The sequence below is a fragment of the Panicum hallii genome, chromosome 2 (assembly GCF_002211085.1).
Source record: "Panicum hallii strain FIL2 chromosome 2, PHallii_v3.1, whole genome shotgun sequence".
In the NCBI taxonomy this organism is placed as follows: domain Eukaryota; kingdom Viridiplantae; phylum Streptophyta; class Magnoliopsida; order Poales; family Poaceae; genus Panicum; species Panicum hallii.
This window is the reverse complement of record NC_038043.1, coordinates 36,457,043-36,529,131: the sequence shown is the minus strand read 5'-3', so window position 1 is coordinate 36,529,131 and position 72,089 is coordinate 36,457,043.

Sequence of the window (72,089 nt, the reverse complement as noted above, 5' to 3'; positions counted from 1 at the left end):
CTGTCCAAGGAATGTCCTCTTCGGTTGGGGGCAGTCTTTAACAAAATGTGCCGGACTACCGCAGTTGAAACATCGATTGATGTTATTGTGGCAGAACCGCCTGAATTATTCCGGCTCAAGTGCGCTAATGATCATTGTACAACCGCAGTTAGTTTAACGCACTTCAAACGGAACAATCCATTGGTCTGTCGGGTCTCCGCCCGATACAACCACGGTTCAACAGGATCGAAGCAGGTTTACCTCGCACGAAGGCGAGTTTACAATCACAGAATAGCTCGTCAACTTTTAATTTACAGTCATACATATATCATTACAAACCGAGTTCAAATATAAGTAGACTTATACAAACAGTGTTCAAACTGACAAGCGTAACAGCTTGTCCAAACTCACAGCGGAAGGAAAAGTTTACGTGACTACACACGTCGCAAAGGCGGACACCAAGCTTAGCCCAGGGCCTGGAGTCACTCCAGAGGGTCACTGCCAGCCGGGGACGGATCCCACTCCACGGACCAGCCAAAAGGAACGGACGTTGGCCACATAGGGTTGTCCGTGGGATTCTCGAAGGTCATTCCTGAAACAGATATTGGCAAGGCTGAGTATTGTAATACTCAGCAAGGCTTACCCGAGTTTGGGTATACTTTAACCCGTAACTAGACTCATGAAGGCATTGTTAGGGGCTCTGGGTTTATTTTCAGCTGAAAAGCAATAAAGAGTATAAACTTCCTTCAAGTTTTAGCTTTCAGATTCTAGCTTGATTCGCCATTCTAGGTAAGCACCTATACTAAACAAGCAAGATATAGATTATCATCCATCAAGATTGTTCCATCAACAATTACACTTTTTACTCGATGTGGCAAAACGGATAAGCAGTCTCAATCCTCGTGAGAGGCGGATGATCCGAATCGAATTTAACCTTGCAAGGTAAACCTAACACACACGCTTGGAATACCAACAGGGTGTTCCAAAGCAATTGTTTCCCTCATATTTCGGGTTATGGATCAGGGCCACCACAAGCGACTGCAGGACCGTACGCACACCAATTGTGCAGGACATACGTCTGTAGCGCGACTACAAAACCCGTATTTCTGTCTGCCATGCAGAACGTACTCCCACACATTGGTGCGTGTAAACATAAAATAAAAAGTCGAGTGGTGGAGACAAGTCCATTTGCCGGGCTATTCGGGTACTAGGCTTACCGCTTACCATATTTCGCGGCATGTGGCTAGTACTTTCAAACGCTTAGCCACCACTACCACACATTTCGACCTTAAGACTTTTATCAAAACAGACAGGGTAATCCTCAGGTCATGATACAGCACATGACCCTGTCCATCATCCTTATAATGGTTGCAGAATTGTAAACATGCAACTCCTATATCGCGCGAGTGACAGGAAATCACCCGACTTTTACCGGCCCTATTTAGCAGAGCATCTAAGCGATAAGGACTCAGGTACAATACATTGGATTCCTAAGATCTTATGCAACTAGGGTTTCATTTCAACTCCTAGACGTAATGCAAGATATATAATATAATAATGGAATTGTAATAGATTGAAATACTGGGATATGCACCGGGGCTTGCCTTCTTGAGTGGGGTTGGGGGCAGGAGTGTCAGAGGCTTCCGAACTTGTGTTCGGGGCTTCAGTTAGTCCCTCGACGACTTGCGTTGGATCTTCTGAAAATCCTTGGTCTTGTCCTAAGACCAATTCGTAATCTCCGTCGTCGAGCGTCGCTGATTCTACATGAGATGCAATAAATTAAGTAAGGTAAGGTTTAAATTTAAGATCTTATATCTCAAATGTTATAACCCACCAAGTTAATACACAGGAGTTTATAAAATAACGAGGGTTTAGGTTTAAAACACTATTTACAAAGGAATCATAAGGATATTGCTAAATTTGTTGCAAACAAGACTAAAATATTTGAATTTGAATTTGAACTCAAATTTAATTTCAAACTTTAAGTAACAAGGATTATAAAGTTTTGGAAATTTAATGATACACTAAACATTAATACAAAAGATCTTAACTAAAAGGGTTTACACAACATGTTTAGCTAACATTTCAAATTTGAAATGCTTAAAGCAAAGAGATTAAGTTACCAAGCAAAGCTAGATTTGAAAATTTAACTTAAGGTTACACATAGATCATAGAAGCTACATGCCAAAAATTTATAAGCAACAAAGTAAGAAATGTAGGAATTAAGAACAAACTACTCTTTAACCTTAGATTTAAAATAGAAGTAAAAGTATTTGATTTCAAACTTCACTTCATTAGCAAAAGTTATAGGGTTTGAAATCTAGTTTACAACAAAACTAATTTTGCCATTTTTGGATTTTTCTATGGTTTTCTATGAATTTTGCAAGGTAGGATACACACACACATGAAATAACAGCCATTCCTATTACAAACCAGTCCTTAGTTTTTACAGAGAACCCCCTAGAAAGAAAACAGTTCACACAATTGAGTCCAAGGACCATGGCCGGCCGTGGGAGCTCGGTTCCGGCCAAATTCCGGCCATGGGGTGCACCGGCGGTGAGGGGCAAGGGGGGGGGGAAGCACGAGGGCATCTCGGGCTACCCACCGGTGGTCTTGGGCGAGCTTGAGGTGGCCGGAGGTGGGCGGCCGACGTGAGACCGAGCCGGCGGCCGGGGTGAGCTGCGGCGGCGGCGCTCCGGCGTCCGGGGGAAGGAGGGGCCGGGCTGGGGAGATGCAGTGGGGGCCGGGGAAAGTGAAGGCGCTACCAAATTGGGGAGGGAGAGGGCCGAGGAGGTAATCCCGCGGCGGACCGAAGCTCAACGGTGCAAGGGAGGGGCGGCGGCAATGGGGCGCGCGAGCGGGACCGGGGCAGCCTTTTATAGGCAGTTGGGAAGAGAGGAGGAAGGCGAGAGCAAGTTGTGCTTCGACCTTGAGCCGCTACGGGGGACGACCGGTGAATCACGGCGGGCGGTGCTGGCGGCACGCAAGCGGCGTGGCGCTCGGGCGAGGCGCCAGCAGAGGAGGCTAGGGCGGTGGAGGAACAGTGGGGTGACGCGTGGGCGAGGGAGGAGCAGGAGGTGGATGGTGGCGGCCAGGAGCAGCGCACTGCGCCGGCGGCAGGGGAGCCAGACGAGCAGAGGAGAGGAGCAGTGGTTCAGGGAGGAAGAAGAGAGAAGAAAGGAGCCAAGGACTGATTTGCAAAACCAAAGAAATACAGGGACTTCACTGTAAAGAGCTTATAACTTTTAAACCAGTGCTCAAATGGAGATGGTCCAAAAAGCAAAAGTGCATAGTTTTTCAAACTCTACTACTTTTATTTAAGGTTCATCTGCAGTTGAGCAACAGTTTTGAAGATACTATAAACTTAGTAATATTTTCAAACTTTATGTAAATCCTATAGATAAAACTACTTTACACATATATCCAAGTGTAGTTTCTCATATTTTTGCCATTTAACCACAAGTTGCCATCTTTTGCAAAACAACCCTCATGCTTTTGAACTTTCCCTCCATATCTACCCATTTAGCACAAAAGGACCTCTAGTTAAATATAATTATATAAACAACACTTTTCCTTAGCATTGCACATATGAAACACGCTTTTGCCATAATTTGCACATAAAAACATACCAAAACTCTAGGGTGTGACCATGCCATTTACCTGAGTGTTACAGTTGTTCCCTTGGTTAAACTGCGGAGGGTTCGGCCTTGGACCAACTGGTCATTGCTACTGCTGCGGTTGAGGTACTGATGGCCTGTTGAATCGGGGCTGCTGAGGAGGCCTAGCTACCCATCTGCCTGCAGGAGCATTTCTGGGCGGAGCTCGGGAAGCTGGGTTCTGAATCACCCGATACCTCGAAGGTGGTGCATTCGAGGGTCCAGTAGACACTTTCTGCCTCTTCTCAGCACGATGTGCTGAGATACAATCCTCTTGGGTAATGGCCATGTTGACAAATTCATTGAAATTGTCGGCCCTGACCAGATTTAAGCGCTCTTTCAGCTTGGTGTTTAGTCCGTGATGGAATCTATCTCTTTTCTTGGGGTCCGTATCAGCATGATAGCCCGCATACTGGCACAAGTGATTGAAAGCTTGCGCGTATTGGAGTACCGTGCGGTTCCCTTGAGTTAGTGCCAAAATTCATTGAGCTTCCGCTCAATGAGTCCTTCCGGGATATGCTGCGCCCTAAAGGCGACCTTAAATTCTTCCCAATTGACGACATGTCCATCCGGTTGCATGGCATGGTAATTATGCCACCAAAGGCGAGCATTACCACGGAGCTGTTGGGCTGCGAAAAGAGTTTTGTTTGCTACGGAGCATGGGACCGGGAGTAATGCAAACTTGGACTCGATGGTTCGGAGCCATGCATCTGCATCCAGGGGTTCTTCAGTCTTATGAAAGAGTGGGGGTTGTGTACTGAAGAAATCCTGATAGCCAGCTGAGGGATACTCTTCACGTCCGCGTTGAGGAGAACGGAACTGATGTTGCTGGGCCTATACCAGCATATTCAGGAGTTCAGTCTGACGGGCCATCACTTCCGCTAGATTTGGTGGTGGCGGAGGTGGTTGTTGTGAACCACTAGCTTGATCCGGTCTGAATCCTTCCGGGGTTCCACGCGTAGCGCCAACCATCTGAAATATAGAAGTCATCCATAAGTATTTACCAATACTTGCTTCTAATTTCAGAAATCATGTAGTACCAATATAGCTTTAGTTGACAATGCAAGGTAATAAATCCAAGTCACAAGTATTAACTTAACCATCCAAATAGCAACTCAGATTCACATAACTAACTGAAACTTGTTCCATATTACATCACATTATTGCAAACCAAACCATACATAGGTTTGCCACATATTCTACTACAAGTGGCTCGCAAATCATCTAACTACTCACTCCATTACCACACTATCTACATCTAGGATGCCATCAACTCAACAAGTCTAGAAGTCATCGAGGTTGCCCACAGATGACTGACTACCGGAGAAGGAATGATGAGGACTGAGCATAGGATCTCCATGCTCAGAGTCGATCTCAGAAACTCCTTCGACCTCTTCAGGGTCTTCTTCTTCTTCTTCACTCTCAAACTCATCTACAACAGGCTGAACTGGTTGCTCATGAAGCATGTTGATATGGTCAATGGCTTGGCCAAGGTTAAGGTTGAGCTCATGAACTTGCTCTTGAAGAAAGTCAATGACAGTGTCACGCTGGGTAATAAGAGTATCGCTCTCAACAATCTGCTCCTCTCGATGCTGAATAGTTTCTTCCCGCTGAGTAATAACCTCTTCCCTAGCAGTGACAGCGGCTTGAAGTTCCTCAATCTGTGTATTCTGCCGGCCAACTTGATTACGATACCTTTGGGCTATGTTGGTCAAGAGATAAATACCGTGCTGCTGAAGTGTCTGGTAACGATACTGTGCATTCATAAATCTGACTAAGGTGCATAAAGTCTCTCCGGCTAGAGTTCCCAGTAAGTGGTCACAGTATGTCAATCTGAAAGTTCATTCTGGGTCACGAGAATCCATTGCAGGAAATAAGCCGATAGGATATCCTGCAACTTCCTCAGGATGCTGATCGCAAAAGATGTGAATAGCTTCTATAGCTGCTGCTTCAAAAGTATTGGCAAGGCGATGACCAATCACATTTACCTCAATCGGCTGCCATAGAGATAAGGTAGGATGTGGAGGAACAGTCATTTTCACCCTACAACGGGGAACACTTTCTTCTTCATACTCTACTCCATCATAAGGTGGAGGTTCTGTGTAGCCAAACACCTGGAGAGATTCCCACAAAAGACAAGGAAAGCCCTCCCAATGCAAGGCATTGGTATGAGCGTGTCCTGCGGAATCCCAAAAGAACCTTGGAAGCTCGGCAATCTGAAACAAGGATTCAAATGGTGAGATTACAAGTTTTCACCACACACCTTGAGAAGACTGCGGATACAAATGTGGGTTAGATTGATAGATTGATAGAAAAATTGCTATCCTTACAGGGTAAAAGAAACGAGATGACCTACCCTGCTAGAAACAAAAATCTGAAGATCGAAAGATTGTTCTAGATCTTGAGAAAGAAACGATAAGGTAGAAACATTAACCCCAAAACGATACTGATTACTAACATACCCTCTAGATTTCATTGAAGCAACAAGCCATGCCATTCATACAATCAAATCAAGGAATATGCATGCACGGGTTACACATCCTCACAATTCAAAACAAATGCCAAATATGTTTGGACTTACGTGATTAATTTCGGTGGCACAATATATTCGTCTCTCCCTATAATAACTAATCGAATATGCTTATTCGTCTTAACCTATTTAACCGTGGTTAGCGTACCTGCAGAAAACCACAATAAATATGAACCTTTCATGCCAGCACTCATGAAAGCGTCCTCAAACATTACTGTTTACTATAGAAACAATATCTGTACAATTACCGCCGTACAGACGACGTTAACATACGTTATCGAAACAATGTATTCACAAGATACCGCAAAATGCGGGGGTATTGCTGTTCATACCCTGCTACTGACCATATACTCCCAATATCATCAACCTAAGTTGATATATTGGTAGCATCTCAAGTAGGCCACTGCTTGAGAAACAGCATTCGGTTCGCATCACCGACGGGAAGGCTAACTCCCCAGTTAGCTGAGGATCCTTACCTTCTTACCTTACCATCGAAGATGTCGTTATAGAATGTAAAGTTGGGTTGTGCATAAATTTAAGGTTTAACAGAAAGTAGTGCTGGAAGTCAGAGTTATATAGATATACTATAGCCACCTATACTTCCCATATTAACATTACCTTAAGGCTTTACGTACTAAGCACAATCCTTAACGAATCTAACGTAGTTTTGCCAAACATTTTGTTGGTCAAACTTTTATACTGAAGGCATTTTTAAGGTAAAATGTACCTCCAGAGTAACCTTATAGCTCTGATACCAGCTGTGGCAGAACCAACCTGAATTACACCGGCTCAAGCACGCGAGTCCATTCCAGAGGTCTCCAACGTACTTCAAACGGTATAATCCCTTGGTCTGTCGGGTAGCGTCCCGATAAACCACTGATACAGGATCAAATAAGGTTACCTCATACGAAGGTGAGTCCAGAGATACAGTCACCATCATATTTTACATCACAGGGAAATTATTTTACAAAAGTTTCCACAAGTAGTACAAAGTTCCACACTTAGCAAAGTTATTACAAAGTTTGCAGAAACAGCAAACGTTCAAACTAGGAGTCATTATTACAAACCAGTTTTAAAGTTCAAGTTCTAGCAGCAGAATTTAAAGTACGATAACTATACACGTCGCCAGTAAGGACGTCATGCTAAGCCATGGCATAACATCACTCGTTATGATCCGGATTGGCCGGGGACGGGTCCCACTCCACGGACCAACCGTCAGGCAAAGCATAAGGCCAAGGCATGGGGTAAGTAGGGTCTTCAGAGACATTACCTGAAATAAACACATATAGCAAGGCTGAGTACTCTAATACTCAGCAAGGCTTACCCGGAATTTGGGTATACTTATCCCATAACTAGACTATGAAGGCTTTAATGAGGAGGTAAGTTTTGTTTCAGCCAAAAAGCAACAAAGAGTAGGCCCTTACTTTCTTATTTTAGCTTTCAGATTCTAGTTTCTTTAACCATTCTAAGTAAGCACCTGTAACTACTCAAGCAAGGTAAAGTCTTTTAAACATACACCAGTATTTCTCATCAACAACATTACTCTTGTTACTCTATGTGGCAAAAGAGTTAAGCAGTCTCAATCTTCGTGAGAAACGGACGATTCGGAATCGAATTTTAACCCTTGCAAGGTAAACCTAACTCACACGCTTGGAACACCAACAGGTCGTTCCGAAGCAACCGTTTGCCTTTCTTTCCGGGTCGTGGAACAAAGCCACCACAAGCGACTGCTGGACCGTACGCACATCCAATGTGCAGGACATACGTCTGTAGCACGACTACATGACCGTATTCCCGTTTGCTTTACAGAACGTACTCCCACAGTCGGTGCGTGTAAACATAAAATAAAAGTCGAGTGGTGGGGGACGAGTCCACTTGCCGGGCCGATTGGTTACTAGGCTTACCGCTTACCATATTTCGCGGCATGTGGCTAGTACTTTCAAACGCTTAACTGCCACTACCACATACTGCGACCTTAACCAAATTCATCAACATAGATGGGGTACCATTTCTTTCCAAGATACTATACATAACCCCGTCCGTCATCCTTATAGTGATTGCAGAATTGTAATCAATCAATTCCTATATCGTGCGAGTGACAGGAAATCACTCGACTTCTACCGGTCCTATTAGCATAGCAATAGTGGGACTCAATTTCTAATATTCAGTACATTGGTTCCTAGGGAGATGCATCTATGGTTTTCAGACAACTCCTAAGAACTTAATGCACAAATATATAACTATATAAGGGTAAATTGCAGTGTAAATAAGATACTGGGTTTATGTCCGGGGCTTGCCTTCAATGGCAGGGCTGGGGTCAGAAATGTTAATAATTTCTTCCGAACTCGGGTTCGGGGCTTCAGTTGATTCTCCGACGATGTTCCCGGCGTCTTCAGAGACTTCTTTTTCGGACTCCGGAAAGATCTGATAATCACCGTCGGCAAGAAACGTCGAGTCTACATGTGATGAAAAAGATGCAATTAAGAAAATGCGTAGATTGTCATTCTACTTCATGACAGAATTACAAACCAAGAACATAACATCATATAATAGCAAACAACACAATTGCCCCTTACTGGGCAGTCATTTATCGAGTATTAAATAATTTACTTAGTTACATTAAGCAATAGGGTCATCTACCCCAAACATTTAGTTAACTACATGAAGTAACATGGTTGACTACTAAACTAATTACACTTAACACTTTTATTTAATTAACTAGCTAATCACCTTGAAAAACCCTAAGTTATTATTTAATATAGATCTACTAATCAAATTTTATTTATTTTGGCTATTTTACACCTAATCATAGGTTGAAATTTTGTAGTTATGCTACACTACTTAGGAACAATATCTTAGAATATTTTCATAATTTTCCATGAATAAAAGCTAGCATAAATGACTCATTTTTGTAATTAACCCAAAATTTTATAACTTGAAATATGACCTACTATTAATCCTAATATTTTTACCATGGATTACACATTCAAAAAGGAAGTTATGATAAAAATTTCAAATACAAACATCAACAGAAACACCCTTAATTAAAAATTTAAGCATTTCATCAACATATAACAAAAAGTACTCGAAATCTAAGGAAATGAACAGTAAAGTACTCGAACTTTTACACAGAGCTATACATAGCACATACAATCTAAGTTCCAAATTTCAGCTATAACACATGCCTACAACATGAGATACAAATAAAACACTTATTTTCTAGTATTTAATCTACAACAGAAATTATACATATATAGCTCAAGTTCATTACATAAAAGTAGTCGAATTTAACTCAAGGATTCCAACAAAACTGGTTTGGAATTTTTCTGAATTTTCTACAAATTTCTATAAATTTTTGAAGTTCACAGCTTTTGAATTGGGGGGGCTCTGGAAATTTACAGGGACACCCTTCACATTTTTGAAATCCTTGCACTTATACCCTTGGCTCGTCGGGGAAGAAGGGCAGAGGGGGTGCCGGCCAAATACCGGTGAGGGGACGGTGAGGGGTCGGAGGATAAGTGGTCAGCGAGCACCAGGAGGTCAAGGCGCTCCTGCTCGAGGTCTTGGGAAGGGAAGGGGATGACCGGAGGGAGCTTTCCCACGGTGGCCGAGGTGGCGGCGGAGGGGTGCTCGTCGGCGAGGAGGTTCCCGGCGAGGAGGAGGGCAAAGCATGGGCTTGAAAGCTGCAGCAAGGCAAGGGAAAGCTAATGGGGTAGTCGAATTGGAGAGGGGAGGGGTGGAGGTAGGGGTTCGACGGCGGACAGAAGCTTACCGGCGGAAGGAGAACGGCGGCGAGGTAGCTCCGGTGGAGGTCCGGCCACGGGGAATGGTTCGGGAGCTTCAGTGGAGCAAGGGGAAACTTTCTAGGGAGTTGTGGTGGTGCGGGGAAGATTGGAGCGGGCTGCCCACGGCGGACAGGAGACGCCGGAGTTGAAGAAGATGGCGGCGGTGGCGCTCGGGGTTTCTGCGTGTGCACGACAGAGGCAAAGCGAGAGGAATGAGAAGAGCTGGAACTAGAGGAGCTCATGGTAAGTAAAGTTGGGCAAAGGAGGGAAGAGGATGCTGGCATTTGCCACGGCGACGGCGAGCTGTCTCTCGGCGGGGGCTTGGGCAGGAGAGGAATGAGGCATGGCAAGCGCGCGGGAAGCCAGAAGAGGAGAGCTAGAGCGGCGGTCTGGCTGGAGATCAACGCGTGGAGGTGGATCATGGCAGGAGGTGGCGAGCGACGGCCGGAAATGGCAGGCGGTGGTGCAGCAGCAGAGAGCAGAAGAGCAGAGGAGGTGCTAGAGGAGGAAGGAGAGGGGAGGGGTCGGGAGGGCTTTGTTGAAATTTTCAAAAACTTCAAGGACCTTACTAAAAACAGAAATTCCCCACTGATCCAGAGCTCTAATGAGAAAATGGTCAAAATGAAAGTTGTAGAACTGTTCAAAACCTATAACTTTGCTTTAGGGCTCAAGTTCAGAAACCTAAAGTACAAAGTTTTATTTCACCATTTTGCACTCAAATCAAACTTTACATAAGTTTGTCCTAATAAAGTAATTTTTATGAACTCTTGGGCTTATTTGTAAGCATTTAAAGCTGGTCATGATGACATTCTCCTTTTTCACTTTGACCCTTGGTAATTTTGGAAAGTTACTTTATACTCCAACTAAATTACATAAAAGGGTTTGTATTTTCATAAATTTACACAAATACCCTTATTCTCATAACTTTATTAGATTTTCACACAATTTCACACACACCAAACATTATTTCTACTGGTTTGATCTATTTGACACCTAGGGTGTCACATAAATGAACCCTTGCATGTGTAAAACCTCGCTTTATCGCAAATGAACCCTAGCCTTAACCTTGATATATCCTATGCATGATCTTTATTATCCCCCACCGTGGGTGTGGTTGGATTTGTTGAGTACGTATGTACTCACTCTTGCCTAGTTTTTACAGAGGAGGATCAGAACTTCATTCCTAAAGACATCGAGTAGGTCACCGTCCTGCACCCAACCTTGCTTGTGGTTCAGGGTCTCCACAGGAAGCTTACCATGGCGCAAGACTCTGATGTTATCTTAGATTTCATTGGCACTTTAGTTTGGCTTGTAGTCCTTATGTTGTCCCTCTTGATAGTAGCGCTTCAGTGCCCGCAACCTCGACGGTTTGTACAGTAATGAACCATCTAATGTAATAAATGTGTTATCAGCCTCCTAGGACTGATATTTGTATCACATTTAGTCACCTCGGATGAGGGGACGCTTCAGATTGCAACTAGGAGGCGATCCAGTATGCTTCAACTGTGTGTGTGCCAGATGCTTCAGGGGAAGTACTTGCAGCCGCGCAGCAGCTCTCCCAAGCCGGCCTGGAGATCCCTTCGAGAAAGGCCAGCAAGTCGAGCATCCAGTCAACTGGCGATGTGGCCCTCAAGTTGATCCAGCTCCAGGAGGGTGACTCATCCAAGACCGCCGTCATCAGCGCAGGCTTAGATGAGAAATAGAAACTCGCGCTCGTCAGTTTTCTGTGAACTGATCGAGCATAGTTTGAATGTACACCCGCAGGCCGTGCCTAGAAAGCAACGCCTTCGAAGATTTGCTCACGACAAGCATGAGGCAATTAAACGGGAAATAGCTAAACTCCTCGCGGCTGGCTTCATTAAAGAAGTAATTCATCCAGAGTGGGTAGCTAATCCTGTCCTTGTAAGCAAAAAGAATAATGAATGGAGAATGTGCGTTGATTACACCGATCTCAACAAGCATTGCCCAAAGGATCACTTCGGGTTACCGCGCATTGATCAAGTCATCGACTCGATGGCGGGTTGTGTACTCCTTTGCTTCCTTGATTGTTATTCAAGATATCACCAGATTGCACTAAATGAGGAAGATCAAATCAAAACCGCGTTCATCACCACGTTCGGAACATACGCTTACAAAACTATGTCTTTCGGGTTGAAAATGCAGGAGCAACCTATCAGCGCGCGATTCAGATGTGTTTTGCTGATCAGCTGCATCAGAACGTTGAAGCCTACGTGGATGATGTGGTCATCAAGACCAGGAAACCCGATGACTTGATTGCAGATTTGGAAGAGACGTTCAGCAGCCTACGCAGGTTTCAGTGGAAGCTCAACCCAACTAAATGCATTTTCGGAGTCCCATCAGGGAAATTGCTCGGGTTCATCGTTAGCAACCGGGGAATTGAAGCTAATCCTGTGAAGATTTCGGCCATCACTGATATGGGGGCTCCAGCCACAATCAAAGATGTGCAGAAGCTAACAGGATGTATGGCAGCCCTGGATAGGCTCATCTCCCGGCTCGGGGAGAGAGGACTACCCTTCTTCAAGCTCCAAAAATGCCAAGACAAGTTCCAGTGGACGGAGGAGGCCGAGCGGGCCCTACAAGATCTGAAACACCACCTTCAGTCTCCCCCGATCCTTACAGCTCCATTGCCGGAAGAAGATCTACTACTCTACATTGCGGCGACAACTCATGTTGTCAGCAGCACCATTGTAGTCGAGCGCAGTGAGGAAGGCCATGAGTTTGGAGTGCAAAGGCCCATGTACTTCGTCAGTGAGGTACTCTCCGAATCCAAGGTACGATACCCAGCAGTTCAGAAACTCTTATATACAATTCTAATTACATCAAGAAAGTTGCACGATTACTTCGACGAGTACAAGATCACTGTGATTACGGATTTTCCGTTGGCGGATATTCTCCATAATCAAGATGCCACAGGGGCGTATATCAAAGTGGGCAGTGGAACTGGGGGCTTTGTCTATCAACTTCAAGCCACGCACTGGAATTAAGTCTCAAGCTCTAGTCGATTTTATGGCCGAGTGGCGAGAGAACCAAGTCCCAACTCCAATCGACAAGCCAGAGCACTGGACCATGTACTTCTATGGATCTCTTAAGCTCGATGGCGGCGGCGCTGGATTCCTATTTATCTCTCCACATGGCAAACAGATGAAGTATGTCCTCCAGATCCTTTGGGAGATATCCAATAATGAAGCCGAGTATGAAGCCTTGCTTCATGGGCTACATCTGGCGATATCACTAGGCATCAAGCGACTTCTTGTATACGGTGATGCACTTCTGGTCGTGCAGCAAGTCAACAAAGAGTGGGACTGCAATAAAGAAATGATGACTTCTGGTCGTGCGGCAAGTCAATAAAGAGTGGGACTGCAACAAAGAAACGATGGACGTTTATGTACAAGAAGTGCGCAAGCTGGAAAATAAATTTTCTAGCCTGGAGGTTCATCATGTGGTACGGGAGCATAATGTTGGTGTAGATATACTGTCCAAGCTGGGATCCACCCGTGCACAGGTTCCAGTGGGAGTCTTCGTCCAGGAATTAAAGCAGCCATCCATCAAGCCCTCACCTCAGGTAACCACCGATGCTGGCCTTCAACAGCTCGATCGGGAGGTTATGATGCTTGGAGAGGACTGGAGAGAGGCTTATATCGACTTCATCTGGGACCAAAGACTACCAGCGGGGATGGATGCAAGAAGCGTAGAGGCAGCTCATGTCATGCGCAGAAGTAAGGGTTTCGTCCTAGTCAACAGTAAGCTCTACCAGCGTGGCGCACGATCAGGGGTGCTCATGAAGTGCGTCATGAGAGAAGACGGCTATGACATACTGCGGGAGATACGTGAGGGCGTTTGTGGCAACCATGCAGCTTCAAGAACTCTAGTGGGGAAAGCATACAAAGCTAGTTTCTAGTGGCCCACTGCAGTGTCCGATGCTAAGGATCTCGTGCGGAGATGCCAAAACTATTAATTCTTTGGCAAGCAATCTCACGTCCCAGCTCACAGTCTCATCACCATACCGCCATCTTGGCCATTTGCTTGCTGGAGCCTCGATATGATTGAGCCCTTCACAACGGCGCCAGGCGGTTTCACCCATGTATTGGTGGCCATCGACAAGTTTACTAAGTGGATTGAGTACAGACCGATATCCAAGCTCACACCAGATCGAGTCATTGATTTCATCTCCGATATCTTGCATCGCTTCGGTTTCCCGAACACCATCATCACGGACCTGGGATCAAACTTCACGGCCAACCAGTTCCGGGAGATCTGTGAAAATATGTGCATCGAGGTCAAATATGTCTCCGTTGCACACCCAAGGGCCAATGGTCAAGTCGAGAGGGCGAACGGCATGATAATTGATGGCCTCAAGAAAAGACTCTATGATGAAAACAGCAAGAAAGGAGGAAAGTGGATACACGAATTGCCACATGTCGTCTGGGGGCTCAGGACTCAGCTGTCCAAAGCCACAGGACAAACACCATCCTTTCTTGTCTATGGCTCCAAAGCTATCTTACCGGCCGACATCATGTGGAAATCCCCAAGGGTTGAAATGTACAATGAAGGTGAGGCGGACGAAGCAAGGCAGTTAGAGATTGACTCTGTCGAAGAGGCTCGCTGCACCGCTCTTGTCTAGTCAGCACGATACCTGCAGGGGATCTGGCAATATCACGACCGCAACGTGAGAGAACGGTCGTTCAGTATAGGTGATTTGGTCCTACGTCGCATCCAAGACGAGTCCGACCTACACAAGCTCAACTCGAGGTGGGAAGGGTTGTTCGTCGTCAAGCAGGTTACAAGACCGGGGTCGTACCGACTACAATACCCCGAGGGCCAAGATGTCCCAAATTCTTGGAATGTTCAGAACCTTACAAGACCGGGGTCGTACCGACTACAATACCCCGAAGGCCTTTTTCTTCCGAATCAATTTGGAGGCTACGTGTCACAAAATTCGGAATGTAAATTTTTTCTGTTAACATACGGAGGTTGTAGCTACATTCATGTTTTATATGAATCGACTTCTTGCCATGAGTTTTGATAGAGGCTACGGCCATGTTCATATTTTATCTAAATCGACTTCTTGCCATGACCTTTGATGGTCGTTCGCGATGACGATCGTATTTTTCCCAACAAGTTAGATCCATTCGATCGGTTTATACCTAACTTGTTGGATGGGCTCACATGAGGAGCTATTTCGACTACACCCAGAGTCGTTGCACTCAGGGTAGTTTCGACTTCTTGCCATAAGCACGGCAGTCACGCGACGATGTTCGCGTTCTTTCCTAACTGGTTAGACCTGCTCAATCGGGTTATATCTAACTTGTTGGTTGGGTTCCTACTCGGAGCTACTTAGACTACTTCCAGGGTCGCTGCACCCGGGGTAGTATCTACTACTTAGCCTTTGAACTTGGATGACAATTTAGTCATAAGGCACATACAAGTGGAGACATCAAAGAAAAATATATAAAAGGAAACGAGTACTTGTTTTTACATCTCAATCCTGTAGTACACTTTTTACTATCTTTTCTGCTATAGGTTGGGCTTCTTGGAGGTACTCGTTGAATTGTTCTTCAGAGCACTCTGCAGCCACACCCTGTGCGAACGCCTCTAGTTGAGCTTCCGGCCAAAAGGATTTTACAAAGCTAAGAGCATGGCTGACACACACGATGGGGGCTTCAGTGAGAAAACTGAGGACCTTCTATGGCGCTCCGAGAAGTTGCTCCAGCAAGGACCGCTCGTATGCTCCGCCACCTTCTTGTGGGTCCACCATATCCACAAGCTTTTGGGCGGCTCCCTTGAGGTCCTCCAGCTCCTTCTGTCGCTACTCCTTCTCTTCGCCCAGCGTCTTGACTTGCTGAAGGCAGTTGGCGCACTGTTGTTCGGTGTCGGCAATCACCTTCTGCAGCCTCTCAATGTCATCTGTGCGGCGATACAGCATTTCTTCACATCAGTAAGTAGCTCTTCTTTATATGTTAAGATTTTCCTAAGCTCTACGGTGAAGATATTTTCAGAATTCAAGATAAATTGTTAAGTGAAAGTACTCGAGGGAAGAAAGGGCTTGCCTTGGTGCGCCTTCTTCTATTCTTTGAGTTGTTCCTGGAGCTCAGAGTTGGCCTTCTCAAGATTGCGGAGATCGTTCTTGAAGAGCCACGTCTCTCGCGTCCGCTCCAGCTTCAGCTTGTCGAGCTCTCTCTAAAGATATATGTTCTTCGTCAGCTCTTCTGATATGCGTTTTTCTTTTGCAACGAGCTCCTGGTGGCCACTCACGAATGCCTTCAGTTTTTCAGTTTTCTGTTGTGAGAGCTTGATCACATCCTGCATAAGGGGGAAGATTAAGACAAGCAACTCAACAACGTATACTGGCAGAAGAGTAATCATGCCTTACCAGGGTAAAATTGTACATTTCTTTGGAGATCTTCTTGAAGTATCGTATGTTGTTGTCCGTCAGGATTGGGTCATCCACTAGATCTATGGTGATGATGTTCTGGTATCCGCTTCCGGACACCAGCAGCTCGTCAGTGCTCCTTGTGGTCCCTGCAGCATCTTTACTTGATGGTTGTTGGGTACCTGCAAGTCAAGATGCATTCAGTACATGATGTCTGTGGTCTAAGCGGCTAGCCGTGGGCGGTCAGACACTTACTCGTGCCATCTGCAGGAGTGCCATCAGTGGCCTCGACTTGTTCTTCACCACCAGCTCCGGCTTCGGGTTGCTGGGGCTCGGGGGGTGTTGAGTCGGGCAGTGTTGGGTCCTCCTTCGGGGCTGGTTCCTTGGGGGCTGGCTCCTCAGGAGCCGGCGGCTCGGGGGCTGGAGTAGCCGCGGTGGGCTTTGGCCTATACATCATGTCAGTTACGGACCTGATGCAGCAGAATCAGTTATGTTGCTATACAAGTTGAATAGAATAGGATCTACATTATGCAAGAAAAGATCTACACTTACAGTGAAGATTTCTACATGACAGCTTTCTTTACCCTTAGAGCCCGTGGTATTTCAACCACGGTACTCGTTGCTGGTGGTGGGGTCACACCAGCTGGTTGCACGGTGCCCGCCACGGTAATGGTTACTACTCCTGCGGAAGTAGTCGACGGGTCCGTCCCAGCAGTTTCTGCGGCTTCATCTGCTGGAACATCATTCCCAGTCGACCACCTCTTGGCGCTTGGGGTCGGGAGAAGAAGCAGAAGGACTGCAAAAAGACAGTGTTAGCATGCGATATTTGAAAATTCAACAAGGCAGAAACTTCATACCTGGAATCTCCGACTACATGTGCTTTCCGTTTGCGCACTATCCGACGACCTTGCGGGACCAAAGGCAGAGTTTCGGCCAACTCCATGGATGGTCCAGGGGAGTTGTTCCTTCTTGCCTTCCCTTCAGTTTCCCTTTCCGCCAGGGGGCTCTCGCTTTTGGTTGTTTCATCGCTTGGTTGAGCTTTGGATGCTTGAGCCTTCTTTGCTTCTGCCGCAGCGCTGGGAAGAAGGTAGTCTGGTCGGGGGATGTCGGGTTGTGGTGGATAGCTCCGGTACAACTCTGTGTATCCCTGCAGAAGATTTTCAGTTAGTAGTGGCAGAACAGTAGAACTTGTTCTAAAAAAGTAGTTGAATACTTACCGGTTTTGGAGGATTTTGCGCAGAAAACAATTGCTGGATGTAGGGAACTACGTTCACGTCTAGTAGCACTCGCTTGACCCGGATGAGCACGGCATCATCAGTCAACTCCTCTGCGCACATCCGAGAGGGATCTTCAGCGCCTATGTACTCGAAGCCTAGTGTGTGGTGTTGTTGGATTGGCTGGATCCGGCGTTTGAAGAAAGAAAATATCACAGATGCTCCGGTCACTCCTATTTCTTTATGAGCTGCTTTGATGGCAAGCAACTCGTCGACTTGGTCCAGGTCTCCTCTGAAGAGTTCGGTGTTCCACTCTAGCCTAATGATAGGGGGTTTTCCAAATTTTTCAGGTAGCTGGGGGGCATGGTTCCCGATGTGGAACCAATGGCTTTTCCATCCAGAAATATTGGAGGGGAACTTGTAGGAAATGTACCTATCGCCGGCTTGTTGTCTAAGCTGGATGCCGGCGCCCCCTACGATGGATGGATTTTTGGCAGTGGGTTGCGGTTTTACTCGGAAACGGAAGAGAAAAAGGTCCCAGTGGGGTTCAATTCCAAGGAAAGCTTCGCAAAAATGGATGAAGATGGCAATATGGCAAATTGAATTCGGGTTGAGGTGATGGAGCTCAAGCCCGTAGAAATAAAGAAGGCCTCGGAAGAAAGAGCAAGAAGGGAGGGGCAGACCCCGTTCGGCAAAATGGTAAAATATGACGATTTCATCTACATTTTCCATGGGAAGAGGTTCGTGAAAAGAGGGGCGCCAATTGACAAGACTTTTTTTTCTTGAAGCAAATCCTCGTAAACAAGTTTCATGAGATCATTGTTGGAGCACTTACTGTGAGCCCATTCCCTAGACGGCGGCTGCGACTCCTTCCCTTTCCCATCTTTCTCGTTGGATCTTTTGGGCGCCATTTCTAGATCCGCTCGCCACGAGTTGCTCTGGGACTGTGGAGAAAGGGGCGAAGAGATTTGGCGAGGTTGGGGCTCTCCAAGGGGGTGAAGGTGGAGCGCGGATTTGATTGGGGATTCGGAAATTTCTTGGCGGATTTTACCTAGTGTTACTGTGGGGTTAAATAGCCAGCGGCAGGATACAGTTTTACTGTTTCGAAGTTCAAGAGTCGTTTTAGGGAATATTCGGAAGATGAGGGGTCGTTTGGTGGATGGTTTAGATAAAATATTTGATTAATCATTTTTTCAGGGTTAATTGTCCCCAAAAAAGGGGTTTTTCAAATTCCAGATCTAACTTCCATCATTCGTACCATCACACTAATTATTTATCACAGGAATATTTTTTCACTGCATGCCACGATCTTTGGATCCTTATTTCCAAACCTCTGAGATTTGGATTCAAGGCTCGGGGGCTGCGGGATACGTGGCATCGACTACTTATTTTTTCGAATTTATTTGAAAAGTAAGTAAGGAAGATTCAAGACTAATATGACCCTCAGCCTGATTCTCCGATTCAACCTAAGGCTCGGGGGCTACTCCATATGGAGTGCGATTTTTCAATCGCACACCATACCAAAGAAGTAATTCGGGGCATGAGCACCTCATAGCTTCAATGCAGCCAAGAAAGTACTCGAAGAAGAACTTCAAGACGGAGCTTCAAAAGAAGCCGAAGACTACTTCGAAAAGTACTCGAGAAGCCTGCAGTACTCAGCTATGATGTCACACCCGATTTATAAAGAACATAAATCGAGCAATCTTATATGCGCCAGGATCAAGTCACGCATATATACAACAGATTATCAAGATATCACAACACATGTCACGAATAAAAGCGTATAAATTATAAAATGAATATCTTTATTACAACTGAATCAAGAATCAGTTCAAGAGTTGCGGAAGCATAAAAGTGATACATGAAGAGCTGGGAGCCACAGGGACGTCGACTGGGAGACAAACGCCTAGAAGTCGTCGAAGCCGCTGACGTAGTCCTCCACATTGCCGAGCACTGAGCAGCAGTCGAAGATATCCGAAATAGAACAGAAGAGTAGAGAGGCAAGTGTGAGTACAAACTAGTACTCAACAAGTATAACACAAACTATGAGGCTCTAAGGTTGGCTGACTCGACTGCATTAGCTTTTAGTCTTGGCAGAATTTTATTAAAGCTAATTACTACCAGTGGATGAATTATCATAAACCCGACTTTCATAATAAATTAATCAATATTAATTAAGAACTACTGAGAACCATCCAAACCAAACCACCCGGGGAATCTCCCTAATTAAAGGTTGATAACCCCACTAATCAGACGGAGGATCTGGGCCGCTCATGACTGTGAGCACAGCTGATATATTAGTTTTACACTCTCGAGAGGTTGCACAACTTTACCCACAAGTCGTGAGCTAAGCTAGTTATTCATCACACTTCCTTAGGTGAGATGGCCAGCAAGCACACTACGAGACCGTTATAAAGGATCACGTTGGTAAGGTGTAACCGCTAAGGATTCTGGATCAGCGACGATGGGGCCCACCTCCGGGGGTACAAGACACACAGCACAGACCAAGCCGGAGGAGTAGGGACCATTGAAGCTTACCACCCCTCTTGCCCACGCAGGTAAGTTACTCCCGTACCAACACGACCTAATTAGTAAGTCAAGACCGTCCCATTCCAGTCTTGTGGTTGCGCGGTTGTCCCAGGTTGTCGCTCTATGAACCGGTCCTTATGGAGAGTGGCCAACCAAGCACTAAGCACCGTGCTGGCCCCCTAAACCATGTTTCTACAAAAACATATTCTTAAGGACGCACAAACCACTCAAGCACACAGCACAGAGGGTCGGCTCCAGAATTAAGTTGCATAAGATCATTAACATATTAATTAAAAAGGACCAAGTGTGTTATCGCGCAGCAACCTAGCACATCTAACCAAAATGCAACCCAAAGGTATATAAAGGATATAAAGTGGCTAGGAAAGTCCTTATAGGCATACAGTATTAAAATGCAGTATGAAATTTGTATTTAAAAGTGGTAGGATGTTCATGTTATACTTGCCTTCCTCAAAGTTCTCTTGCTGCTGCTCAAAAGCTTCAGAAGATGGTGGCTCCTGGTACTCGTCCAAAGGCTCCGCGTCTACTCACGATCATCAAGCATGGTCCACACATACACACATGCACAGACAATAGCAAACTATAAGAAAACAATACATCAATACAATAGAATAGCACACAAAACTGGCCTAGAACTATTCTACGCGTTACAACGATCGCGTGGACATAAAGAACACCTAAAACGGAGCTAAGACGCGAAAACTACGCTTGAAACAAGATCCAGGGACCTGTTTGCGAGAAAAACTGGACTACAGGGGGGTGCTGGACAGAAACCAGGGACCTAAACGCAAATAAAGGGTAGACACAGGGGCTAACACGTGAACACACTAGATATGGACTGCGGGTACTAATTCCAGGAAGCTCAAGGGGGTCCGTGCAAAATTCTGGGTCGTTCTGAAATTATTTCTCAACTAACTTGGACTGCGGGTTTATTTCTCTAAAAGACAGGGGCTCTTTAGCAAGAATACCAGGCCGAAGGGGTACGCTTTAATCTGGATCGTCAGATCTAATCCTATCGGCCCAGATTAGATCTCTCCCGCGAAGGGGTACACGCGCACCACGGCCGCTGGATCTGGATCCAAAGGCTTGGATCTATACTTAACTGCCTCGAATCTGGATCACTCATCTGAAATCGGACGGTTCAGATCTATCCCGCGCCCGAACCGGTACGCCTAGCTCGAGTCCGTTGATTCCCGATCTAAGGGCTACATTTGAGTGAGATCCGATCTAATCGCGAGCGCAGGCTGCGGATCGGATGGCTCGCGGCGTTTGGGCGCGGAGGGGGCGGCGCTGGGTCGCCGGAGCTCAGCTCCCGTGGCGGCGCTTCGCCAGAGACACGCGACCAAGCGTTCCCGGGGACGATTCACGACGAGATCAAGCCCGGGAGGTTCAGCGCAACACGGGGAACCTGGCTGGGCGCTTGTGGAGGCGGTTTTGGGTACGGCTAGGGCAGAACGACGGTGAGGGCGGCTCGGGGCGGCGGACATCACCGGCGAGCGGCGTTCCGGTTGCTACGGCCAGCCATACGTCACGACAACTAGCGCTTAAGCACCGGGGAGGGAACGCGATGCTCACTAGGGGCTTGTGGAGGCCGGAGCTGCGGCGGAAGGAGGAGAACGATGACGACCGGCGGTGAAAGGGCTCGGGCTCTCGCGGAGGGAGGTGATGCCGGGGTGCTCCAAGCTCCTGGGCTCCACGGATCGACGCGTGGTGCTCCTGTGAAGGGGATGGGAAGGTCAGCACGGCTCGAGGGACACCGGTGGCCGGCAATTGCTCGGAGGTGACTCACCGGCGGCGACAGTTCGGGCCCAAATCCGGCGAGCGCCAGGGCACGGAGAAGATTGGGATGAGCAGTGGCGGCTGGGCGAGAACATGAGAGAGCGGACGCGGCTAAGAAAAAGGGGTGAAGCGGCCTTGACGTGCGGGTCGCTGGCAACGGATCCCGTACCTTCCGTGGCCGTTGCGGCTCGTCCACATCCCATCGCGGCCGGGCTTCTAGAAGGGTCCAGGTGGGGGTTCGGGCGCTGGCCAGCGGGCCTTGCGAGCGCGGGGGAGGGAGCCCAGGGCGCGGCGGAGTGGCCCACGGTCAGCGGCAGAGCGGCCGGACCGGCGAGGGGGAAAAAACAGAGGAGGGGGAATCGGGCTCTGGGAGGAAGGAGAAAGGGGGAGGCGCTGACAGGTGGGGTCGGGCGGCCAGCGAGAGAGAAGTGAGGGCGTGGGCTGAGAGGGAGCTGGGCCGGGGCGCGGCCCACGCGGGGGAGGAGGAGAGAAGAGAGGGGCCCGAGGGGGAGAAGGGGAAGCTGGGCCGTGGGGAGAGAGCCGGCCCAAGAGGGTTGGGCTGACTGGGTTGGGTTCTTTGTTTTCTCTCCTTTCCTTTTCTTTTTCTATACTCTAAGCATTCAAACAAATCTAGTTGAATTCAAATAAATTTGAATTCAAATCCTACAACTCAACACAAATAAAATAATGCTCCAGCATGAATGCACAAGCAAGTTGATCCTATGATAAATTTTAATTACTTGCGTTATAAAATTACTTTAAATGCGAGATAAAATAGAGAAAACCTTGGAAATTTTATTTAAGCCAAAATAATTTCATTAAAATTAGAGAAAATTACATTAGGGCGTTACATATGAAGAGCTCGGGGGCTTGTCAGATCCGGGACTACGTAGTTCAAATAGGATTAAAAGATAAGGCTTGTCCTATCTCTTATTTATGTTGTTCTCTACTTGTATGAGTAGGTTTAGTCGGTACAGAAGGAAACTACTCGAGTTGTACTCGGGTACGATTCCTTGGCTAGTATTGGACTAGGATTCTGTAACAATCTAAATTTTGCAAAGTACAAAAATTGAATAAAATGATAGGTTAAAGGGTCATAGGATTTTGATAAACAATTTTCCTTAAGTATAAAAATAAATATAGGGAAAACCATATGATTGTGCATCTCATGCTCTTTGCATTGATATTTTGGTTGTCTTTCTTTTGAATTCAAATTTCAGTTTCAAATTCAAAAGCATTTTGATTTTTCCTTTCCTTTTCCCTCTCCCTCTCTTCTCCTTTGGGCCCAGCCCAGTTGGCCACCTCCCTCCTCTCCCTTTCTTTCTTTTCCTCCCCCTGCAGCCCGGCCCACGGCCTCCCTCTTCTCTCTTCTTTCTTTCCCCCACGGCCCAGCCGGCCGCGGCCCTCCCTCTCCTTCCTTCTCTTTCCCCCACGTGCGCAGCCCACCACCCTCCCCGGCCCAGCTTTCCACGCGCGGCCCCCTTTCCTCGCCCCCGGCCCAACCCGTCTGTGCCCCCACTCCTTCCCTCTTTCTCTCACTGACCGACCGGCCCCACTTGTCGGGGCCGTCTCCCTCCCCGCGCCCGACTCGGGTCGCACCCGAGTCCGGCCGGTACACGCCACCGCATCGCGCGGGGCCTCGGGCCCGCATGCCAAGGCGCCCACGGCCGCTCCTATTTAAGCCGTCGCACCCCCGCACCTCGTCCCCAAATCGCAGCCGCCGCCTCTCGTCCAAAACCCTAGCCCCGAGCCGCCATTGCCGCCCACGCCTCGGGAGCTCGCCGCGCCACCGCTTCCTTGCTCCCCGCCGTCACACGACCACCACCGGAGCACCGCGTCATGGTGAGGATGCTTCCCGGCCATCTCTCTCTCTCCCTCCCGCTCTCCCATGCCCACACGGCCTCGCTAGAGTTCCCGAGCCGCCGCTCGCCGTCTCACGGCCGCTCCGGCCAATTTCGCCATCTCTAGACCCCCCTAGATCGGTTCCCCTCGTCACACTCTATCTCCCCACCCAGACCGCATTCAAAACCGAGGCCAGGGATGCGATTTCGCGTTTCCCCGGTGAGCCGCCGCCGCCTCCACCTCGCCGCCGGCGTTCCACCGCCGCTTCAGCCGCCTGGCCGTTGGATCTAGATCCAACGGCCCAGATCCGATCTACCCGTGGGTCAAACAATTCCAGTACCGGTCAACCATGCCACTTTTGCATATTTGCCCTTGAGTTTTTCCAGAATCAACCCGCAGTCCTTTCCAGTTCAAAAGTATTCACGTTTTAGTCCTTTTTCTTCTGTTTAGCCCCCTGCAGTTTTCCAAAACAGAACCCACCGTCCTAGACCTGTCAGTTTTGCAATCTAACCCTTCTGTCTAGGGTTTATACGATCTAGCCCCTGGTTTCTTTATTTAGGCCCTTTTAGTTTCAAATCTTTCGCAGATAAGCCCCTGGAACCCTGTTTTAGCCCTAACTTCTCCATTTTAACTCCGATTTCATCGATTCTTGCGCTCACACGATCCTTACGACTTATACAATGATTTTAAAATATTATTTTGCTCTGTTTACATTTTTTTGTGTACTGTTCTTATTTATTTTATTTGTTTGCTTGTATGTACCTATGTGATACGATAGAAGGTGCGCAATTCGAGGTTCCGTAGGAGCAAAGCTTTGATGACATTCCTGAGCAGCAGCAGTTCTTTGCCGAAGGCAAGTGGTCCTTGATCATGTTTCAGTCCTATTAATATCACAATTACACCTTTACTTTATATGCATGCATGTGTCTAGAATATGATGGATCCCAAGATAAGGACATGCCTAGTTTCAGTTGAACTTCCTTGAATAAACCTGGGTATTTATATTCATGTTGTAGTCACGCTAATTGCTTCTACATAGTTTTTGGTTGGATAACCTGGATATCATGGTAATATTTTATTTATTTTGGAGTATTGTTTGGTGATGAATAAGATTATTGAATCAATTGGAACATGGAGAACCACCCAGAAAAACAGTACAACCACAATTACTACATGGCTCTGGTCTTGGCTAATTAATTAGAAACTTTAGCTTGTAAAGGTCTTACCGAAAAGGCAAGAGGGGAGTGCGTTGATGGGGTATAGCTCGGTCCTCTTGAGGTGTAGATATGATCCTGGGTAAGGCGTCTTCCTCATTAGGGAGGGTTATGACCACTGCGGCCTGAAACCTTAGCGGACCAATGCAAGTTAGAGAATCTTTGTAAAGGCCTCGTAGTGAATCCCTGCCACTCACCTTGGAAGTGTTTAAGGGCTTTGCAAACCCGGGCATCAAGGGAAACACGAGCTGTGGGTAAAGTGTACAACCTCTGCAGAGTGAAAACTGATATATTAGCCGTGCTCACGGTTAAGAGCGGCTTGGACCCTCACATGATAATTAAACTCAAAGATGATCTAAATCGGTGGTTCTGTTTATTTATCTCTGTGTTGTGGATTGTTTCACCTCAGATAGTTTACTTAAGGGCTGGTATATACTTACATTTAGCTAATGCTTGTCTAATTAAGACTTGACCAACTAAAATGCTTACTACAATCAAACCATGTTAGCTTTTCCTTGATTATAGCCGTGCATGTCATATAATTTACTCCACTTACTGAGTACCAACCATAAGTGTACTCACGCTTGCTTTATTAAAACCAATGCTGCTCAGAACCAGATAATTGTCCGGAGTTTCCTGAAGATATTGGCGATTTCTAGGCGTATGTCTTCCAGTCAACTTCCTGTGAAGTTGAAGTCCGCTGCTATTTATCGACGTTTATTTATTCATTTAAGATTAAGACTGTCGGTCATGTAATAAAGTACTATTATACTCTTTTTCATTAATGCATTGCTTCGGATATTCGCTTGTGACGTCTACTGTGTGTGTGGAACTTGATCCTGGTGTGACACTCAGGTAATTAGTGTTGTCACACCCTAAAGTTAAGTATGGTGTTATGTGCAATAAGTGGTAAAAGTGTGTTTAAAAATTTCAATGCTAAGGGAAAAGGGTTACTTATATAATTATATTTAAATTAAGGTCCTTTTGTGCTAAATGGGTGAACATGGAGGGTAGAATTCAAAAGTATGAGGGTTGTTTTGCAAAAGTTAAAAACTTGTGTCTAAATTGCAAATGTAGGTGAAACTACCCTTTGGATATAAATGTGGTGTAATTTTAAAATAGGATTTATGCAAAGTTTAGAAATCTTGTTAAATTTCAAATTACTTGCAAATCCTTTGCTCTTCTGTGGATGAACCTTAAAGCAAAGTTGTACATTTTGAAAAACCATACACTTTTGCTTTTGGGTCCATCTCCATTTGAGCACTGGTTGGAAAGTTATCTATAGATTATAGAAGGGTCCCTGCTTTTCTCTGAAATTGCGTTTAGATCCTCCATCGTCTTCCTCGGGTCCCCGATCTCCTCTGTTCCTCTGCCGCGCGCGCGTGATCTCTGCCGCCGGCCGCCCCCCCGAGCACCTGCAGCTCTGCACCACCCTGATCCTGCTCCACGCGTCGCCCTACCACTCCTCCCACCGCCGCGCCGCCTCCGCTGTCCTCCCCTCGCCGTGCCACGACGGGCAGTCGATCCCGAGCGGCTGCCACGCCACCCCGTCGAGCACGCCGGTGCCGCCCGCCGTCCTGAGCTTGGCCCGTGACTGCCCCTCCCTCTCCTTCTCTTCTACAGCACCGTGCCCTCCTATAAAGATCAGCCCGAACCCCATTCCCTTGCCTGTTTTCTCTTCTTCCTCCTCGCGATACCGAACACGCCGCCACCCTTCCTCGCCGGAATTCCCCTCGACCGCGCCACCCCGCCCAAATCCCCATGGCCAACCGCTTCCCCACCTTCTTCCCTAGCTACCCGACCTGATCCGGTCCAGCCCCCGGCCTTCCTTCACCGGAATTGCTCTCACCCCGAGCCGCCTCTCACCGGCGCCGCCCGAGCTCGACCTCACCGTCGACAACCCACTTCCATCGCTTCTTCGGCCAATTCAAGTACGGGAATCGCATCCCCATCTCCCCCTGGTGCTCTTGCGTGCTTTAGATCCCCCTGTTCACCGGCCCTTCGCTGGGAACGGCGACGCGCCGTCACGGCCACCGCCCCTCCTCGCCGCTTGCAATGCTCTACCCCTGCCTGTTGAGCCCCACCCCTCCAGCTGACTCCCCACACCCTGTTGGTCGTGCCAAGCCGGCCCCTCCCCGCCGGCGATCTCGGCGCCGGTGGGAACATGCCGGAGCCGAACGGCCGGCCGCCGTCGGGGCCTGGCAGGGGCATATGTGCAAGTGTTTTAGTGTTCTAGGGACCCAAGCGCAAAATACCGACGACCCCCCCTAAATGCTTTTGTTATTTCATGTGAATAATGCTGCTGCCTTGTAAAATTCGTAGAAAACTGTAGATAAATTCAAAAATTGCAAAACCAATTTTGTTGGAAACTATATTTCAAACCCTACAACTTTTATTAATGAAGTTTAGTTTGACACTGAATATTTTTTAATCTATTTTAAACTTAAGTTTAAAAGGTATTTTGTACATAACTTTTACATATTAGCTTTGTTTCTTGTGATTTTTGGTATGTATCTTCTATAGGCCATGTGTGAGCTTGTGTAAAAGTTTCAAACCTAATACTGTTTTGTAGTTTAAATTCTTTTGAATTTGGGTAATTCAAATTTGAGATGATTTGAAATTAACTAAGCATGTTCCTTAGGCTTAATTAGTTAGATCTTTTTGTCATAATCTAATGTGTTGATAACTAGTCTATAATTAAATTTTCAAGACTTTATAATTCTATTTACCTTAGTTTTGAATTTAAACTTGAAATTTGAATTCAAATTCAAATGTTCTAGTTCCTGTTTTCAATAAATCGAATACTATAACCATGACTTAAATATGAATGATAATTCAAGACTAAACCCCCTTATTTCATGAGTTCATGTGTGTTAATTATTGGATTGCAACTTTATCATGAAATAAAGTCTTTAACTCAAGCACCATCTCAATTAAATTGTTGCATATCATGTAGAATCAACAACTCTCGACGACGGAGATTACAAGCTGGTCTTGGGACAAGACCAAGGGTTTTCGGAAGACCCAATAAATGTCGCCGAGGAACTAACTGAAGCCCCAAACCAAAGTTCGGAAGCCTCTGACACTCCTGCCCCCAACCCCACTCAAGAAGGCAAGCCCCGATGCATACCCCAGTATTTCAATTTATTACAATTTCATTATTATATTATATATCTTGCATTACGTCTAGGAGTTGAAATGAAACCCTAGTTGCATAAAATCTTAGGGATCCAGTGTATTGTATCCGAGTCCTTATCGCGTAGACGTTTTGCTAAATAGGACCGGTAAAAGTCGAGTGATTTCCTGTCACTCGCGCGATATAGGAGTTGCATGTTCAATATTTCGCAAACACTATAAGGATAATGGACAGGGTCATGTGCGGTATCATGACCTGGCAGTCTACCCTGTCTGCTTTGACAAAAGATATTAAGGTCGCAGTGTGTGGTAGTGGTGGCTAGTCGCAGTGTGTGGTAGTGGTGGCTAAGCGTTTGAAAGTACTAGCCACATACCGCGAAATATGGTAAAGCGGTAAGCCTAGTACCTGAATGGCCCGGCAAATGGACATGTTTCCACCACTCGACTTTTACTTTATGTTTACATGCACCGACGTGTGGGAGTATGTTCTGCATGGCAGACGGGAGTACGATCATGTAGTCGCGCTACAGATGTATGTCCCGCACAATTGGTGCGCGTACGGTCCTGCAGTCGCTTGTGGTGGCCCTGATCTATAACCCGGAGTATGAGGGAAACGGAGTATCAGAGCTGTAGGTTTACTTTTACATCTGGAATAGCTCTTACAAAGTGTTTTCAGGATAAAATTGGCCATAGATTTGTTCCTCTCATCGCCCTCTAGCTCCCCATCCAGGTCCGAGCTGAAATCAAGCCGGGGAACGCGTTAACGCGTGAAGTCCGGCGAGCCGCCGCCGCCTCCGCCTCGCCGCCGGCGCCCCGCCGCCGCTCCCGCACCGGCCCCGACCCGCCAGCGCTTTCCCCGCCATCGGATCGAGATCCAGCAGCTCAAAACCGATCGGGACCCGAGTCAAACCAACCTAGTACCGGTCAACCGAGGCGCTTTTGCAGTTTAGCCCTTACATTTTTCGGAAATCAACCCGCGCTCCATCTCAGTTCAAAAGTATTCGCATTTAGGTCCTTTTTCTTCTGTTTAGACCCCTGTAGTTTTCCAAAATAGAACCCGCCATCCTTTATCCCTCTGTTTTGCAATCTAACCCTTCTGTCTAGGGTTTAATTTTGATCTAGCCCCTGGTTTCTTTGTTTTAGGTCCTTTTAGATCCAAATCTTTCGCAGATAAGCCTCTGGAATCCTGTTTAGGCCCTAACTTCCCCGTTTTAACTCCGATTTCATCGATTCTTGCGCTCACGCGATCCTTACGACTTATACAATGTTTTTAAAATATTATTTTGTTTTGTTTATATTGATTGGTGTACTGTTTCTTATTATTTGCACTTGTTTGCTTGTATGTGCTTGTGTATGACGTTAGACGGTGCGCAGTTCGAGGATCCGTAGGGTCAAGACTTTGAAGAATTTCCTGAGCAAGAGCAGTTTGCTAACGAAGGCAAGTGGCCCTTGATCATGTTTCAGTCCTAAATAATATCACAATTACACTTTTACCTTATATGCATGCATGTATCTAGAATATGATGGAACCCAAGTTAAGGACATGCGTAGTTTCAATTATCTTCCTTGATTAAACATGGGTGTTTACATTTATGTTGTAGCTACGCTTATTGCTTCTACATAGATTTAGGTTGGATAACTCGGATATCAATGGTAATGTTTTGCCTATTCTGAAATATTGTCGGTGATAAATAAGATTATTGAATCAATTGGAACATGGAGAACCACCCAGGAAAACAGTACAACCACAGTACTACATGGCTCTGGTCTTGGCTAATTAATTAGAAACCTTAGCTTGTAAAGGTCTTACCGAAAGGGCAAGAGGGGAGTGCATTGATGGGGTATAGCTCGGTCCTCTTGAGGTGTAGATATGATCCTAGGTAAGGCGTCTTCCTCATTAGGGAGGGTTATGACCACTGCGGCCTGAAACCTTAGCGGACCAATGCAAGTTAGAGAATCTTTGTAAAGGCCTCGTAGTGAATCCCTGCCACTCACCTTGGAAGTGTTTAAGGGCTTTGTAAACCCGGGCATCAAGGCAAACACGAGCTGTGGGTAAAGTGTACAACCTCTGCAGAGTGAAAACTAATATATCAGCCGTGCTCACGGTTAAGAGCGGCTTGGAACCTCTCATGATAATTGAACTTGAAGATGATTAAGCTGATGTTCTTTATTTGTTGTTGTTGTTTATTAATTCAGTCTTTTATATAAGGGTTGGTATAAATTTGAACCTAGATAATGCTTGTTCAATAAAACATGACCAAATAAAATGCTTATCGCAGTCAAACCATATCAGCTTATCCTTGTTTTGGCCTTGCTTGTTATATAATTTACTCCACTTGCTGAGTACCAACCATAAGTGTACTCACGCTTGCTTTTTTAAAACAAATGCTGCTCAGAACAAGATAATTGTCCGGAGTTCCCTGAAGATATTGGAGATTTCTAGGCGTATGTCTCCCAGTCAACTGCCTGTGAAGTTTAAGTCCGCTGCTATTTATCGATGTTTATTTATTCGTTTAAGATTAAGACTATTGGTCATGTAACAAAGTACTATTATACTCCTTTTCGTTAATGCATTATTTCGGATATTCGCTTGTGACATCTACTGTATGTGCGGAACTTGATCTTGGCGCACATATGCGATGCATTCGGTTATTTTCCCTAAACCGGGTGTGACAGAAGTGGTATCAGAGCTTTGTTGACTGTAGGAAGTTAGCCTAGATAGTAATGGTTGAATTTTAAGTCTTATCTTGCTTAGGAACCAAGCTTCTGCCTGCTCGTTTTTTTAAAACTGCTTATTTCTTGATTATATCACTATTTTTCTTGGACCAAGCTTCCACGAAAGCCGCATTATGAGGCCCACTTGTTCAGGAATGCACAGCAGGAGGAAGAGTGGTTGGTTCAGTGTTGATCTGTGTCCCAGATGAGAGACCTGGCTGCTGGGTGGAGTACTCCAAGCACTTTGATGAGGTGCCCAGGAGGACCTTGGAGGCAGGGACTAATGAAGCTGCCAGGAGGGCACTCTACTATCTCTGCCACGCTTACAAGAATGATCTTCAGGGCATGGAGTTTCAGCAGTTCCCACGGCGCAAGAGGGGAGCTACTTGTGCGCAGATTCCTGCCTCACCCTATGGGGAAGGGAGCCTGCTCATGGATACTACGCAGGAGCTGGTCGCCGCTCTCAGCACGGATCTAGACGCAGCCGGGACAGAGATCCTGGAGGTCAAGGAAAAGCTTATGAAGACTATCAGGGAGAAGGCAATTCTGGAGGCTCGGCTGAGAGGAGATCCTATGTTACCCCCGGAGTACGACAGTGATGAGATGAGGGAGTACCTGCCTGAGTCACCCCCTCGCAAGCGCGTTCATTATGGAGAGCCCGGCTACCGCACCAGCTATCGTTAGAGGATAGATTTAGGATTTAAGATAGGAGTATATCTCTTTCTAGATAGGAGTTTCTAAAAGTCTTTTGTAATCGCTAGTACGAATGATCTTAATAATGGTTAAATTTGATTGATGTGAAGGTGTGCTTGGTTTTGTGACAATGGTGTGATTTGGATCTTTGTAATGATTGCGATAGGTTGTGGAGTGATGACCACAACCATATCAAGCTATTAATACAAATATATAGTTTAGTAAAATTTTGGGGATGTCTATTTCTTTGTTATCTTTACCTTACCCTTGTTCCTATCCTTTTTCCATGATTGAATTCATGAGTCTTCTTTTTCTAACCCAATTAGATGGTGAACACCAGGTCCGGATCAGGAGTTGATCAACCTGCAGCGCCGTGACGGAGGGCGCGTAACAACAGCAACCCCGATCCGCGACCGAGCCAACCACACCAGACGCCACCCGCAGGGATGGAGCAGTTTCTCACCGCCCAGACTCAGCTGCTGACCAACATGGCGAACACCATCGCTAACATGTAGGCTCAGATGAACCAAGCTCCACCACCTCCACCACCAGCAGCAAGGGACAGACACAGGGAGTTCATGAGTCACAAGCCTCCCACATTCTCTCACTCACCGGATCCACTTCAAGCTGATGACTAGATCAAGACCGTGGAGAAGATGCTCAACCTCACCCAGTGCACCGACAGAGAGAAGGTCCTTTACGCCTCAGGCAGACTGGAAGAGACCGCCGCAGATTGGTGGGATGCTTACACAGCAGCTCATGACAACCCCAACACCATCACTTGGCAGGAGTTCAGAAGCAGATTCAGGGAGCAGCACATACCCAAGGGCCTGATGAAGCTCAAGAAACAAGAGTTCCTTGCATTAAAACAAGGGACAATGTCCGTGAGCGAGTATCGGGACAAGTTCATCCAACTATCTCGTTACGCCCCGGCGGATGTCGCAGATGATGAGGAGAAGCAGGACCACTTCAGGGAGGGCCTGATTGGTCCTATCAAGTATCAATTAATGGTGCACACTTTTGACAGCTTCCAGAAGATGGTGGACAAAGCCATCATGGTGGAGCATGCTCACAAGGAGATGGGTGAGCAGAAGAGAAAGTACGAGTCATCGACGCAGTCTAGCAGCAATGCACGTCCTCGCTTCAACGCTTCGCAGGGGACACCCTTCCGCCCAGGAGGACAAAATGTCAACTTTGGGCAAAGTCAGTACCAGCATTTCAACCAATAGGGTCAACAGCAGCCGCAAGCTCAGCACGCAGGTTCAGTCAGTGCAGTGCTCCAGCTTTCAGCAGAATCGCCAGGGCACTCCTGCGGGCACACCGATGAGAAACAATGCCACTTCTCCCGTCGGTGGTAATACTTGCTTCAGATGTGGTGAAGCGGGACACTATGCAAACCGTTGTCCCAAGGGAAATGGCCAGAACACTCCAGGCCAGTTCAACAACAGCGGACAGAGGCAGACTCCGCAGCAGCAGCAACAGCCCCGAAACAACACGCAGACGCCCCAGAGCAACAAGGGTCAGCAAAAATACGTCCGCGGGCGTGTGAATCATGTGGCCGCGGAGACCGCTCAGGAAGCTCAGGACGTTATGTTCGGTATGTTTCTTGTCAACTCAGCCCCTGCATCAGTTCTATTTGATTCTGGAGCATCGCATATATTCATCTCTGCTGATTACATTGCTAAGTACTCCATTCCCCTATGCATCATGCCTAGTTCCATGTTAGTAAATTCACCTGGGGGAAATATGAGGGCTGTGTATCGATGTCTTGGGGTAAAAATACAAATCATGGGCAAGGAATTCTGTGCAAACCCGATAGTCTTGCCATCAAGTGGTATTGATATTATTCTCGGAATGGGATGGTTGACAAAATACGACGCAGTGATTCATTATTCCAAGCGATCAGTGGTTCTCACTAGCTAGGAAGGTGAAAGGTTCGAGTTTATTGCAACACTTCCGTTGGCAGCAGATTGTGCAGCGAATCAGTTGAAGGCAAATTCGATGGAGGATATCAGAGTTGTCTGCGAGTACCCGGATGTCTTCCCTGATGATTTGCCAGGTATGCCACCTGAACGTGACATTGAATTTATTATAGATCTTTTGCCTGGTACTGCACCTATTGCCAAGAGGCCATATAGAATGTCAGTTGGTGAATTGGAGCAACTTAAGAAACAACTGAAAGAATTGCTAGATAAGGGGTACATTCATCCTAGCTCTTCACCTTGGGGAGCACCCGTAATATTCGTTGAAAAGAAGGATGGTACACAGCGGATGTGTGTTGACTACAGGGCCCTGAATGAGGTGACTATCAAGAACAAGTATCCATTGCCGCGTATAGAAGACTTGTTTGATCAGTTGAAGGGAGCCAAGGTATTCTCAAAGATTGATTTGAGGTCAGGGTATCACCAGCTGAAGATACGACCTTCAGATATTGCCAAGACAACATCACTACCAGATATGGACTATATGAATATACGGTGATGTCGTTCGGGTTGACTAATGCTCTAGCTTACTTTATGTATCTGATGAATAAAGTGTTCATGGAGTATCTCGATAAGTTTGTGGTGGTATTCATTGATGATATTCTGGTGTACTCCGGGAATGAGGAGGAACATGAGGAGCATTTGAGACTGGTTTTGAAGAAACTCAGGGATAACCAGTTGTATGCGAAGCTCAGCAAGTGTGAATTCTGGTTGGAGGAGGTCTCGTTCCTTGGCCATGTTATCACCAAGGGAGGTATTGCAGTAGATCCAGGGAAAGTCAGAGATGTGCTAAATTGGAAGCCACCTACGACCGTATCGGAAATCCGGAGTTTCTTAGGGCTCGCGGGATACTATCGGAGATTTATAGAAGGCTTCTCTAAGATAGTGAAACCTCTTACTTCACTACTAGAGAAAGACAGGAAGTTCGAATGGTCAGAGGCATGCCAAAATAGTTTTGAAGAATTGAGAAAAAGGTTGACGACCGCACCAATGTTGACTATGCCCGACATCCACAAGAGTTTTGACATTTATTGTGATGGTTCTAAGCAAGGTCTCGATTGTGTGTTAATGCAAGAGGGACATGTGATTGCATATGCGTCCCGTCAGTTGAGAAAACATGAACAGAACTATCCTACACATGACTTGGAGCTAGCAGCAGTGATACATGCTCTAAAGATATGGAGGCATTATTTGCTGAGTCACAAATGCCAAATATACACCGACCCTAAGAGCCTGAAGTATATTTTCACTCAGAATGACCTCAACTTGAGACAGCGAAGATGGTTAGAGCTCATCAAGGATTATGATCTGGAGATACACTATCACCTAGGGAGGGCAAATGTGGTTGCTGATGCCTTGAGTCGCAAGAGTTATGCGAATGCGATCATGGTTAGCCAGATGCCTCGGGAATTGTGCAAAGAGTTCGAACGTCTCAATCTGGGGTTTGTCGCTCATACGGAAGGAATCACTATAGAAGTGGAGCCAACCCTCGAGCAAGATATACGAAAGGGTCAGCTTGAGGATTCTAAGGTATAGGAGATAAAGGAGATGATAGAAGCAGGCAAGGCACCAGATTTCACCAAAGATAAACACGGAACAGTATGGTTCAGAAAGAGGATATGTGTGCCCGATGTGGATCATCTCCGAGAGAAAATTTTGCAGGAAGCTCATGACTTGGCTTATTCTATCCATCCTGGTAGCACTAAGATGTATTAGGATTTGAAGGAAAGGTATTGGTGGTATGGCATGAAATGTGACGTTGCAGCTCATGTGGCATTGTGTGATGTGTGTCAGAGAGTTAAGGCAGAACATCAGAGACCAGCCGGACTGTTACAGCCCTTGAAGGTGCCGTAATGGAAGTGGGAAGAAATCGGTATGGATTTTATTATGGGGTTGCCACGTACCCGAGATGGTTACGATTCTATATGGGTTATAGTGGATCGACTGACCAAGGTGGCTTACTTTATACCGGTGAAGACTACATATACAGGTACACGATTGGCAGAGTTGTACATCTCTCGAATTGTGTGTTTGCATGGGGTACCTAAGAAGATAGTATCAGACAGGGGTACTCAGTTCATGTCTCGGTTTTGGCAAAAGTTGCATGAGTCAATGGATACGAAGTTGAATTTCAGCTCCGCTTATCATCCGCAGACTGATGGGCAGACAGAACGGACGAACCAGGTGTTAGAAGATATGCTCAGAGCTTGTGCATTGAAACATGGAGGCAGTTGGGATAAGAGTTTGCCGTTTGCAGAGTTCTCTTATAACAACAGTTTTCAGGCCAGTCTAAAGATGGCACCATTTGAGGCACTGTATGGCACAAAGTGCAGGACTCCGTTGTATTGGAGTGAGACAGGTGAAAGTTAGTTGTTCGGGCCTAAGATCATTAAAGAGGCTGAAATACAGGTACAGGTTGTTTGTGAGAACCTGAAGGTGGCTCAGTCGAGGCAGAAAAGCTATGCGGATACTCGACGACGAGAGTTGACCTTTGAGGAAGGGGACTACGTATGTATGAAGGTGTCACCTATCAGACGTTTGCGCAGATTCAAGGTCAAAGGGAAGTTGTCACCTCGTTACATCGGTCCGTTCAAGATCCTAGAACGGAAAGGCGAGGTGGCCTACCAACTAGAGTTACCTGCATGGTTGTCAGACGTGCACAATGTGTTTCATATCTCACAGTTGAAGAAATGTTTGAGGGTACCCGAGGAGCAGTTGCCACTGGAAGAACTGGATGTGCAGGAGGACTTGACTTATGAGGAGCACCCGATCAAAATACTGGACACAGCAGAAAGAGTTACCCGGAGTAAGAGAATACAGATGTGCAGGGTTCAGTGGAGTCACCATTTAGAGGATGAGGCTACCTAGGAACGAGAGGATGAGTTACAGGCAAAATTTCCCTAGCTCTTTGCTAGCCCAGCCGAATCTCGAGGACGAGATTCCTTTTATGGGGGGTAGGTTTGTAACACCCTAAATTTTACAAAGTACAAAAATTGAATAAAATGATAGGTTAAAGGAGTCATAGGATTTTTGATAAACAATTTTCCTTAAGTATAAAAATAAATATAAGGGAAATATATGATATGTGCATTTCATGCTCTTTGCATTGTTTTATTGGTTGTAGTTTATTTGGATTTAAATTTGAATTCAAATTTCATGTTCAAACTCAAAAGCAATTGTTTGTTTTTCTCTCTTTTCTCTCCTTTGGGCCCAGCCCAGCCGGCCATTCCCCTCCTCTCCCTTTCTTCTTTTTCCTCCCCTGGCAGCCCGGCCCACAGCCTCCCTCTCCTCCTTCTCTTCTTTTTCCTGCGCGCGGCCTTTTCCCCGTTCCGGCAAAGTTCCCCGCGCGCGGCCCTCCTTTCCTTCCCTCTCTTCCCCCCCCCGTGCGCACGGCCCATTTCCTCGCTCCTGGCCCAACCCGCCTGTGCCCCGGCTCCTCCCCGTTCTCTCTTTGGCGTGAGGGCCCCACCTGTCGGGTCCCTCTTCCCCGCGCTGCACCGGACTCGGGTTCGAGTCCGGCTCGCCCCCGCGAAATCCCGGCCTCCTCCGCCGTCTCCGCCTCGGGCCCGCACGCCCAGGCGCCCCCGGCCGCTCCTATTTAAGCCGCCACAACCCCCACGCCTTATCCCAAAAGCCGCAGCCGCCCCGCGCCCCAAAACCCTAGCCGCCGCCGCCCTTGCCGCCCGTGCCTCGGGCCGCCGCCGCGATGTCATTTCGCCGCGCCCCGCCATCGATCGACTACCCCCGGAGCACCACGTGGTGGTGAGGACCCTCACCGGCCCCTCTTTTCCCTTCCTCGCGTTTTCCCTGTGGCCGCACGCGCTCGCCGGAGCCCCCGAGCCGCCGCTCGCCGTCGCGCCCCTGCCACGGCCAATTTTGCCACCCCCATTTGCCCTAGATCAGTTCCTCTCATCGCCCTCTAGCTCCTCGTCCAGGTCCGAGCTGAAACCGAGCCGGGAAACGTGTTAACGCGTGAAGTCCGGCGAGCCGCCGCCGCCTCCGCCTCGCCGCCGGCGCCCCCCCCCCCCCCCCGCTGCTCCCGCACCGGCCCCGACCCGCCAGCGCTTTCCCCGCCATCGGATCAAGATCCAGCAGCTCAAAACCGATTGGGACCCGATTCAGACCAACCTAGTATCGGTCAACCGAGGCGCTTTTGCAGTTTAGCCCTTACGTTTTCTGGAAATCAATCCGCACTCCATCTCAGTTCAAAAGTATTCGCGTTTAGGTCCTTTTTCTTCTGTTTAGACCCCTGTAGTTTTCCAAACTAGAACCCGCCGTCCTTTATCCCTCTGTTTTGCAATCTAACTCTTCTGTCTAGGGTTTAATTTTGATCTAGCCCCTGGTTTTTTGTTTTAGGTCCTTTTAGATCCAAATCTTTCGCAGATAAGCCCCTGGAATCCTGTTTAGGCCCTAACTTCCCCGTTTTAACTCCGATTTCATCGATTCTTGCGCCCACGCGATCCTTACGACTTATACAATGTTTTTAAAATATTATTTTGTTCTATTTATATTGATTGGTATATTGTTTCTTATTATTTGCACTTGTTTGCTTGTATGTGCTTGTGTACGACGTTAGACGGTGCGCAGTTCGAGGATCCGCAGGGTCAAGACTTTGAAGAATTTCCTGAGCAGCAGCAGTTTGCTAACGAAGGCAAGTGGCCCTTGATCATGTTTTAGTCCTAAATAATATCACAATTACATATTTACCTTATATGCATGCATGTATCTAGAATATGATGGAACCCAAGTTAAGGACATGCCTAGTTTCAATTATCTTCCTTGATTAAACATGGGTGTTTACATTTATGTTGTAGCTGCGCTTATTGCTTCTACATATATTTAGGTTGGATAACTCGGATATCAATGGTAATGTTTTGCCTATTCTGGAATATTGTTGGTGATATATAAGATTATTGAATCAATTGGAACATGGAGAACCACCCAGGAAAATAGTACAACCACAGTACTACATGGCTTTGGTCTTGGCTAATTAATTAGAAACCTTGGCTTGTAAAGGTCTTACCGAAAGGGCAAGAGGGGAGTGCGTTGATGGGGTATAGCTCGGTCCTCTTGAGGTGTAGATATGATCCTAGGTAAGGCGTCTTCCTCATTAGGGAGGGTTATGACCACTGCGGCCTGAAACCTTAGCGGACCAATGCAAGTTAGGGAATCTTTGTAAAGGCCTCGTAGTGAATCCCTGCCACTCACCTTGGAAGTATTTAAGGGCTTTGCAAACCCGGGTATCAAGGGAAACACGAGCTGTGGGTAAAGTGTACAACCTCTGCAGAGTGAAAACTGATATATCAGCCGTGCTCACGGTTAAGAGCGGCTTGGACCCTCACATGATAATTGAACTTGAAGATGATTAAGCTGATGTTCTTTATTTGTTGTTGTTGTTTATTAATTCAGTCTTTTATATAAGGGCTGGTATAAACTTGAACCTAGATAATGCTTGTTCAATAAAACTTGACCAACTAAAATGCTTATCGCAGTCAAACCATCTCAGCTTATCCTTGTTTTGGCCTTGCATGTCATATAATTTACTCCATTTGCTGAGTACCAACCATAAGTGTACTCACGCTTGCTTTATTAAAATAAATGCTGCTCAGAACAAGATAATTGTCCGGAGTTCCCTGAAGATATTGGAGATTTCTAGGCGTATGTCTCCCAGTCAACTGCCTGTGAAGTTGAAGTCCGCTGCTATTTATCGAAGTTTATTTATTCGTTTAAGATTAAGACTGTCGGTCATGTAATAAAGTACTATTATACTCCTTTTCGTTAATGCATTGTTTCGGATATTCACTTGTGACGTCTACTGTATGTGCGGAACTTGATCCTGGCGCACATATGGGATGCATTCGGTTATTTTTCCTAAACCGGTGTGACAGAGAGCAAGAGAGCAAGGAGGGTATGCTGGCACTTGTTTGCGGGCTTAAATAGGAGGAGGAGGAGGGCAGGGGCATGGCACAGGCGACAGCGGCGGTGAGCGGCAGCGACAGAGCAGAGAGAAAACAGAGAGGAAGAAGAAAGGGAATTTTTCCAAGGACCTATGCACAAATTCAGAAAATACAGGGGCCTAGGTGTAATGAAGAATTTAACCACTGTTTTAGAGTTCAAATGAAAAAGTGTTTAAAATAAAAGTTGTGTAACTATTCAAATCCTACAACTTTGTTTTAGGGTTTAAATTCAAAAACTCAAAGGATGAAGAGTAAATTTAAAACCTTGGACTAAGATCAGAATTATAATGTTTTTGTCCCAAAGGGTGTAAATTTCATAACATTTAGGACCTAAATGCAAGCATTTATGACATGTCATGATGACTTGCACCTTTTTACACTTTAGCCCTTAGTAACTTTGAAAGTTACTTTTATAATTCAACTGCGTGCATAAAAGAGCTCATACTTTTGAATAATTACACCTAAGTCCTTATTTTCACAAACTTCACTCAACTTCACACAAATCAACACATACATTACAAATGAAACTTTTGGGTAAATACACATTTTTTTACAGGGGGTAAAGTAAGAAAAACGTGTTAGCAAAACTACCCTTCACTTATTTTGAAGTTACCTCCTATCCAATTATATTTTGCAAAAACAACCCTAGTTTTTCCGTAATTATAAAAATACCCCTTTTACTTGTATTTAAGTTTTTAAAAGCTTCACATAAACACACACAAGCTTTACACTAACAAGCACATACTTCACACTAACAAATAATGTGCCTAGCTTACCAGTACATGACCTGTCACACTGATTATGTAGAATATCCGCCAATGGAAAATCCGTAATCATAGTGATCTTGTACTCGTCGAAGTAATAGCGTAGCTTTCTGGATGTGATCAGTATTGCATATAGAAGTTTTTGAACTGCCGGGTATCGTACCTTAGTTTCAGAGAGTACCTTGCTAACAAAGTACACGGGCCTCTGCACTTCGAACACATGGCCCTCCTCGCTGCGCTCAACGACGATTGCAGTGCTGATGACATGAGTTGTCGCCGCAATATAAAGTAGTAGATCTTCTCCCGGCAGTGGCGTTGTGAGGACCAAGGGTGACTGTAGGTGTTGTTTCAGATCCTGCAGGGCCCGCTCAGCCTCCTCCATCCACTGGAACTTGTCTTGGCGCTTCAGGAGTTCGAAAAAGGGTAGTCCTCTCTCCCCAAGTCGGGAGATGAACCTGTTCAGGGCTGCCATACATCCTGTTAGTTTTTGCACATCCTTGATTGTGGCCGAAGGCTCCATGTCAGTGATGGCCATGATCTTCACAGGATTGGCTTCAATTCGCCGGTTGCTAACAATGAACCCAAGCAATTTCCCTGATGATACTCCGAATATGCACTTTGTTGGGTTGAGCTTCCATCGGAACCTTCGTAAACTGTTGAACGTTTCTTCCAAGTCTATAATCAGGTCCTCAGGATTCCTGGTCTTGATGACCACATCATCCACGTAGGCCTCAACATTCCGATCCAGCTGATCGGCGAAGCACATTTGAATTGCGTGTTGATAGGTTACACCTGCGTTTTTCAACCCGAAAGACATAGTTTTATAGGCATATGTCCCGAACGGGGTGATAAACATGGTCTTTATTTGATCCTCCTCCTTAAGCGCGATCTGGTGATACCCAAATAGCAGTCAAGGAAACAGAGGATTACACAACCCGCCGTCGAGTCGACAACTTGATCAATGCACGGTAGCCCGAAGTGGCCCTAAGCCATCGCTAACATTCTCCGTTCATTGTTTTTTTCTTTACAAGATAGGATTAGCTACCCACTCTGAATGGATCACTTCTTTAATGAAGCCAGCCACGAGGAGTTTAGCTATTTCCCTTTTGATTGCCTCTCGTTTGTCTTGAGCAAACCTGCGAACGTGTTGCTTTTTGGGCACAGCTTATGCGTGTACATTTAGGCTATGCTCGATTAGTTCCCTGGGCACCCCTGGCATATCTGCTGGTTTCCACGTGAATATGTCTCGGTTAGCCCAAAGGAAACTGACGAGCGTGATTTCCTATTTCTCACCTAAGCCTGCACCGATTACAGCGGTCTTAGATGAGTCGCCCTCCTGGAGCTGGATTGTCTTGAGGACCACATCGCCGGTCGACTGGATGCTCGAATTGCTTGCCTTCCTCGTTGGGATTTCCAGCCCGGCTTGGGAGATTTGTTGCACGGCCGCGAGTACTTCTCCTGAAGCATCTGGCATACATGTAGTCAAAGCATACTGAATGGCCTCCTGGTTGCAGTCATACGACTTCTTCAAGTCGCCTCGGAGAGTGAGTACCCCACTTCGTCCTGGCATCTTGAGAAGTAAATAAACATAGTGCGGCACTGCCATGCATTTGGCCAGTGCCGGCCTGCCCAGTATGGCTTGATATGAAGATTCAAAGTTGGCAACTTCGAATTTGATGAACTCGATACGGTAGTTCTCCCTTGTGCTGAAGGTGACTGGAAGGACCACCGTGCCGAGTGGATGCGCTGCGTTGCCTAAGACAATGCCGTAGAAGGGAGACTTGCTTGGGACGAGCATGTCCGTTAAGTCCAAGCCCATCTTTCTCAACGTGCTGGCAAAGATGAGGTTGAGACCGCTTCCGCCGTCGATGAGTACTCTGGTGAGCTTGACCTCTACCACCATCGGGTCTAGGACCACGGCGAATTTGCCGGGCTTTGAAAAGCTGGTCCATTGATCGTCTCATGAGAACAAGATGGGGACCTCCGACCAACGGAGTGGTCGTGGTACCGCCAGCTCGACAGACATGATTTCTCAGAGTAGCAATTTCTGTTCCCTCCTGGAACTGAACTCCTCGTCACCTCCGAAGATGACGTTGATGGTTTTCGAGGCATCTTGGCACTTCACGTTGTGCGATTTGTCCCCTTGGTCGTCCTCTTCGGGCTTTTTATCCAATGACTTGTTCTTCTTGTTGCTACTGGGATTGCTGAATGTCCTCCGAAGGTGGTAGCTGTCAATTGCCGCATGATTGGCACCTGGATGCCATGGGCATTTCTTCTGCAAGAGTTTTTCAAAGTCCTCCTACGTTGTTGTCTTCCTGCCTCACGAAGGATGATCCACAGCCGCGACGAGGTCGTCTGGCTTGCGCTTTCCGGATGAACCCGAGTAGTCCCGCTGACTCTTGTCGGTACGATTGTCAATTGTGCGCCTCGGGTTGTTATCATTGCGCCTCGGGAACCGCTCCCGCATCTTCTCCTCTTGTTCGAACCAATCGTGCATCATATTACGAAGTCCTGCAACAGTTTTTGGTCTGTTCCGCCCAAAGTCTCTATAAATGCCTGGGTCGGTGAGGCCATTGTAAGTAGTCGATGATGTCCTCTTCCGAGATGTTCACAATGGTGGCTCGCACGTCAAAGAAACAGCGTGTGTATGACCGTAGGAGCTTGTTGTGTTCCTGTTTACACTAAGCAAGCTCATGATGAGTACCTGCGTGGGCGATCGCCCCCTGGAACTTGTTGATGAAGACTTTCTTGAGCCGCTCCCAGGAGTCGATCGAGTTGTTGCTGAGGCCCTCCAGCCATGTGAGCGGTGTAGGGTCCAAGGCCATCTGGAAGTAGACGACCTTGGTGATGTTGGAGCCTCCTACGACTTCTATGGCGGTGGAGTAACATCGTAGCCATTGCTGAGGAGCTTGTTTGCCGTCGTACTTGGTGATCCCAATCGGCTTGAAGCCCTCAGGGTACTTGTAACTGCTGAACCGTGCTATGAACGCTGGAAAGCGATCACTGCTGTCGGTACCCTCTAGATCGGCTACTTCACGCTCTCTGCATCTGGAATCAATTATGGATCGTGCATCGCATCCTTCATTGATTCTCTGGTGCAGGTCTTCTGGAGGATTCCGATGATTAGGTTGTCACGGGTTGCCTCCTAGAGGTGGCTGCTACCTCCTACCAGTGGCCTGACTCCCGTGAGCGTTGTCGTTGTTATTGCTTCGTTGAGGTCAAGGACGGCCGCCTGCCGTTCGACTATTAGGCTGGCTGCAACTTTCGCCCACGTGTTCTTCTCCAATGGTGGACACCGGGTTTTGTTGATCGAGCTCGATCCATGCTCTCTACGTGTAGTGAAGTGCTTGGCGTAGGTTTGGATCATTGCTGCATTCGAGTAGGGCAGTTACCCTGGCGATGTTAGCCACGGGGGTTCTGAAGCCCCGCTCGCTCACAGCGGTGAATTCGGCGTCTAATTCATGATGCATATATCGCATGCGCTTGTTGACCCTCCTTCGCCGGGCTGTGCGGGCTCTGTTCCTGGCCCTTCGTGCCTCACGCTTGGTGTCATTTTCATCGCCGGTGTTGGCTGTGGCCTCGTCTTCGGATATCATGTCAAGTGCTTCATTGGGTGAGATGCCATCGTCCTCGCCCTCTTCTGCCATCAACACTTGGCGTGATATGAGTTCGTCGGAGCTCGCTTCTACTAACTCAGTCGATTCTTCTACCATGGTGGCTAATGGCTTGCCCTCCTAAAAAGGCAAGGGCTCGAGGTGTGCCACGAGTCGGTCTTCTTCTTCGAGTAGATCGGAGAGTTTCATGCCTCTCCAATGCACGAAACAGCCTTCTAGAGTGGAGGTGATCATCAAACCATTGTCACCAAGGCAACCCGCAGCCCCCCGTCGTGTGGTGGCTTCGGGTTTTCTAATTTGGAGTAAAAGGTCTAAGTCCTTTTCCAATGCGGAGAGGGACTCAAAGTTGTTGGCCTCCTGAAATTCAGTAGCCGAATTGCGTAGACCGAGTCGTGATCGGCTACGCAAGTCCTCAGATTGGAGCGAGTCCGATCCGAGCGTGGTCATTGCAGCACGGGGTGGAGTCGCGTTGAAAACATACTCCTCCCCGATCCTCCTGGTGGAGCCATGGGTCGACAAGTCATCGAGATTATCAATGAACTCGTTGAGCTCGCTATGAAAACTCGCTGCGAGAGTTTTCGGCTTCATGACGTCGATGGTGAATCAACGGAAATTGCCCGCGCCGTCTGCGACACAGACCCACGAGCTGAAAACAAACATCGTACCCTGGGGGGGCACGGCACTGGTGAACTTGAATGATGCCATCGAGTTCGCCGGTTGATCTTCGATGCGTACCCCTACCTGACGCGCCAGCTGTCGGTGTTTTACCGCCTGCCCACCGAGGGGTATACCCGAGGTGGTAAGTTTAGGTAGGGTGACACCGAGATTAGGAACTCGAAGGTGCAAGCAACACAGGGTTTAGACAGGTTCGGGCCGCGATGTACGTAATACCCTACGCCCTGTTTGGTGGTTTGTATTGCCTTGGGTGTTGATGTGTTTTGAGAGGGTCCCTGCCCGCCCTTATATATCTGGGAGGACAGGTTTACATGAATCCTAGTCCGATACTAACCTAGGAATTGTACTTGAGTACAACTCGAGTAGCTTCCTTCTGTATCGGCTAGTCCTACTTTGCATGCGAGTAGAATACAACATAGATAAGGTACACGACATGCCCTATCCCTTATTCCTGTATGAACTACGTTGTGTACGCAGTCCTGTAGTCCCGGGTCTGACAGTGCGCAGTCCCGTGACTTCAGGTCTGACAAGCCCCTGAGCTCTTTGTATCCGAGTACTGCAGGCTTTCGAGTACTTCTGAAGTTGTCTTCGGTTTCTTCTGAAACTCCATCCTGAAGGCATCCTCCGAGTACTTTATTGGCTGCTTCGAGGCTGTGAGGTGCTCATGCCCCGAGTAGTTTTAAGTCTTTTTTCATATGTGGTGCAATAAAAATCGCACTCCATATAAAGTAGCCCCTGAGCCTTAGGTTGAATCGAAGAATTAGGCTGAGTGTCAAATTAGTCTTGAATCTTTTTTTCGTGTCTTCCAAATATTTTTGAAAACTAAGCCATCGCTAACACGTATTTTTGAAGATGGTGTATTGAACTAGAAGTGGTTTTCATTCATAGATGATGGTTCAAGTCACTAGCTCAAGGAAGTTGTGCTCAAGTTAAAGAAATCAAGTTGGATGCACTCCTCAGATTGTGAATGATCAAGGCACGGCTTGGTACACGTTTCAGAAACTCAAGTGGTTGAAATGTAATCTATCCTTGATCTTGAGTATAGGTACGCCGTACTATCAAGAGGGATGCATCATATTATATTTTGGTTCAGTCTCAGTGCTCATGTAATCCAAGTAAGTTGAGAGAGAGACAAAAGCCTCAAGTGCACATTGGGTGGAATTAAGAGGGGCAACCCAAAAGTTTCGGGTTTTGCATATGTGGCACTAACGGCTAGTTGGTTTGAAAACTCGAAAGTTCTTGTTATAGGAATCTGGAAGTTCCGAGTTATAACTATCACATAACAGCTAGTTTCTTTGGACCTAGCTATTTATACCCTTAAGCCCCCTCCTTGGTGGGCTACTGTTTTAGGCATTATTCTGTTGCTTGGTGGTCGTTCTAAGAAAGCTTGGTAGCCGTGTCAAGATCTCCCCAATCTCTCTTTGTGAGATTGTGTGGTTCTTGTAATATCCTTGAGTTGGGTTTGAGAGAGTGACTGTTTAAGAGTACTAGAGAGCACAGCAAACCTTGAGCATTTGAGTTTGGCCGAAATCGTGTGTTTTGCATTTGTTACTCTTGGAGCTTTGGCTCCTAGACGGCTAGGTATTGCCCGGCGAGCACCCAATTGTGTGGGCTGTTGTGGGAATTTTGTAAGGGTTGGTTTCCACCTCTGCAAGGAAAGGGAATCAAGATAGTAGAAGGCCAAGGTGTGCTTGTGCAGCGCCTTGGTGGGGAGGCTTCGCGGAGCTCCTCAACGGAGAGTAGGATTCACTGAGCTTGTGTAGCACATGTAGTGAATTCGAACTTCGGTAAAAATCCTTGTGTCAATTGTGTTTGATATTATCTTGTGGATTTGAGGAGCTCTCCATTGGACACTTGTGTTCTTGGAGAGGTTGTTATTTTTGTAAGTGCAAGGACTGTGTGGACCTGCTCCAGAAACTACACTGAGCCTACTCTACATCTAGGGTTTGAACTTGTATCCATTTACTCGCACTAGATTTATTGTGTTCACTCTGCTGTGTGTAAACCCGGAAGTTCCGAGTTCATCTACTGCCCTGCTCAAATTCGGAAGTTTCAGATTTGCAAACCCAGAAGTTCAAGGTTTGGCAAGCAGTGAATTTTATCTGCTGCTTTGGAGTGAAAATTTGTAGGTGCACCTATTCACCCTCCCTCTAGGCGACATCATGGTCCTTTCAGTGTCCCACAGCCCCAAGCCTTGAGTCCAAATCCCAAAAGTTTGGGAAAAAAGATCCAAATGAACATGGCATGCCTTGTAGAGTATTTACAAACTTGAGTTGCGGGTTAAGATAGGAAAAAATTGGTTTCAAATTCGAAAACCCCCATCACTCAGCAGCCGCTGCCTCCAGATTCAGATCCAGGATAATCGCCGTAGATCCTCTCCTTGGTTCTCCTCTAGAGCGCTGCCCCATCATCCCAATCCTCAGCCCCCGAGCGCATGCGAGTGAAGCGACTCGTGACAACAAGGATGGCTGGCAAGAAGGGTGCCACCAAGACGAAGGGGAAGGATTCCAAGCCCGCCGCTACAGCATGCGATGTGTGGAGAACAATTGTTCTGAGGTTGGCCCCAAAGCCCTGGTAGGTGAATGCCTCCTTTAGCCCAAGGAGATTATCCAGTTGCACCTTGCCATTGGTGATAAAAAGGTCGTTTGAGAAGGCTGAGGAGATAGTGTTGTTTTGGTATTTTGTCGAGCGTGGGTTAGCCCTCCCGACTTCTAATTTCTTCCGCGGTCTTCTTTTCTATTACGGCATCCAGCTTCATCATCTCAATAGCAACTCGATTCTTCACATCGCCATCTTTGTCCAGTTCTGTGAAGCTTTTTTAGGGATAGAACCCCATTTCGATCACTTTTGCTACCTTTTTCATCCCAAGCCATAGCCCAACAAGGACACCATGTATGAAGTCGGTGGAGCAGGAATCTAGTTGCGGCAGGGGATGGAAAAGAAGTACATCCCCTACAAGTTCCCGACTAGTCTGTCAGGGTGGAGGGAATGATGGTTCTATATTGGAACCCATGAGCCCTCGCTTCCCGAGCGGACCGCTGGAGCGCTCAAGATTGCCGATGTTGATGGCACTTAAGTACCTAATTTAGGCCATCAACTCCTTCATAAACACCGAAAAGACAAGCATCAACATTAGTGGTAGGGGTTATTACTAACGGAATTCCACAAGTGTTGGTAAATATTTTTATGGAGGTCAACTAGAGGACAAAACACACCTCAAGGGCACAGAAACACACCCCTCAATCCAAGGCAAAAGGCGTCGACCATTCAAAGCACGCCATTCAGCCTCACATGGATCAAAGGGCCCACAAACACATACAACCCGCTTTGGACAGGGCCAAGCCTTGCACATGTGTCAGCAGGGCCCACCTGCTAGCCTCTCAAAGGAGGCTGAGGTCGGTTGATGGCATGGTTGGTTTGGCCAAACCGACCAGTTCGGCCGAACCAGGACCAAGCCACCGACTTACCTCTTGCACGTGGTGTTGGTATTTCTTAACGTTCACAGATAGAATCCACAAAGCACGGATATATCGCTGTAGCACTTCACCCAGAGAATATTCAGGGTATCGTATAATTCTTAGGGAATGGAGGTATAATGGTCTCTAGCTAGTTTACCCAGGAAAAGGAAGAGATAGGATGGTGCTAGGTAGTATGGTTGACTAAGGATAGAGATACTTAAGAAAGATAAGTTTAGGTATTACCCACTTGCTTCGGGCATCGGCTTGCACCTGGTCTACCAAGTGTATCCGGCTATTACCTCTACACCCAATCCGAACGTGGGGGACTATGAAGGATGGACAGGGCTGTCACCACCTGCCGCCTACCCCGACAGACCATGGGAAAGGGTAGCAAACAAAGGCGACTTCAAGCCTAGACACCACGTCTATGCTATCGATCACTACTTCTAACCCCGGCTAGACTCCATCTTAAGACTCAAGTCCTTAGGCTATGTCACACCCTAAAATATTCAATTTTAAGATGTGAATATCTTTCACAATGTGTTCATCTATCAATAGGATTTTTCAAGAATTTTAAAGATTTTTCTGGCAATTATTCTATTTATCCTAGAGCTAGATCCATTTTTTTACTTGGAAAGCTCTAAAATTCTTTTTCATGAGTCCGAAATATTTTATTTGGAATCCTCGTGTCCCAATTTACCTCCCGAGTTTCCTCGAAAATTTTTGGGATTCTTCCGGATATATTTTTCTTGGTTTGAAATATTTATCTGGACTTTTCTAGATTTATTTTAAACTTAAAAATATGTTCTAGAAAATATTTCTATTTTGATTCTCATCATAGTCGGACCGAGCCGTATCTTATTGTACATCCTTTTAATCTTGTTTCTCCGAATCTTTAAGAGGTTCCATCGAGCTCCTGATCCTCTAACCATTCTCCTCGATTAGGTCATGCTTGAAAACGACGCCGCGTGGCTCGTCTTTAGTGTTTTTCCGACGATGTTCGATCACCATCAGCTCCAGCGACTCGGCCTGATTTCTCTCTTTTATAATTCACGTTCTCGATCAGCCCATTCGTGTTCAATCAGCACAGTCGGCTCATTTTCATGTCCGGCCCTCACCCGAACCTGTTTCAGCCCATACCCGAACTCGCTCGGCCATTCTTGTTTCCTCCTTCAGTTACCTCTTCTATCCTCTCTTTGCTCGCTAAATTGTGGGACCCGCTGGTCAGCCCAATCTCGCCTCCCGTGGGCAATCCAGACTCAAGAACGAGTCCCAGCCCGATGCGTCGCTGTGTCCTTATCTTCATTCGAGTTGGAGCCCAGCACAGTATCTACAGGCCTATTTAAACGTGTCTTGCACCTCCTCTTCCCCGATGGCCGGCCCTAATTTTCTCCCCTGCGTCGGCTCCTGCGTACCCTATAAATTCTCGCGTAACCCCAGTCCGCATCTCCTCTGCTTGTGTTTTCCCCTACCGCCACACGACCTTCTGCTCGCAAGGCCAATCTCTCCAGCCCTGCGTGCCATCTGCAGAACAACCGCAGCCATCGTGCCCCTCCCCTCCTGCACCGAGCCGCCGCGCCCTCCTTCCTTCTGCCCAACGCCATGCTCCTTGCTTCACATGAACAGCAGGCCGGCCCTGCCCGAGCTCGTGCACCACAGGATGCTGCCATCCCTGCCCGTGCCGCCCCCTCCTGTTGCCGCGCCACAGGACGCCGCCGTCTCTGCCAGTGCTGCCCCTTCTCCTATGCAGCACCGCCGCCCCTGCTCCTCCTCCTCTCCTGCTTGCGCACCACCAGGAGCTGCGCTCACCCCTGTGGCACCCCCCAGAACCAGCGCCAGGAACAGAGGCCGACACAGAACAGCCGCCCATGAATAGAGCCGCTAGTGCCATCTTCCTCCGCAAAATTCGATCGTCTCGGTGCTCCTCCGCTACGGGTAAGGCATGGAATCGAACCCCCTCCCTCTCCTCTTTCTTTTCCCCTACTTCCCGCGCTCTCTCGTGGCCAAAATCACCGGAATTTCGGCCAACAGTGGCCGCCGGCGCCATTGGAGTTGTGCTGTGAAGCTTTTACAAATTAGTCCCTGGAAGATTCTGTAATTATCGTGTAAATTTCTGTGTCTTGCGAAATTAGTCCCTAGATCTATTACATCTTCTCAAATGGTCCTACAGTCGCTTGTGGTGGCCCTGATCCACAAGTCGAAATGAAAGGCAAACGGTTGCTTCGGAATGATCTTTGGATATTCCAAGCGTGTGAGTTAGGTTTACCCTTGCAAGGTTTGGAAATTCGATTCAGAATCGTCCGTTTTCTCGCAGAGATTGAGACTGCTTATTCCTTCTACCACATAGAGTAAGAACAGTAACCATTGTTGAAATAATCTTGATGGATGCTAATCTCTACCTTGCTTGTCTAGTATAGGTGCTTACCTAGAATGGTTAATGCAACTAGAATCTGAAAGCTAAAATATGGGAATTAGATCATACTCTTTATTGCTTTTCAGCAAAAGAAAACCAGAGCCTCTCAAATCCTCCATGGTCTAGTTATGGGCTAAGTATACCCGATTCCAGTTAAGTCTTGCTGAGTATTAGTATACTCAGTCTTGCTAGTCTATTTTTCAGGTATGACCTTTCAGAACCTCACGGATGGTCCAGCATGGCCAATCTCTATTCCGTTTGGCTAGTCCGTGGAGTGGGATCCATCCCCGGCTGGAAATGACCCTCCGGAATGACACCATGTTTCGGGCTGGGCATGGTGCCAACTCTCACGACGTGTGTAGTCGCGTGTGAATTCTCTTCCGCTGTGACACTCAACAAGCTTGCGTAGCTTGTGGTTTCCAAAAAATGCTTGTATAAGTTTACTTAAGTTTGAAACGGTTTGTAATAATGTTTAATATTCTGTAAATTAAAAGTTGGTGAGCTGTTATGCGCTTGTAAACTTGCCTTCGTGCGAGGTAAACCTGCTTCGATCCTGTTGAACCGTGGTTGTATCGGGCGGAGACCCGACAGACCAATGGATTGTTCCGTTTGAAGTGCGTTGAGTTAGTATCGGCTGTATAGCGATGACTAGCGCACTTGAGCCGGAATAATTCAGGCGGTTCTGCCACACCCGCCTTGTTATCTTTTTGTCTCCTTGATGAAATCTCTTTGCCCTATATCTCCTTTTTGTCACCAGTCCTTGCGAATCTCGGGATGAGATTCTGTTTAAGGATGTAGTTCTGTCATACCCTAAAATATTTAATTTTAGGATGTGAATATCTTTTAGAATATGCTTATCCATCTTTAGGGTTTTATGAGAATTTTCTAGATTTTCTAGCAATTATTCTCTTTTTCCAATGAGCTAAATCCATTTATTGGAAAGTTCTAAAATCTTTTCTTAAATTCTAAGTATTTTATTTGGATTCCTCGTGTCCCAAATTATCTTAAGAGTTTTCCTTGGATTTTTTGGGATGCCTCTAGATATATTTTTCATAGTTTAAAAGATTTAACTAGAATTTTCTAGATTTATTTTAAACTAGAAAATATTTTCTCAAAAAAATGAAATCCCTTTTCTTTTCATCTCTAGCTTGATTCAACTTAATTTGGGTCTAGTCCGCCTTACATCCTAGAACCGTGCAATGCAAAAGCTTGAGCTCAACCACCGCCCCGATCTCGTCGTTCGTTACTTTTCCATTGACAAAAAGTAAATCAAAAGCTTCTCTTTGACGCACCGAAAGAAACACCCTTGTTTTCGCCTTTTGCCCTTCCTTTAGGAAGCTTAAATAGCTCGTCAAAGCTAGCCGACCGCCACTCACCGCTGATCGCCTTCCTTCGCCAAGGTGGTGTTGTCCACAAGCTTTCCGGTGAGGTGAAGAAGCTTCCAGGCCCTTTTCCCTCTCTTTGTCTCGTTCTTCTGTTCTAAATTTCTTATCGTGTTGGACCGATCCATTATATCACCATCCTCTCTTTTTCATCTATCCTTTCCAACGCCCTAAGATGCCCCATCAAGTTTCCCATCCTCTAATCTTTCACCATGATCAGACCGCGCTCGAAACGGTACCCTGTGCCTCTTTTTCAGTGTTTTTCCAACAATGCTTCGTTGTATTCACCGTCAGCTCCAGCAACTAGCACCATCACTCTAAAATCCTAGACTCAACCCAATCTCCCTCAGTAGCCCAACCTTTTTGCCTCTCTCTTTACCCTTCTCTCTGTGATCCAAATTCTATCCATCGGCCTGAACCAATATCGGCCCTGCCAGGCGCTACTCTTAAGCTCTCTACGATGACACGGTCCCACTTGTCACTCCTCCTCTTCCTTTTGTTTTCACCATGATAACCATACCACGCAATGCTCAGTTTTCCTACGCATGCGTGCTATGACTCATTGACTGAGTTCAATTCGGCCACGCATGTTCATCCTCATCGTACGCCTGTATGCCACCTGCAGGACGAGGTAGCATTTCACCCTGTGCTCATTTTGGACTTCATTCGAGACTAAATGACTCATGATGCTATCCTCGACGTATGCATCTTGCAAACCCGACCGTTCGCACCATATGAAAAGGTGACGCCGCTCGACCCTTCTCTCCTTATACCACTCGTCCGGTCTATCTTGCTCGCTAGCCCGCGCCTCTATTCTTTTAGTCGACCCATTTTCATGTTCGGTCCTCACTCGAACCTGTTTTGGCCCATAACTGAACTCACTCAGCCACTCTAGTCTTAACGCCAGGTTGTTTCCTCCTTCCTTTACCTCTTCCTTCCTCTCTTTGCTCGCTAACTTGTGGAGCCTGGTGGTTAGCCTTGTCTCGTCTCTCCCATAGGCAATCTAGACCCAAGATCCCAGCCCGACATGCCACCATTCTGGGCGTGCACAGCACGCTAAGCTAGGTTTCCGAGCACTGAGCCCCTGCATTCCCTGCTGCTGTGCCACCTCATCCCTGCTCGCTAAACCCTCAGCCCCGCACCCTCCACCACCTAGACTCGATCGAGTCTAAGTGCTGCACCGCGCCGTCGCCTCCTTGGCGTGTGTGCCACGCTGAGCCAGGGTGCTAGCCCTATAAAAATCTGGGAGATGAGCTCGTTCCTTTCTGTTCCTCCTGCACAGCCACCTCCATCGCCTGCTCCCTGTTTCCCCTGCAGGCCCCTACGACCTCCCTTGCATCGCCGGCCCTGGCCTCCCCTCGCGCCCCTGCTGTTGCAGCCACCTCAACCGGCGCCGCCACCAAGAGCACCCCAACCCCTGCTCGCGTCGCCTAGGCTAGCGCCGCCATCGCCCCCTTCTGCCTCACGTTTTCTCCTGGGCGTCCTCGCCCCATCGCTCCCTGCAGCGCAACTGCGCCGTGCCTCTCCACCGGGCGCCCAGGCCTCCCTGTCCCCTTGCCGCTCGCGACGCCATCTGCTCACGCCATCCCTGTGCTCACGTGTCACTCTGCCCAGCGCCGCCACCCTCCTGCGCAGTGCCGCCGACGCCTAAAAGCCAGCGCTGCCACCCCTTCTTGCTGAACCTTGCGTGCACCAGCCCCCGTGCGCTCTGCGCTCCGCCCTTGCTGCCTGTGCCCTTCTCCTAAGAGCGCGCTGCCACTAGAAGTGCCTAGTCCTGCGTGCCGTCGCCCCCTGCAGCCGCGCCTCAGCCCCTATGTGCATCCTCTGGCGCCTATCACCGCCTAGTTTTGCTCGGCAAGGGAGCAGAGCACCGCCGCCACGGTACACACCACCGCCGTCCCTTCCGGCTTCAATTCTGGCCACCTCGGTGAGTCCCAGCCACCGGTAAGCCCTAAAATCGAATCTCTTCGTCATCCTCTTTCTTTTCCCCCGCTCCCCATGATCTCCTATGCCCGGAATCACCGGGAATCCGGCCAATAGTGCCACCGGTAGCCATATCCAGAAAGCCCCCCCAAGCTTTTGCAGATTGGTCCATGGAAAACTCTATAATTCCTGCAGTTTTTCCTATGTTTCGCGAAATCTGCAGAAAACCCCCTAGATCTTTTAGATCTTTTCAGTTCAGCCCCACTCATGGTCTTTTATGGATCTAACCCTAGCTTTTGATTTATTTGCAAGCACTATTTCGTGTGTCTTGCGAAAGTCTTCAGCTACTCATTCACGTCTACATTTATTCGCAACTAGGTCCCTGCAGCCTTGTTTCCTTCATAAATTCCACGTTTTAGATCTATTTTGAGCCGTTCTTGTTGCGTTAGTCTTGTTTTAGCATAAGCTATCGTTTAGTAGTATTGCTGTATCGTAGTTGTTATTTTAAAATTAAATATAAATTTAATTTGATTAATATCCTCTCATCTAGTTTTTCCAATTGAAATCCAATTAGATCTATACTCCGGTTTTCATAATTAATGTAACTTGATTAATATCAACTAAAATATATTTGTAATTTAATTTGTTTAGTTCAAAGCAAACCATAAAGTTTGATGTTTAGATGCTCTCACTAATTTTTATTCTAATTAATTATTTAATTAGTGTAATTTATACAAAGACAGTTATAAATAAAATTGGACTAAGTTTTACTTCATTTTTACAAATGAAAAATATAATATGAGTTAACTATAATTTCAGATATCTCCTTCAAATATCCTTTACATTTGTTTTATAAATAAAATAAATGAAGTTTATAGTTGTTTGTTTTCTTTTATAATATAAATCTTTCGATAGCAGTTTCTTTTCAACCCTATCTCCATTTTTCGCGTTTCTTGCGCTCTCGTGACCATAGCAGCGAGCTCTATCCTTTTTGTACTCTCTTTTTAATCTTTCCTTTTGTTTGGCATGTGGTTCTTAGTTCTTCTTGTTTGTTTGTTTGTTGTTATACTTCGGTCCGATGCTCGTTTGATGTTAGAAGGAACGCAACCCAAGAGCTTTGAAGATTAAGAGTTTTGAGAATAAGACTTGAAGACTCTGAGCAGCTATTCTCTAGAAGTAAGACAAGTGTTTCCTTGATCATTATTTTATTCTAATAGTCATAATAAATATAATTTTTCTATATGCATGCATATGTCCTAATTTTGATGGATCCTAATTAAGGATATGCCTAGTCTTTATGATTATTCCTTACTAACTTGGGTTTTACCTTTCTGTTGGGTAATTTATAACCATGATGACACTAATGATGATGCGACACCTATTCTATCCATGTTCATGCATTATGCGATGTTAATACAAGATCATATGTTTAATCGGAACATGGAGAACCACCAAGGAAAACAGTGCAACCACAATACTATATAGCTCTGTCTTGGCTAATTAATTAGAAACTCTAGCTTGTGATGATCTTACCGAAAGGGCAAGAGGGGAGTGCGTTGATGGGGTATAGCTTGGTCCTCTTGAGGTTTAGATATGATCCTGATTAATGCGTCTTCCTCATTAGGGAGGGTTATGACCACTGCGGCTTGAAACCTTAGCGGATTTTCATAAGTTACGGAATCTTTGTAAAGGCCTTGTAGTGAATTCCTTGCCACTCACCTCGGAAGTGTTTAAGAGGCTAGCTACCTTGGGCAAATCAGGAGACACCAAATGTAGATAAAGTGTACAACCTCTGCAGAGTGAAAACTGATATATTAGCCATGCTCATGGTTAAGAGTGGCTTGGACCTTAACATGATAATTGAACTTGAAGATGAAATAAATCGTGGACCATAGGTTTATAGTTATGGTCATGCTTCTAGTATATCTCTTCTGTTTCTTTTAACGTGGGTTGGTATGAATTTATACCTTAGTAATCAGGTACTAATAAAATTTGACCAACTAAAATTACTTATCTCAGTAAGCCAGTCAGCCTTTCCTTACTTTTGGCCTTCATATCATATTATTCCCAACACTTGCTGAGTACCAACCGTAAGTGTACTCACGCTTGTTATAATTGTTTCTTAGAAGAAAAAGTTATCGTGAAGTCTTTTGAAGATGATATTGAGTTCTAGGCCTACGCAACCCCTAGTCGATTGCCTATGAAGTTTAGAGTCTTCGTTTCCAGGATAAGTTGTAAAACTCTAATAATCTTTATAGTCTTTTAGTTCTCTTTTCGTGATACTGTTACTGATTATTCACTGATGAAGTCACTATATGTATGAAACTTGATCCTGCCATATAGTTATACATTCAGTTTTATCCTTAAAACCGGGTGTGACAAGGGGTATCCCTCGGTGGGCTTGACGGTAAAACACCGACAACACAAGTCTACAACTTCCTCATGCTCTAATACACTTCAAATGGCCAGGCATATGGCATATATATAGCCACAAACAAGAAACTAGCCATTGCCCATTATGTTGCAGATGCAGCACTGACAGGCAATATTTGTCTCACCGATTCAATCGGTGCTCCCTTTTTAAACAGAACCAACGATCACTGACACCTGACCTATTGATTCGGTCTAAGCCTTTTCTTCACAATCACTGGACCTTACTGTCAATCCGAAGAGCTTTGCAAGACTAGACACCCTCACCGACTAATTCGGTCATGCATTTGAGAAATCTGTTTGTGCAATTCAAAGTGTAGTAGAGCCTGGGACAACCAACTAAATCGGTCACCCCCATTTCGCCTGACTGATTTAGTTATTTTGGAAAAATAAGGACAACTGAGTGGGATGACCTACTAAATCGGTGACCCCCATTTGTCCTGACCAATTTAGTCCGTTAGGCAAAATAAGGACAACTAAGTTGATTTCATTCACGTCTTTTCTTCTTTAATCATTTGAACGGCTTCCATTACATCCTTAGAATCTATAAACATCTATAAGGCATATCTTGACAAACCTAGTCCTAATGATTATGTGTTATTTTGTAACACCCTGAGATAAAATAAATAGATTATAGATAATTAACTCATGCTAACTACTCACATTATTGTGACGATTTCTTTGGGTCTCTTGCTTACGCATGCATGCAAGAATGATATAATGTGCCTGCACTAGTTATCTAGTGACTATTTTGACCACCGTAATTCCTATTTGTATTTGTGCATGTGTGTTGACTCGTGTGTGTGAACAGAAAAGGTTTTAGCTGACCTTATGTTTACGTAATGCCTAGCTGTTGCCCACGTTAGCATATCCCAGCTGCCTCTTTTCCCACTGAGTTAGAACGAAATTAGCAAAGCAATAAATGTCAGCTCACGGTTTAGCAAAACAATGAGGATAGATAATGACAGCCATGCTGGCCGGCCTGACCCCTTCTACACTCCTGTACGGTATTCCACATTGTTCTACCGGACTCTATAATAGTTGAGAGCTTGCACTGCTCAAGTACCCTTCCTGCCTCGCAGCCTATAAATAGAGCTGATGTGCTCTCGTCGAGTCACACGAAACACATACAATAACAGCTCAAGCAGTAGTTGGTGCTGCCGCTGCCATAGGGAGCCTCTGCAGCTAGCAAGAATAGTGCTAGGAAAGTGGTAGCAGTTCGCAGCTGAGTAGCACCGGCGATAAAGGCAAGCGAGCCTCGCGCCACTGCTTATCTACATTCTTGTCTTGTTCTACTTTTATCTGAGTTTTACATTTCAATTTGAGTTGTTACCCTTACTCTTGCGTGAGTTTTATATTTCTAGTCAATGTGTCGCTCTTTTACATTTTCAATCGAGGTGTTGCTCTTACTTTCGCGTGAGTTTTACATTTCCAGTCGAGGTGTTGCCCTTACTTCCGTGTAAGTTTTACATTTCAAGTTGAGGTATTGCTCTTACATTTGCGTGAGTTTTACATTTCCAGTCCAGGTGTTGCCCTTACTTTTGTGTGAGTTTTACATTTCCAGTTAAGATGTTGCCCTTACTTTCTACGTGCGTTCCACATTTCCAGTGTTAATTTACTTTACAGTGCTATCATTAAGTTCCATTCCGTTCCGCACGTATTTTAGTAATAATATTGTATCCGCCACGGTTCAGAAATTGGACTGTCGAAATTCTCCGTCAGGGATAGCTCTTATTCTCAATAGGGTGCTAGGTGATGGATCCGAAGGAGCCACCGATTGCTAGTAGATCAAGAGATGTATTCCCTAAATGGCTTAAGAATTTCGCTCTTCTAGAATATGCTATTCTAGTAGAGACAGTTGATGTCAGAATACCCCTATATAGAGTTTCACCCCTATGACTTTCGGAAGCTTGTAGTCATGTGTAGCACCAGTTAATCCTTTATATTGATATTTTTACTTCTCGAATTTTATATTAACCATTACATTTGCTAGTTTGCTATGTATGGCTTCATACTCACCCTTACTTTTAAATTACACTTTGCAGCATCAGAATAATGGACCTATCAAGCAGGAAAATAGGAACGACTAGGCTATAGGACTATATTAGTTTAGAAAAAAAATATATACTACTTTAGTTTGCTTTTGTTCACACCTTTGTAAAATATATATGAAATATTAACAAAGTGAAAGGAAATGTTATAACCACTTCTTGTGTCTATTGATTTTTAGCCTTACATGGTTACAAATTAACTTTTATAACTGTGGGCGGCTGTTACGCCTAGGCTCTAGTTTGGGGCATGATATATTTAATCACCAAAATCACAAATAATGGATTAAGGGTTATTTTCCTTACATAATCCATTGAGAGTGGTACAGAATCAGCCGTGGAACTTGGAGGTCAAAATCTGCAACAACAACACGCCATCTTCAAGTTGCTTTTTGTTAAGCGTTGAGTGACCTATCCATACTTTACATTCTTCAAACCTGAGCACAGCAATGCACTATTATTAGGTAGTAAATAATTCTTAGTAGATGCAAGTTGAGAATCAGTAAGGAGCGAGTTCACCTCAAGTTGAGAATTAGTAAGGAGCGAGTTCACCTCATGTTGCAATCGTTGCATTCTCGCCCAAGTCATTGGCCCCTTGTTGAAATTGTTGTCTTGTTCAATATATGATTGCGTAGTGCAGTAAGAGTCATGTTCTTCAACAATTGTTTGTGGACTACCATTGGGGATGTCCTTATTAGTATCTTTGCGCAATGGGGTCGATGACGCAACTCTACCTCATTCTCTCCAGGGCTGGGGGCAGCGATTGTTGGCGGAAGCACCTTGGGGGGATGGGGACTAGTTTGGGGACGCCGGAGCGGAGTGGCGCCATCGGCGGATGAGCAGGTGTACACGCAGTAGTGGAGCAATACGAGTCGGGTGGGGGAGGATGTGGCGCGGTGGGGCTGCATGTCGGGGTGTGGCCTCGAGGACAGCTGAGTCACGGCGGCGACGGCGCGGTGGGCAGTGGGTCCAGGATGGTGGACACCACGTCTCTGCCTCGTTCTCTCCAGGGCTGGGGGCGGCAATTGGTGGAGGAAGCAACTTGGGGGTGGAGGAGTGGCGCCATCTGCGGATGAGCAGATGTACACGCAGTAATGGAGCAATACGAGTTGGGCAGGGGAGGATGTGGTGCAGTGGGGCCGGGTGGCACGTTGGGGCAGGGCCTCGAGGACGTCCGAGTAGGGATGGCAATTTAACCCGCGGGTTCGGGTTACCCGCGGGTACCCGACCCGACGGGTACGGGTCTGGGTACGTATTTTGACCCGTGGGTCTTACCCGAACCCGACCCGCGAAAAAATCGGGTCGGGCGCGGGTCTTAATTCCCGCCCGCGGGTAACCCGTCGGGTAACCGAATTCAGCACATATTTAGATTTGGCCCAGCTCAGTAAAAACACTAACTCTCACAGCACCACTCCACCTCCAGTCCTCCACCACCCACCCCACTACCAGACCACCCGTCACCCAGCCCACCCTCCCCGTGACCCCGTCCCAAGCCGTCGCCCGGCGCCCAGGCCGCCGCCCCCTGCCCCGGCGGCCCGGCCGCTCGGCGCCCGCCGCCTCGGCCGCCGCCTCCTGCCCCGGCCGCCGCCCGCCTCCCCGGCCGCCCGGCGCCCGCCGCCCCGGCCGCCGCCTCCTGCCCCGACCGCTGCCCAGGCCGCCACCTCCTGCCCCGGCCGCCGCCCGCCGCCCAGGCCGTCGCCTCCTGCCCCGGCCGCCGCTCGCCTCCCCGGCCACCTGGCCCCCACCGCCCAGGCCGCCGCCTCCTGCCCCGACCGCCGCCCACCGCCCCGGCCGCCCGGCGCAGCCGCCGCGCCGCACGCCGCCCCGGCCGCCCGGCGCAGCCGCCGCCCACTCGCCCAGGGCGCCGCCCGCCGCCCCGGCCGCCCGGCGCAGCCGCCGCGCCGCACGCCGCCCCGGCCGCCCGGCGCAGCCGCCGCCCACTCGCCCAGGGCGCCGCCCGCCGCCCCGGCCGCCAGGGGTCGCTGTTTTTTAAAACCCGACGGGTACCCGAAACCCGCCCGAAACCCGACGGGTTCGGGCATGAGTACGAGATTTTACCCACGGGTACGCTCGCGGGCGGGTATGAGCTGTGGCCGCGGGTACGCTCGCGGGCGGGTATTTACTCTACCCGACCCGAACCCGACCCGTTGCCATCCCTACGTCCGAGTCACGACAGCGGCAGCGTGGTGGGCAGCGGGTTGGGGACGGTGGAGTCGCGGTGGGGCAGCGCGTCAACGAGCAGGTGGGTGAACTGTCGCGCGTGTTGCCCGAGAAATTTGGATTTTTGACAGGCTTCGCGAGTTTGACTCTCTCAAGATTGACTTTGCAAAATTAACACTCTCCTCGTTGACATCTTTATTTCCTTGACATTTTGGTTGTTTTAATAATTTTTACCTTCTTTTCCCATTAAAAGGCTAAGAAAGTGACTAATTTGCCCTTTGGATATGTTGCCTTACCTGGGTTGGCTTGGTTGGGCAAATAAATTCTAGATTGCATCGGTGCCCATCGAACTAACGCACTTTCCCATGATTATATAGTGAAAAAGGTTTATTTAGTGATTCTCTGGTGCCCCTAACATGGCTTCGCCCCTGGGTGCCAAGGGGCAAGGCCACGTCAAATCGACCGCGTTGTACGGCCCATGGAACTAACACACTTTCCCATGATTATATGGTGAAAAAAGTTGAGTTAGTGATAAAAAAGTTTACTCTGGTTTTTACTCTGGTGCAAGGGCATCATGGAAGCCTAGCGTGGCCTCGCCCCTGGACGGTGCCCATCAGTTCCATGCGCTGCCGATCGCCATGCCGTCGTCGCGGGACAAGAGCACGGCAGTTCGGTAGCCGGACGTCTGCGCCATTGATCCCGTTCAGCAGTCCGTCAGCTGCATCGTCAATCCCGTTCAACAGCCCACCGTCTGCACTACTGCTGTCCGTCGCTGCCACAGTCCGGTATTCATCAGAGGCATCCTCGGCACGTTACATGAACTGAATGGATCTGCATCTGTTGCTTTCTTCTCAGTACCAGTCTCACACTTCAAGTTACTTCTATGATCTATCCTAGAGTAATATTCTAACTTATCACTGAACTAGAACTCACGAGTAGAAGTTCTGCATCTTTTTATTTTGTGCGACAGTACTGTTAGTTTGATCTCCCAAGACCCTCGGACCCAACGGGCCCGATGGGCCTCTGCTCACCCGCGCCCTGATTGGGGCCGCTCCAGCTCATTCCTAGCTGGTGGGCCCCCGTCGCGCTGCGTTATAAAGAGAGGTGGGGGCCAGCGGCACACGATACGAGAATCGGCGCCACCGCCACCCCACCGACACCGTAATCCTAGCCGATCTAGATTGAGCGCAGTAGCGGCGGGAAGCTCCACCGCTGGCCACCATCCAAGCCTTCGCCTCGACCCCGTGCCCACGCCCGCGACCCGAGCCTCGGCCACCGCAAGCTCCAGCGCCGCCCCAACCATAGCCGGCACATCTGCATCGCCCGCGATGCAAGGGCACGAAGGTATAACCCTGTGCCCCTTTTCCCCTCTCCCTCTCTCTGTCGCTCAGATTGTTTTAGAACCACAAGAGTTCTTCCGATCTAATCACGCGGTAGCCGATCACCGAGCCTAACAATGGTATCAGTCGCCTAATCTACCTGCGTTGATTAGTGTTTTGGAAGATCCCACAGAAAAGAACCCAGGAAACCCTCGACCAAAACCCCACAGAAACCCTAACCCTAACCCTAGCTACAATAGAAAAGGGGCGGCGGTCAAGGGAGGACTTCCCTGTTCTCTCCCTGCGCCATCCACCGTCGGCGCGCACGGGACGCCGGCGCGTCGACCCGACCACGCGAGACCATGGGCCTCGCGCGGACAGAGGCTGCGCGGGCCGCCGCAGTGTAGCTCGGCAGTGATGCCGTGCCGTGCCGTGCCGTGCCGGATCTGGGCACCACGGTGGTGCCGCTCGACGGTGGCGCGCTCACCTTGCGGTGGACGCGCGCGCCGGCGAGGGGGCTCGCCGTGGGGCCGCTCGCTCCGCGCCACCGGTCGCCACTCTCTCTCTCTCTCTCTCGCTTGCTCCGGGGGAGGGAAGAAGGAGGCGCCGGGGGAAGGAGAAGGGAGGAAATGAGCTAGGGTTTCGGGGCTGAACGGCTGGGGGGGGTTTTGTTCACCCGAAACGCGCGCGCAGCCGTCGATCATGATCTGACGGTCGAGGTCGAGCCGTGCTTCATTGGGCCTCTTTTGGCCCAGGCGGGAAGGGGAAAAGGCGGCACGGGCCCAGGTTGTCTCGCCCGCAGCCGTGAGCGCACGCGCGGGGGTGCGCAAGGGCGCGCAGGCCGGGCCTTAACAGGCTATTGCCTTGGGCCGCGCGTGCGCGCGTGCATGCGTGAGCCCGGCTCTTGCTGAGCTATCGCGCACAGTGAAAGGCTGGATGGGCTGGATTCAAAAGAAGTGTTGTGCATCATTTTTTAGTTTTCAAAAGTCCTTTTCAATAGAATTCCAATGAATTTGATACATTTCAAATTCAAATTTGATTGAACTATGATGCACTGCTTCTAAAAGACAAAATTAGACATATTTTTGATAGAATTTAAGTTTTCCGCTACAAAGATTATATAGATTCATTTTCTAATATTTTCTTGTCTTGATATTTAAATTTGAACCAACGGGAGAATTTAAATTTTCAAGGCAAATAGATAATTTCCTTTTGAATTGTAATATTGTTATTTTTTGACAAACCTTAACAATGACAATATTGCAATTACTATTGTATTATTTTTTGATAGATAATTTTTAATGTATTATTTCTATTTATGCCCAACGACATTTTAGATTTAATAAAAAAGAAATTATGCCTTAATCTTTTTGGTAGATAATTTTCATGTATTACCTCTAGTTCTGCCCAACGGTATTTTAGACCTAATACAAAAGGTTATTGCATGTTTAAACTTCCGACCAACGTCGTATTTTTAGATATGCAACAATATATTCGAATTCATTTTAATGTTTCACCACTCATGAATATTTTTCAGGAGGGTTATCAATGATGATTTTTATCAATGATATTCCTATCTTAAAGGGAGACAATTACCACGAATGGTACAGAAAGCTAGACCTGTATTTCATCATGGGTGAACTGGATTGGGTTCTAGCTACACCGACTCCCACAGAGCCTGTGATTCCTGTGAGGAAGGACACAGACACAGATGCTTCTTGGAAGCAAACAGAGCTTTCTTATAAGAAAGAAAGAGTAGATTATGAGAGGCTTTATGCTAAATGGCTCCCTGCCAATAAGAAGTGCTTGGCAGTGGAAAAGAACACGATTGAGCCTGCCATTATGGGCTCAATCCCAGATTGTGCTACTGTAACAGAGTATCTTGAGAAATTAAAGAACCAGTACACTGATTTTTCAAAGACTTATGCAACCCAGTTAATTAAACAACTGGTTTCAGAAAGATACAATGGAGGTGGCATCAGAGAACACATTCATCGCATGGTCAACCAGAACAATAAGCTTAAGTCATTGGACCTTGCCTTTAAGGAGGATCACATTGTCCATTTGGTTTTTGCTTCGTTGCCCAAAGAATTTGACAATTTTGTTGTCAATTATAACACCCAACCACATACTTGGGATATAGAAAAGACCATTGCGATGTGTGTTCAGGAGGAGGAAAGGATAAAATCCGCCATTGGCGGATCTTTAAACTATGTGAACAAGAAGAAGAATGCCAATTTCAAAGGTAATTTTTCATCCTCTTCTTCATCCTCTTCTAAAGGCAAAAGCTCTCATCAACACAGACCTCAAGAAGCACAGGTTCTAGTAGAGAAGGACCAGTATCTCTACTGCAAAGAAAGGGGTCACTACAAGAAAAATTGTCACAGATACTTAAAGATGATCATGGAAAAGAGAGGTGAGAACATTATTTCATTCGTAAATGAATCCTTGTATATAGAATATTCAAAAACCACTTGGTGGATTGATTCAGGAGCAACTGTTCATGTTGTAAATTCATTGCAGGGATTCCGTTCGACGAGAACCACTCAAAGAAGCGAAAGGCAAATTAAAGTTGCCAACGGAGCCTAGGCAGATGTTGAAGCAGTGGGAGATGTTCATTTAGAACTAGACACTGGCTTTAATATAATTCTTAGAGATATTTTATATGTACCTTCTTTACAGAGAAACTTAATTAGTGTGTCTTGCCTGGACAAAGATGGTTATACCTGTCTATTTGGAGATGGCAGGTGTTTGATAGAATGTAATGATACAGTTATTTCTATTGCATTCAGAAGAAACGATCTTTATTTGATATCGTTGCATGAAAGTGTGAATTCCATATGCGATAACAACGCGAATGTATTCTCGTCTACACTCGCGAATAGAAAATGGAAAAGAACTCAAGATGCATTGTTTAGGTCATATTTCGAGGGGGAGAATAGAGAGATTAGTTAAAAATGAAATTCTTCCTCCATTAGAGTTCTCTGAGTTAGAACAATGCGTTGAATGCATAAAAGGAAAATTTGTAAAGAAAATAAAGAAAAATGCCAAGAGGAGCACAGGTGTATTAGAGATAATTCACACATATATTTGTGGTCCGTTCAATGTAAAGAGTGTGGATGGTTATGACTCGTTCATAACGTTCATAAATGATTATTCCCGTTATGGATACATTTATCCGATTAAAGAAAGATCCGAAGCTTTGGATAAATTTAAAATATTCAAGACTGAAGTAGAAAATCAACACGATTTAAAGATTAAAATCGTAAGATCTGATCGTGGTGGGGAATACTACGGTCGACATACCCCATATGGCCAAGTTCCAGGACCTTTTGCGAAGTTCCTGATGGAGCCAGGCATAGTGGCCCGGTACTCGATGCCGGGCGAACCTTAGCAGAACGGAGTGGCTGAAAGACGTAATCGTACCCTGATGGATATCGTGCGAAGCATGATCAGCTACTCTACGTTGCCAGTGAGTTTATGGATGGAGGTTTTGAAAACCGCCATTCATATTCTCAATAGAGTTCCTAGTAAATCGGTGCCGAAAACACCGTATGAGATGTGGACAGGGAGAGTACCCTCAGTGAATCACTTACGGGTGTGGGGGAGTCCTGCTGAGGCAAAAGTATTTAACCCGACCATTGCGAAACTAGATTCCAAAACAGTATCTTGCCATTTCATTGGCTATCCAGAAAAGTCAAAGGGCTTTCATTTCTACTGTCCAGACAGATCCACAAAATTTGTAGAAATGAGACACACAGTCTTCCTTGAAGATCAAATGATCCGGGGGAGCAGCACAGCTAGGAAGATTGATCTTGAGGAGAAGCGGGTGTATACACCCAATCCCGTGATTCAGGAATCTTTCTTCTCGCCGCCCGCTGAAATTGCACCACCAATGCAAGTCACGGCGATGCCAACACCTGCAGTGGCTCCTCCTGTGGTAACAGTGAATGAGGACGTGGAACCTATTCATCAGGTTCATGATGAGCCTATTGCCACACATGGAGAGGAGCAACAACAGCCCCAAACAGATGAGGCACCGCAGGCTCAGGCTCATGGGAGACCTCAAAGAACAAGGAAGCCCGCTATTCCTGACGACTATGAAGTCTATAATAGCGAAGAAATTCAAATGGAGGATGATCCCACTTCATTTGAAGAAGCCATGAGAAGTGAATACTCATCTAAATGGCTTGATGCCATGAAAGATGAAATCAAATCAATGAGTACCAATGAAGTATGGGACTTAGAGGAAATTCCTAAAGGAGCCAAGACAGTAGGCTGCAAATGGGTCTACAAAACCAAATATGACTCCCAAGGGAATATAGATAAATTTAAAGCACGACTCGTGGCAAAAGGATACACACAAAGAGAAGGAATTGATTACAATGAGACTTTTTCTCCAGTCTCATATAAAGATTCTTTCAGAATTATAATGGCACTTATGGCTCATTATGATCTAGAATTACATCAGATAGATGTGAAAACAACATTCCTGAATGGGGACCTAGATGAAACCGTCTACATGGCACAGCCGAAAGATTTTGTCATGGAAGGTAAATAAAAATTGGGATGCCGTCTAAAGAAATCGATTTATGGGCTAAAGCAAACTTCAAGACAGTGGTACTTGAAGTTTGATAAAATAATAAAAGAGTTCGGGTTCAAAGAAAATGTTGAGGACAATTGCGTTTACGTAAAGTTCAAGAATGGAAATTATATCTTTCTAATCCTGTATGTGGATGATATTCTACTGGCAAGGAGTGATTCTACTGGCAAGTAGTGATTCTACTGGCAAGTAGTGACGTCAGTCTGCTACTAGAAATGAAAAAGTTTTTATCCTCACATTTCGAGATGAAAGATCTTGGTGAAGCAAGATTCGTTTTAGGAATCGAGACGAATCTTGCTTCATCGAGACAGATTGAAAGGGGTATTAGGACTATCTCAAAAGACATATATAGAAAAGGTCCTAAAGAAATTTAATATGCATAAATGCAGTGCCTCACCTGCACCTATAGTTAAGGGCGATAGATATGGGAAATTTCAATATCCTAAGAATCAACATGAAATTGATCAAATGAAAATGGTACCATATGCTTCAGCTGTGGAAAGCTTACAGTATGCACAAGTGTGCACACGCCCTGATATAGCTTACGTTACCGGGTTGCTTGGCAGATTCCAGACTAATCTAGGACCAGAACACTGGAAGTTAGTAAAAAAAGTTCTGCGCTATTTGCAAGGAACAAAAGGCCTCAAGTTAACATACAGAAAAACAGAATCTCTGCGTATCGTAGGAGTCTCAGACTCCAATTATGCAGGAGATGATAGAAAATCCACGTCTGGATATGTGTTCACCCTTGCCGGGGGAGCAATATCATGAAAAAGTTGTAAACAAACCGTCACTACATCGTCCACAATGTATGCCAAGTTTGTTGCATATTATGAGGCTACGGGGCAGGTGAACTGGCTAAAGAAGTTTATACCCGGTCTGAAAATGGTCGATGACATATCTAGACCATTAAAGTTGTACTGCGATAATGAGCCCGTAGTAATGTATGCACACAACAATAAGACAAGTGGTGCTGCCAAACACATTGATATAAAGTATTATGTTGTGAAAGATAAAGTCCGAGATCAGATTATAAATCTCGAGTATATAAGCACAGTAAAAATGCTTGCGGATCCGCTAACGAAAGGCTTACCACCCAGCGTGTTCAAGGAACATGTAGCCGGCATGGGGCTAAGGGATAGCCTGTGATCTTCGGACTATAAGGGCCCAAAAGGTTAAAGAATCTGTTTCAGAATGGAAACGTGTATTGTAGCTGTTGAATCTATCGGCAGATGACCGTGACGATGAGACATGCTCTATGCATAAATCCATGATGAAATGAGAAAAAGTAAATGGAAAGAAAAGAAAAGGTAAAGGGTGAGATCAAGGGGGAGACTGTTAGTTTGATCTCCCAAGACCCTCGGACCCCAACGGGCCCGATGGGCCTCTGCTCACCCGCTCCCTGATCGGGGGCGCTCCAACTCATTCCTAGCCGGTGGGCCCCCATCGCGCTGCACTATAAAGAGAGGTGGGGGCCAGCGGCACAGAATACGAGGATCGCCGCCGCCGCCACCCCACCGACACCGTAACCCTAGCCGATCTAGATCGAGCGCAGTAGCGGCGGGAAGCTTCACCGTCGGCCACCGTCCACACCTTCGCCTCGACCCCGTGCCCGCACCCACGACCCGAGCCTCGGCCACCGCAAGCTCCAGCACCGCCCCGACCATGGCCGGCACATCTGCATCGCCCGCGACGCAAAGGCACGAAGGTATAACCCTGTGCCCCTTTTCCCCTCTCCCTCTCTCTGTCGCTCGGATTGTTTTAGAACCACAAGAGTTCTTCCGATCTAATCACGCGGTAGCCGATCACCGAGCCTAACAAGTGCAAGTTCCTTTGATTTTTTTTTTGTTTTCTTGCTTGCACGTTGAACTCGAACTTCAGCTTGCACATGAACTCCAAGGAGAGGACGAGCTGTGCACACCGAGCGGCAGTGTCAGCCTCCTATGCAGACCACTAACAGTCTCATGCGCAGCGCGAGAGAGAACCACGGTCAGCTGCCAGGGTAGTGTCGCAGCCACAGAGTTCTTGATGCGGCGATGGGTCACGATTGATCAAACTAGGTGCGTAGAAGCAAGGGGTAAATTAGTCACTTCCTTAGCCTTTTAATGGAAAAAGGAAGTAAAAATCATTAAAACAATCAAAATGTCAAGAAAATCAAGACGCTAACAAGGAGAGTGTTAATTTTGCGAAGTCAGTCTTGAGAGTGTCAAACTCGTGAAGTTGCACGAACAGTGTCAAAAATTCAAATTTCTCTGCCTGGTGGGGGTGGGGGACTGAGAGGCGGGTTGACTGAGAGGGGGTTGGAGGCCTACATCGCACGGGGAGATGGTCATATGGCTAAGATATGCGGTTGGCAGAGCGACCACGGGGGAGGGGGGCAAAGGTCGCACCGAAGTTTCTTCCAGTCTTTTTCGCTGTAGAGATAAGGCATCTGCCATGATCTATCCATTTGTGTGACAGACTAGCAACAAGTAAATCTACATATTATTAGGCCATTAAAATTTACCTTCATAACATATACATAATTAGGAGAGGAAGAGATTCCAGGAGTCTGATAGGATGGTGGGGCCTTTCCTTCCCCGCATCGCGCTCTCCCAGGAGTGACTCGGGGGCTCCTCACCTGCACTGCGAAGGCCCGCCCCGGGCCCTTCCGTGGCGGCGGCGGCCGCCGCCCGCGGCCGGTCTGCGGCCGAGCCAAAGCCGGCGTTCACGCTCCTCCCTCACCTGTCCACTTCCCTTCATCCCTCCTCCCCTTGCACTACACCACCATGGTCGCCCCACCTTGACTGCCTACTCACGCCGACGAGTGCATCTCCGCCCATTGCGCTGCCGGATCTACCTCCTCCCATCCTGGATCTACATTCTCTACAGTTGGAGCGGTCGCGTCCTCCTTAGGTTGTCACCTCGGTCATTGGCGGGTCTGGATCTACTCTCGCGGCCCAGGGCGGCCCCTCGCTGATGGGTGCTTCTCGTTGGGTCGGCGCTAGGTTGCTGGCTGCCCCGCTCGTGTCTGGCTGTTCTTTTACCGCATGCGAGAAGCCCCCGGTCCACCGTTGTGCTGTTCCATGTTTTACGATCTTGGGGTGACGGCCCAAGGCTGCCGGGGTGGCTTTCTCTGCTAGTGCCGCCCGCCGCGTCTCTGCGCCCTATGGTGGCCGCCATTGTCGCCATCGTCATTACTGCTTGCTGCCGTCCTTATCACCGCTGTTCTTGGTCGCCTCCTTGGTCCCTCCGATTGTGTGTTTGCTTGTGCCAGCCTCGCACTAGCCATTATGCTCATCGTCATCTCTGCACTGTGGGGGTCCCTACACTAGTTCTCATCTTCCTATTTGCTGGCCGGGGAGTTGCTCTTTGATGTGCCCTGCCTGTGTGCTTCTTATCGCGGCCATGGTTTGCCTGCTGTCGTCATCTTGTGCTGGTCTTGGTGAGGTGTTGTGTGAGATTGGGGTAGGATGCCACTAGCAAAAGCTCTATCCGACATCTGTGCTAGTGTTGGCAGCGGCTGCGTCCGCGGGTGTAGCTTACCCTATTGGGGGTGCGCTATTGATCGCCGTACAACTGCAATCAGCTTAACGCACTTCAAACGGAACAATCCTTTGGTCTGTTGGGTCTCCGCCCGATTCAACCACGGTTCAGCAGGATCGAAGCCGGTTTACCTCGCACGAAGGCGAGTTCACATCACAGAATAGCTCATCAACTTTTAATTTACAGCCATACATACATTATTACAAACCGAGTTCAAAGATAAGTAAATTTTATACAAACCATGTTCAAACCGACAAGCATAACAGCTTGTCCAAACTCACAGCGGAAGAAAAAGTTTTACGCGACTACACACGTCGCGAAGACGGACACCAAGCTTAGCCCAGGGCCTGGTGTCACTCCGGAGGGTCAGTGCCGGCCGGGGACGGGTCCCACTCCACGGACCAGCCAAAAGGAACGGACGTTGGCCACACAAGGTTGTCCGTGGGATTCTCGTAGGTTATACCTGAAAACAGATATTGGCAAGGCTGAGTATTCTAATACTCAGCAAGACTTACCCGGGGCTGGGTATACTTAGCCCATAACTAGACTCATGAAGGCATTGTAAAGGCTCTGGGTTTATTTTCAGCTGAAAAGTAACAAAGAGTATGTACTACTTTCAAGTTTTAGCTTTCATCTTCTAGTTGAGTAATTATTCTAGATTAGCACCTACACTAAGCAAGCAAGGTAGTGATTATCATCCATCAAGATTATCCATCATTAGTTCCACTTCTTACTCAATGTGGTAAAAGGGATCAGCAGTCTCATGCATCGTGAGAGGCGGACGATTCCTGAATCGAGATTCAACCTTGCAAGGTAAACCTAACACACACGCTTGGAATACCAACAGGGCGTTCCGAAGCAACCGTTTACCTTTCATTCCGACTTGTGGACAGGCCACCACAAGCGACTTGCAGGACCGTACGCACATCACTCGTGCAGGACATACGTCTGTAGCGCGACTACAAAACCCGTATTCCTGTCTGCCCTGCAGAACGTACTCCCACAGGTCGGTGCGTGTGAACATAACATAAAGATCGAGTGGTGGGAATATATCCACTTACCGGGCCGATCGGTTACTAGGCTTACCGCTTTACCATATTTCGCGGCATGTGGCTAGTACTGTTCAAACGCTTAGCCACCACTACCACACATATCGACCTTATCAACTTTTAACAAAACAGACAGGGTAAACTTCCAGGTCATGATACAGCACATGACCCTGTCCGTCATCCTTATAGTGGTTGCAGAAATGTAAACATGCAATTCCTATGTCGCGCGAGTGACAGGAAATCACCCGACTTCTACCGGTCCTATTTAGCAGAGCATCTAAACGATAAGGACTCGGGAGCATTACATTGGATTCCTAGGATTCATGCATCTAGGGTTTCACTTCAACTCCTAGACTTAATGCATAAATATAGATAAATAGACATAGATTGCAGTGTAATAAAGTAGTGGGATATGTCCGGGGCTTGCCTTCTTGAATGAGGTTGGGGGCCGGAACGTCAGAGGCTTCCGAACTTGGGTTCAGGGCTTTAGTTAGTTCCTCGACGACTTGCGTTGGGTCTTCAGAAAACCCTTGGTCTTGTCCTACGACCAATTCGTAATCTCCGTCGTCGAGCGTCGTTGATTCTATATGAGATGCAATAATTTAAGTAAAACGAAATTTAAGTTTAAGATCTTACATTGCAAAAGTTGCAATTCACCAAGTCAATACACAAGAGTTCACGAAATAAAAGGATTTATGCTTGAATTACTATTTATAAAGGAGTCATGAGGGTATCACTGAATCTATCGCAAACAAGAACTAGAACATTTGAATTTGAAATCTACATTTAAATTCAAAACTTTAAGTTAAAAAAAATCATAAAATTTTGAAAACTTGGTTATACCCTAAATATTAACATAATACAGTATAACAAAAAGATCTTAACTAATTATATTTATAGAACATGCTTTAGCTAAAATTTAAATTTGGATTGCTTAAATTTAAAAGAAGTTAAACTACCACATAAAACTAGGTTTGAAATTTTAATACAAGGTTACCCATAGTTTATAGAAGTTACATGCTAAAATTCCTAAGCAACAAAGCACACATGCAAAAGTTATGTACTAATTACCCTTTAACCTTGAATTTAAAATAGATGCAAACATATTTAGTTTCATATCAAACTTTATAAACAAAAGTTGTAGGACTTGAAATCTAGTTTCTAACAAAACTAATTTTGCAATTTTTGGATTTTTCTGTGATTTCCTACGAATTTTACAAGACAGAGGACACACACACATGAAATAACAGATGCACAAAGGGGGGGGTCTCGGTATATTTGCATTGGGGCCCCTAGACTAAGTCTTC